General features: G+C 37.2%; 4 protein-coding genes across 4 annotated transcripts; 1 reads left to right on the top strand and 3 right to left on the bottom strand.

Annotated features, from left to right (window-relative positions):
• The first annotated feature begins 32,596 nt into the window (after positions 1–32,596).
• LOC142165356 (uncharacterized) lies at positions 32,597–33,503 on the top strand. The gene is made up of 2 exons (XM_075223928.1): positions 32,597–32,936; positions 32,998–33,503. The coding sequence occupies exons 1-2, from the start codon at positions 32,597–32,599 to the stop codon at positions 33,501–33,503; spliced, it is 846 nt and encodes a 281-aa protein (XP_075080029.1).
• Positions 33,504–35,429: 1,926 nt separating this feature from the next.
• On the bottom strand, positions 35,430–36,833 carry LOC107779331 (exopolygalacturonase-like). Its single transcript, XM_016599736.2, has 2 exons — positions 36,050–36,833; positions 35,430–35,785 (listed from the first exon to the last, which is right to left on the bottom strand). Exons 1-2 carry the CDS (start codon positions 36,443–36,445, stop codon positions 35,552–35,554), a joined length of 630 nt encoding a protein of 209 aa, XP_016455222.1. The 5' UTR covers positions 36,446–36,833; the 3' UTR covers positions 35,430–35,551.
• A 473-nt stretch (positions 36,834–37,306) lies between these two features.
• Positions 37,307–38,251, bottom strand: LOC142165355 (exopolygalacturonase-like). The gene is made up of 3 exons (XM_075223927.1): positions 38,105–38,251; positions 37,526–37,834; positions 37,307–37,330 (listed from the first exon to the last, which is right to left on the bottom strand). The coding sequence occupies exons 1-3, from the start codon at positions 38,249–38,251 to the stop codon at positions 37,307–37,309; spliced, it is 480 nt and encodes a 159-aa protein (XP_075080028.1).
• Positions 38,252–47,297: 9,046 nt separating this feature from the next.
• Positions 47,298–47,984, bottom strand: LOC107779330 (uncharacterized). The gene is made up of 2 exons (XM_075223926.1): positions 47,722–47,984; positions 47,298–47,622 (listed from the first exon to the last, which is right to left on the bottom strand). The coding sequence occupies exons 1-2, from the start codon at positions 47,982–47,984 to the stop codon at positions 47,298–47,300; spliced, it is 588 nt and encodes a 195-aa protein (XP_075080027.1).
• Positions 47,985–72,089: the final 24,105 nt, after the last annotated feature.

Here is a 72,089-nt window from a genome sequence, read left to right as displayed (position 1 = left end):
CCTACGGCGGCGGCAACACCCCAAATTGACACCAAATAATTTCCAACACCCCCTAATCACCATCCTACCACCAATTTCCCCAAAATCCCCACCCAATTTCTCCAATTTCGGATCTAAGAAAGTCAAAAAAAACTAAATTGGGTTTTCATGGAAATTTCAAGAACGTTTAGGCTCAAACTTACATGAGTTGATTACTTTTGACACGAGCAATCAGTTCATGTTAGTTTGGTTCATTTTGAAGCTCATCGGATTCCGGCCAATTCACCACTGACCGGTCAAGTTTCATCGCCATCGTTCGTTGATTCGCCTCAATCATCGACTCATCTTCTGGCCCAAAATTAGTATACCCCTCCTCTCTTGTTCCTTTGCTTCTTTTTCTAATTATCAGTTAGGTTTAATTTTTGATTGTTTTTGTTTGATTGATAGGATTATCTAGTTAATTATATGCTAATTAGTTTTAATTGCATAAGTTGTTAGTTTAATCAATTTTAAGTTAATTAGGTAATAAAACAAGTTAGTAACTAATTGGTTTGGTTTTGCATTATTGATTTTGTTTTAGCAATGGGTTGTTTATCATTATCCAGAAGTTTAAAAAGGACGTTTGGGATTGGAAATAGATAGTTAAGCCTATTTGTTTGAACTCGTTTTCTCTTCTGGAGTAGTTGTTTACAATTAACAAAAGCTAAAAGGGTCAAAGGGATTTGGAAAATTAGGGAATCTGAGTTGTTTGCTTGGGGAAGCTTCTAGATGGGACTAAAGTTCATTAAAGACCAGAAATCAGATCAGATTTTGGGATTAAAAGGGTTAAAATCAGAAGTAAAAATGCTGAAAAATGTGAGCAAATATCTGAATGGACAGCTATCCAACAACTGTCCCAATTCAGTTTCAAAGGATGCCCTTTCTCCTTATTTTTAGGGACTACATTTCCAAGAATTATTCCCTTACCCTTTGCCTATATAAGAGGCCTCACATTCTCTTTCACATTCGGATACACAGACTTTACACACGAAACACACTCTGAAAATTCACACTCTTTTTCTTTATTTTGGAGACTGTTTTACACAAAAATTGACTACATTTCATCTATAAGTAAAAAAACTTTCTGGGGTTCTTGAAGTTGGGTTTTCTTTAGCTTCATCTACTGTTGTTCTTTATTCTTGTTGGTTTTCTGTTGCTGCTTTGTTTCTTGCTGTTAGTTCAGAGACTTATTCTATGTTCCTTTGCTTCTTGCTGTTACTGAGGTATTACCCTTGATCAAATAATGTAAACTTCAGTTTTTGCTTGAATGATGAAAGTGTTTTGTTTACTTTGTCAAGTTTCAGTTTGTGACTATTGTTTGGTGTTTGTTAAACTATGTGTTGTTTAATTACTGTTGGAATATGCCTATAAGCTATGAGCTACATTATTGCATTTTAATGTATATAACCTGACTTCAAGCCATGTAATTGATGATGGGATTGTGTTCCTGTTATAAAATTTTCTTGGTTTATTGGTTGATGTATATGCTGGGATGTTCCTTCATGTTGATTGTAAATGTGAGTTTAGGTCGAAATAGCTAGTGTGATGATGTGACGACCCAGCTAGTCGTGTCATGAGTTACCGCTCCATTTCCCCCATTTTTTATTCTTATTGCTTTGCTTATCGGTTTTATATGTTATCGGGTTAATTGGCTCAGGTTCGGAAAGGATTTGGTAAGGTTTGGGACACTTAGTCTCTTTTGAGGAAGATTAAGTTGAAAAGGTCAACCATATGTTGACTTATGTGTTAGAGGGCTCAGATGCGAGTTCCGATGGTTTAGATAGATTCGGGAGGTGATTTGGGACTTAGGAGCGTGATCATAATGTGTTTTGGAGGTCCGAAGTAGATTTAGGCTTGAATTGGCGAAATTGGTATTTTGGCATTTTTCGGTGGATAAGTGAGACTTTGATATATGGGTCGGAATGGAATTTCGGGAGTTGTAGAAGGACTGTTGTGTCATTTGGGATGTGTGGGCAAAATTTTAGGTCATTCGGACGTGGTTTGTTATACCTTTTGATCAAAAGCGTAATTCGGAAGATTTTGGAAACTTAGGCTTGAATCCGATGTGTTTTGGTTAATTCGATGTTGTTTGAGATATTTTGTATATTGGTATAAGTTTGAATGGTGGTATATGATGTGTTTGTGCTTTTGGTTGAGGTCCAGGGCCTCGGGGTGATTTTGGATGGTTGGCGAAAATAATGGAAGTTTAAAATTGCAACTTAAGTTGGAGTTTGCTGTCATAACCGCATCTGCGATTGGGAGGCCGCAGGTGCGACCCCCGTAGATGCGGAAAGGAGTCGTAGAAGCGAAAAGGGGCTAGGAAGGATGGGGCCGCAAAAGCGGCTGATGAGCCGCACCTGCGATGGCGCAGGTGCGGGCAGGGCATCGCAGATGCGGCGTCTGGGGCTTAAGTAAAAACCGTAGAAGCGGTACTGCAGGAGCGGGGAATTAGCCGCAGGTGCGGAATCCCTGGTCCAAAATGTATAAAAGAAATCCTTCACGATTTTTGAGTTGTTCTTCACCATTTCAAGTAGGTTTGGAGCTTTTGGGGAGATTTTGAAGAAAGAATCAAGGGATATCATCTGGAGGTAAGATTTTCGAGTCTAATAATCGAACCTATGATATTATTTCACAAATTAGAGCTGTAATTAATGGAATTTAAAGGTTAAAATTGGGGAAACTAGGGCTTGGTATTGGAGACCTAGACTTGAGGATTTGAGCGGCCATTTGTGGTCGGATTTTGGGATTTTTTGATATGTATGAACTCGTGGGGAGATAAGGAATCTATTGATGTAAATTTTATCGAATTCCAAGATATGGGCCTGGGGGTCGTGTTTTGGTTAATTTCGGGATTTATGCTATAAATTGATTATTTTCGCTTGGGCTTCGTTCCCTTAGCATATTTTGACGTTGTGATTCTGATTTTGGATAGATTCGACGCGAGTGAAGGCCGATTTAAGGGGCAAAGGCGTCGCGGGCTAGAGTCTAGACCGGATTGAGATGAGTAATGATTTTAAATGTTGTCCTAAGGGTATGAAACCCCGGATTTGCACATTGTCGTTCTATATTGAGGTGACGCACATGCTAGATGACGGGCGTGGGGTCGTGCACTATTGGCTATTGTGACTTAGTCCATCCGAGATGATTGTTTTACCGCGTATTTGACTGAAAACTATTTGCTATCATCATGTTTTGGGCTGAATGCCATACTTGGGCCTCGTGCCAACTATTTGAACCCTTAGGGGATTTTTAGTGATATTTCCTCACTATTTTGACTTTATACTTGAACTCAGTCATGCTATATTCTACTGAGCCACAGACCGTCCTCAGCCATAGAGATTCGCAGTTTTCTTGATTTGGAAGGCTATTATCGCCGGTTTGTTTAGGAATTTTCATCCATCGCATCACCCTTGACCAAGTTAACTCAGAAGGGTACTTCATTTGTATGGTCGGATGACTATGAGGAGAGCTTTTAAAAGCTCAAGACAGCCTTGACCACAGCTCCAGTGTTAGTTTTGCCATCAACTTCAGGTTCATATACCGTGTATCGTGATTCTTCAAGAGTTAGTGTTGGGTGTGTATTGATGCAGGAGGGTAGAGTTATTACTTATGCTTCTCGTCAGTTAAAGCCCCATGTGAAGAACTACGTCGTTCATGATTTGGAGTTGGCTACCATAGTTCACGCGTTGAAGATTTGGAGGCATTATTTGTATGGTATGTCTTGTGAGGTGTTTACTGATCATCGTAGCCTCCATCACTTGTTCAAGTAGAAAGATCTCAATTTGAGGCAGTTGAGATGGTTGGAGTTGCTAAAGGATTGTGATATCACTATATTGTACCATCCAGGGAAGGCCAATGTGGTGGACGATGCTTTGAGCCGAAAGGCGGTGAGAATTGGGAGTTTGGCATATATTCCAGTTGGGGAGAGACCTCTTGCAGTTGATGTTCAGGCCTTGGCCAATCAATTCATGAGGTTAGATATGTCAAAGCCCAGTCGGGTATTGGCTTGTGTGGTTTCTCGGTCTTCCTTATATGATCGCATCAGAGAGCGCCAGTATGATGATCCATATTTGCTTGTCCTTAAGGATAGAGTCCAGCACGATGATGTCAGAGATGTGACTATTGGTGATAATGGGGTATTGAGGATGCATGGCCGGATTTGTGTGCCCAATGTGGATGGGCTTTGGGAGTTGATTCTAGAGGATACTCATAGCTCGTGGTATTCCATTCATCCAGGTGCCGCGAAGATGTATCAGGATCTGAGGTAGCATTATTGGTGGAGGAGAATGAAGAAAGACATTGTGGGATTTGTAGCTCAGTGTCTCAATTGTCAGCATGTGAAATATGAGAATTAGAGACCGGGTGGTTTGCTTCAGCAGATGGATATTCCAGAATGGAAGTGGGAGCGGATCACTATGGACTTTGTAGTTAGACTCCCATGGACTTTGAAGAAGTTCGATGCTATTTGGGCGATTGTGGATCGGCTGACTAAGTTCGCGCACTTCATTCCTGTGTGTACTACCTATTCTTCAGAGCGGTTGGCAGGGATCTATATCCGGGAGATTGTTTGTTTGCATGGTGTCCCGGTTTCTATCATTTCAGATAGGGGCACTCAATTTGCTTCGTAATTTTGGAGGTCTGTGCAGTGAGAGTTGGGTACCAATGTTGAGTTGAGCACAGCTTTTCACCCTCAAATGGATGGGCAGTTCGAGCGCACTATTCAGATATTGGAGGACATGTTGTGTGCTTGTGTCATTGATTTTGGAGGGCCATGGGATCAGTTTCTACCACTCACAGAGTTTGCTTATAACAACAACTATCAATCGAGTATTTAGATGGCTCCATATGAGGCTTTGTATGGGAGGCGGTGTAGATCTCCAATTGGTTGATTTGAGCCAGGTGAGGCTAGGCTATTGGGGACAGACTTGGTGCAGGATGCTTTAGAAAAGGTGAAGGTAATTCAGGAGAGGCTTCGTACAGCGCAGTTGAGACAAAAGAGTTATGCTAACAGGAAGGTTCGAGATGTGTCCTACATGGTTGGTGAAAAGGTTCTGTTGAAGGCTTCGCCCATGAAGGGTGTTATGAGATTTGGGAAGAAGGGTAAATTGAGTCCTCGGTTTATTGGGCCTTTTGAGGTGCTTCAAAGGATTGGGGAGGTGGCATATGAGCTTGCTTTGCCACCCAACTTGTCGAGTGTGCATCCGATATTTTATGTTTCTATGCTTCGGAAGTATATTGGGGATCCGTCTCATGTTCTGGATTTCAGCACAGTTCAGTTGGATGGTGATTTGACTTATGATGTGGAGCCAGCAGCTATTTTGAAGCGTCAAGTTCTAAAGTTAAGGTCAAAAGATATAGCTTCGGTGAAAGTGCAGTGGAGAGGTCAGCCCATGGAGGAGGCTACATGGGAGACCGAGCAGGAGATGCAGAGCAAATATCCTCACTTGTTTGAGACTTCAGGTATGTTTCTTGACTCGTTCGAGGACGAACGTTTGTTCAAGAGGGGGAGGATGTGACGACCCGGCCAGTCGTCTCATGAGTTACCGCTCCATTTCCCTCATTTCTTCTTCTTATTGCTTTGTTTATCGGTTATATATATGATTAGGTTGGTTGGCTTGGGTTCGGAAATGATTTGGTAAGGTTTAAGACACTTAGTCTTTTTTGAGGAAGCTTAAGTTGGAAAAGCCAACTGGATGTTGACTTATGTGTTAGAGGGCTCGGATGCGAGTTCCGATGGTTCAGCTAGCTTTGGGAGATGATTTGGGACTTAGAAGCATGATTGGAATGTGTTTTGGAGGTCCGAAGTAGATTTAGGCTTGAATTGGTGAAATTGGTATTTTGGTGTTTTTCGGTGGATAGGTGAGATTTTGATATAGGGTTTGGAATGGAATTCCGAGAGTTGCAGTATGACTGTTGTGTCATTTGGGATGTGTGTGCAAAATTTCAGGTCATTCGGACGTGGTTTGGTATACTTTTTGATCAAAAGCGTAATTCGGAAAATTTTGGAAACTTAGGCTTGAATCCGATGTGTTTTGGTTGATTCGATGTTGTTTGAGGTGTTTTGAAGATTGGTATAAGTTTGAATGGTGGTATATGACGTGTTTGTGCTTTTGGTTGAGGTCCCGGGGGCCTCGGGGTGATTTCGGATGGTTGACGGAAAGAATGGAAGTTTGAAATGGCAGCTGAAGTTAGAGCCTGCTGTCATAACCGCATCTGCGGTTGGGAGGCCGCAGGTGTGACCCCCACAAATGCGGAAAGGAGTCGTAGAAGTGGAAAGGGGCTAGGAAGGCTGAGGCCGCAGTAGTGGCTGAGGAGTCGCACCTGCGATGGCGCAGGTGCGGGAAGGGCATCGCAGATGCGGCGTCTAGGGCTTAAGTGAAAACCACAGAAGCGGTTCAAGGACCGCAAAAGTGGTACCACATAAGCGGGGAATTGGCCGCAGGTGCGGAATCCCTGGGCCAGAAGGTATAAAAGAAAGCCTTCAGGATTTTGAGTTGTTCTTCACCATTTCAAGTCAGTTTTGGAGCTTTTGGGAGATTTTGAAGAGGGAATCAAGGGATATCGTCTGGAGGTAAGATTTTAGAGTCTAATAATCGATCCTATGGTATTATTTCACGGATTATAGCTGTAATTAATGGAATGTAAGGGTTAAAATTGGGAAAACTAGGGCTTGGTATTGAAGATCTAGACTTGAGGATTTGAGGGGTCATTTGTGGTCGGATTTTGGGACTTTTGATATGTATGAACTCGTGGGGAGATAAGGAATCTATTGATGTAAATTTTATCGAATTCCGAAATATGGGCCCGGGGGTCGGGTTTTGGTTAATTTTGGGATTTATGCTATAAATTGATTATTTTCGCTTGGGCTTCGTTCCCTTAGCATATTTTTACGTCATGATTCTGATTTTGGATAGATTCGACGCGAGTGGAGGCCGATTCGAGGGGCAAAGGCATCGCGGGCTAGAGTCTGGACCGGATTGAGGTGAGTAATGATTTTAAATATTGTCCTAAGGGTATGAAACCCCGTATTTGTACATCGTCGTGCTATATTGAGGTGACGCACATGCTAGATAATGGGCGTGGGGTCGTGCACTGTTTGGGATTATGACTTAGTCCATCCCGGATGATTGTTTTACCGCGTATTTGACTGAGAACTGTTTGCTATCATCATGTTTTGGGTTGAATGTCATACTTGGGCCTCGTGCCAACTATATAAACCCTTTGGGGATTTTTAGTGTTTCCTCACTGTTTTGAATTTATACTTGAACTCAGTCATGCTATATTCTACTGTTTTCATAACTCAACCATATTTACTCTGATTTAACACTTAAAATGATATTTTAAATGATATTTTGGGCTAAGCATCATGTCTTACTATTGCTCGAGTGGCTTGTGAGATTCTGACTGAGCAAGGCCGAGGGCCTATGTTGTGAGGAAACACTGATTATGATTATAAGGTCGAGGGCGTAAGATTTGTACGCCACGAGATGGCTTGTTGATATGAGGTCGAGAGCCTATGTGATTATGCCATGAGATGGCTTGATATTGCGCTTGGGCCGTAAGTGGCCCCTCCAGGAGTTTGCACACCCCCAGTGAACGCGGGTACCCATTGTGATGTGAGACATAGCCCGAGGTGCTGGTGTTGTTCTATGATATTGCCCAAGGGGCGGATTTTGTTGACATTGTGCCAGAGGGGTGGTTCTTTATGTGTTTATCTTTCCTAGTTGCCTGTCATTTACTTAGTTAACTGTTAAAAAGGCATTTCTAAAGAAGCTTAAAGTGAACTAAAGTGACTTTATATATTTTCACTGTTTCATTATTTTTACTAGCTTTTACTGCCTCTTTATATCCTGTTGATGTGCCTTTACGTAATTTTTTATTCCTCAGTCTGCATTTATTATTATTACTCACTGAGTTGGAGTACTCACTTTACTCCCTGCATCCCGTGTGCAGATTCAGACGCTTCAGGTTCTGCTTGAGAGGGTTGAGAGCTTCTAGCAAACTTCGGAGATTCACTAGGTAGCTTCCCGGCGTTCGCAGCCCAGTTCTTCTCCCTCCATCTTATTTTCTCCTGTTTTAGTTATGTAATAGTTGTGTAGACTCTTTTAGACTTGCAGTTTTTATGATAGATGCTCATGACTGGTGACACCCCGATGTCGGGCTATGTCTATTCTGCAAACTGTATTATTTACCTTATTTTAGGATTTTTAATACTATGTTAAAGACTTAGCTTTATTACTTAATCACTTAAAAATAAATTAGAAATGTGTCGGCTGGCCTTGTCTTCACAAGAGGAGCAATCACGACCGGGTCCGGATTTAGGGTCGTGACAGATGAATTCATATACATGTTTTTATATTAAGTAGTAAAAATAGTTATGGCAAATCAACTTTGTTTTCTTGTTAATCTACTATTTGGTTCGATCACTACTTAAGCATGCTTAAATAAGTTGCATTGAAATAGAATTTAGATTGGTTTGTCCAGTTCATCAGCCATGTTTAAAGAAGTATTTGTTGAGTTAAAGTTTATCAGGCTTCAAATTTGATCACCAGTTGGTCAAGTTTGATGATTGATTGGGTCCAGGCATTGTTGGAGTGCATCAGTTGATAATCTTTGTCAAAGGAAGAATCTGGAAATCATAATAGGGGTGTCCTTTTATTTTTCTTTAGTTGTTAAGATTGTATTTGATAGGAATAGTCACAGTGATGCACTAATTTTTCTTTTCATTTTCTTGTCTTATATAACTCCCACAGATTTGAAGCTTGGTCTTTCGTTATATGTCTTTTGTTTTAAGCAACAATACTCTAAGATTGATTGATTTCTAAGGTATATGAAATTGGACTTTTGAAGTATAATGTTGCTATTATTCGATTGCTCCCTTACTGTCCTTGGATTTGCAAAAGTCATGAATGATTGCGTTTCAAGGGTCTTTTATCCCAGAATTCCAGGCCCCCATAACGAGCTAGCTGAAGTTGTGTATAGTAGAAGAGTCAATGTGGACTCAAGCATGAGTTGTGGGCTGGCCCAAAACGTTATGGCCCACCTCAAGAGCTTTAGAAACCCAAAGGTTCTTGAAAGCAAACATTGTTAGTTGGAATAAAACAATTCCCTGTGAGCATAAGTTCGTTCCTTAGGAATAAAATTAGACTCTCATATTTAATCACTACTTTGGAATTAGCTAAATGTTGAACAATTTGTGAATATACGTTAGAATGCTTCAGACGTGTTTCAATTTATTATCGTGATTATGTACACGTTCATGTGACACAATTATGATTTTAAAAATGAACATTCGTAGAAATGCTTTAGACGCGCATTTAATCTATTATCATGATTATGTATACGTTCGCATAACATAATTACGATTCCTAAAATAAATCAAAGTACGCGTTCGCGCGACTTTGGCCAAAATAATTTTCATAATTAATAGAGCATGATTAATTATGTACAAGTACGCGTGACTTAATTTAAGCGCCCCAAATAAAAAGAATTTACACTCATGTAATCCATTTCAAAGATTAAATCCATAACGCCATAATTAAAATGTAATGACCCGACCGATCGTTTTGAGCTCTAACACGTCGTTCGGCAGCTTGATACTATGAGCGGCTTCACATCAGATATTATGACTTGTACGCATGGTCAGAATTGAATTTCGAGAAGTTTAGAGTTGATTTGGAAAGAAAATTATCATTTCAGAAGCTTTAAGTTGAAAGACTTGAGTAATGGTTGAATTTTGAGTAAACGGCCTCGAAATCGGGATTTGAAGGTTCCAACAGGTTCGTATGATGATTTTGGACTAGGACGTATGCCCAAATTGGATTTTGGATGACCCGGGAGCGTTCCGGCACCTATTGTGGAAGTTAGCATTTTGGAAGAATTTCATAAATTTGGGTTGAAGTGCATTTTAATGTTATCGATATCCGTTTAGGATTCTGAGTCTGGAAATAGCTTCATATGGTGATTCTAGTATGAGGAGAACGATGGGAAGTGGATTGTGAGATCCATAGGTCATTTTGGAGTCATTTGGCGAAAGTTAGAAATTTGAAGGTTTTGAGAAGCTTAAACGGAAGTGGACTTTTTGATATCGGGGTCGGATTTTGATTCTAGAAGTTGGAGTAGGTCTGTAATGTCGAATATGACTTGTACGCAAATTTTGAGGTCAATCGGACGTGATTTGATAAGTTTCGGCCTCGAATGTAGAAGTTGGAAATTTTACAGTTCATTAAGCTTGAATTGGAGTGTGATTCATGGTTTCTGCATTGTTTGATGTGATTTGAGGCCTCGAGCAGGTCCATGTGATGTTATTGGACTGGATTGTATGATTGGACGGGGTCCCAGGGGACTCGGGTGTGTTTCGAGGTGGTTTCGGATCGAATTTGGATGAAAAGCTATTGTTGGTTTGTTGTAACTGGTTTCCTTCTTCGCGAACGCAAAGGGAGTTCTGCGTTCGCGAAGAGGAAGGTTGGAGGCTTCTGTATTTGGCCTTTGCGAACGCGAAGTGGAGGTTACAAATGCGAAGGGGTTGGTTGAGTTGACTACGGGAACGCGAATGGTCAATCGTGAACGCGTAAAGGAAGGAGGGAAGTTGGGCCTGAGGTCGTTGGCCTACGCGAGGCCTAGAACGCGAACGCGAAGGGTGTGGTAGCTAGCCTTTGCAAACGTGATCATCGGGCCGCGAATGCAAAGAAGGAATTTGGGGCTGAAATAGGTTGTGCTTCGCGAACGCGAGGGTATTGCCGCATTCGCAAAGAAGGGCAGTGTTGGGCATTGAGTTGTTTTAAAGACGGGATTTGGCCATTTTCTTTCTCTTGGCTTGGGCGATTCTTGGAGGGTTTCAAGTGGGGGTTTTCATCATCAATGGCAAAGTAAGCTATCTCCACCTATTATGAGTTAAATACATTGATTATGTATAGATTTCAACATGGAAATTAATGGAAATTTGGGGTTTGAAGAAAAACCTAGAAATTTGGTATTCTTGAATTTTGACAACGATTTTGGGCATGAAATTGAGAGCAAATTATACATTTGAGTTCCTGAGGTTGTGGGTAAACTTTAAACTTCGAAAAATTTCATCCAGGCACGTGGGCCCGAGGGCAATTTTGTCAACTTTTCGGCCGGGGTTAGAAATTGTTATAAATTGGATTATTATGAGTAATCGAGCATATATTAATGGGTTTGCATAATTATTGGCTAGTTTTGGAGCGTTGTGCATCGATTTGGGTCTTCAGAAGGGCTTGGAAGCTAATTATGGAATTTCGGAGCGAGGTGAGTCTCCTTTCTAACCTTGTAAAAGGAAATTATCCCCATGTGTGAATTAATTGGATATGTGGTCCTATTTGTGGGGGCTACGTACGCACGAGGTGACAAGAGTCCTTGTGTAGCTACTATTATGCTTAAGTTCGGGTAGTCTAGGACCCAAAAACATGTTTTACTTGTAATATTTGAAATCTTGTTATCAGTTTAAAATGCATAAAACATATCGAACTTCGTAAATAAATTTTTAAGAGGCTAGTACATCGTTTTGTTGACTTCTAAAAGAGAAATTGCTTTTTCTTGGATAATTTCTCCTTGATGAATTCTTGAGTGATTGTTTGAATGTGTTTATCTATTGAGGAATGGGTCGAACGCCTCGGTAGATTAAATAGATGCATCTATGGGTCGTGTCATTCGACCCTTTGGCAGTGCACAGTTTAAATATTATTGGATCGGGTCGTACGACCTCGACATGATTTGCGCATGCTTGTATTTGTTTGACTTGCAAGTTGTAAATGATGATATTGCCTCCCTGGCTTGAAATAAATGTTTAAATGATGAAAACGAATTGAAAAAAATGAATTGGGAAATTCCCTATTAATGAAAGAACTGTTTACTTGCTTCATGCGATTGAGTTACAACCATTTTTTTTTTATAAAATCCTCGATTTATTATATTATTGGTATATCATTATTGGACCACTATCAAGTGTCGAAGTCGACCTCTCGTCTATACTTCTTCGAGATTAGACGGGATACTTACTGGGTACACGTTGTTTTCGTAATCATGCTACACTTGTTGTGCATTTTTGTTGCACAGGCACATGCATATCTAGTGGCCTAGTTTGACGCAACAGCATGGTTGATATGGAGACTAAGGTGAGATGCACCTCTCGAGATGACCCGCGGCTAGCAGAGTCTCATTCAGAGTATAGTAGTTCTTTTCTGTCCAATTATATTCCGGACAGTTATCGAGTTATACTTTATTTCCTAGAAATTGCACATGCAATATTAAGTTTGTTAAAGACATCATTATTATTTCAGTGAATTTTATTATTTATTGTTTAATGTATAAAACAAATGATTTCAGTAAATACTAAAATGGAAATTAGTTAACTTCTTGGTGTTGGCTTGCCTGATAGTGGTGTTCGGTGCCATCACGCCCCTTAGTGGATTTTGGGTCATGACATAAAAGCGGTAAAAAGATAAAATGTACATAGGTTCTAAAGTTGAGTAATTAAACAGTTTAACTAAGCCAGGTATGATTAAGAGCGACCGTGCTAAAATCACAGAACCCGGGAATGCCTAACACCTTCTCCCGGGTTAACAGAATTCCTTACCCGGTCTTCTGTGTTCGCGGACTGTAAAACATAGTCAAATTTCCTTGATTTGGGATTTAAAATAAATCGGTGACTTGGAACACCATAAATTATTCCAAGTGGCAACTCTAAAATTAAATAAATAATCCAATTTCGATTAATGTCACTTTAAATTAGAAAAACTCCATATCTCTCTCGGGGAAAAAGAGGTGTGACAGAAATAGAAGACTAGTTCTACCTAATAACCTACTCTTCAGAGTAGTATTATTTGCCCACACAAATAATTTTGTCCAAGACTATACTAGGATCATAGCAGAAGACGGCAATCTTGGATTCTTGCCTGGTGAATAATTTGTGCAATAATTTCGAGAGGTTAGTACTTCTAATCTCTGCAATTAAATCATTGTCTAGTTTACATATTTATGATACATGTGTCTATGCTTGCTTTCGCTGCGCATGTTCTAACAGCTCCATTCTACATGAAATTATAATTTAGTCTTGCTGAGTACTGAATATTTATGTAATTGTTCGTGTTGCTATTAAACATCAGAAAGTATAGGCTAAATACCAGTTTATCATAACTAACTGAACATAGTTAAACTAAAGATTGAATTCTCTCCCTTCTATCTAACTTCTCTCTCTAACCAACGATGTTATCAAAAAATTTGGTAGGACAACACCCCAATGACCCACCTCCCATGCCCCCACCAGCTCCCCCTAACCCATTTTCCTCAACCAATGAGAATCCAACAACAAACCTACTAAAACTAGTCCACTTAAAGTCACCAACTCAATGGCTACTATACAGAACACCTCCCACACTAAACCTCCCCATTCCACCGGAATCCCAAATAACAGCTCCATAATTCCCACCTCTACAGATCCAAAATCTACAACCACAGGATCCAAACCAGATAATATAGAGCCCAAGACAAGTTCTGTATCATCTCAACCCAAAATTTCCTCAAATTTTGATAAGTCGCCCCGCACAAATGAGCTTGCAGCAGATGAAAATGTTAATCAATCACAAAGTCTTCTCCAAAAAATACAATTACACCAAATACCTAACCCACAATCCCAAAACACAACTATAACCAACATGCATTTATTGAGATCACCGGTGGTAGGAAACATAACAAGTGCATATGGGGTAACAAAGGGAGTGATGCAATAGTATCAAAACCATCCTTTGCAGCTGCGGTGCAATCCCAATTGACCTCTCTAAACAATGATGCACCACTGATCGAAATCCAACATGGTACACACCTAGGTAATCCAGATGTCTTCTTCTCGACTAAGGATTTTTTTGTGAATCTGGATCAAGAATGTGGATTGACTCTAATAGGAAAGTTTTATAGAGGCAAGCCTACTATGGAGGATATAAGGAGAGTTTTTATCAGAAAGTTTCAATTAAAAGGATCACTGAAAATTACCTATTTTGATTGTAGGCATGTCTACCTAGATTTCACTTCTGAGGTTGATTATACTCATATTTTATTCAAAGAATAAGTGGATATTGGTGAAGCCCCTATGAAGATATTGAAATGGACTGATGACTATAAACCAGGGGAGGAGACTTCTATTGTTCCTGTCTAGATTTTAATCCACCAACTACCATGGCACTTATTCAAGTGGCCTCTTATCTCAAGAATGGTCAAATCTGTTAGAATTTCTGTGGCTCCAAATCAGGCAACATACTCCAAATCTAGGGAAAATATTGTGAAGGTTAAAGTGGAGATAGATTTGTTAAAACCAAAGCTAGACCAAATATGGTGTCACGACCCGGATTTCCCTTCCTCGGGAGTCGTGATGGTGCCTACTAGTGAAAGCTAGGCAAGCCGACCTTTTGAATTATTTACCTTTTTCTCATTTTTAAACCTTTAACAATTTGGATCCAACATTATATAAACAGCGAAAATTTAAAAGAAGTTTAGGAGTCAATACCAATCCATACATAAACTACCCAAGACTGGTGTCACAATTTCACAAACTGTCTATGAGTACTACAAATAAAGGTCCGAAAGAATTATTACAACACTGTTTCTGAAATAAATGAAAGAAACTGAATAAAAGGATAGAAGGAGACGCCAAGGCCTGTGGAAGCCGGCAGGACTACCTCAGATCTCCGGATGACTGAAGGCAGCAACCCCAAAGCTAAGGTCCAAAAGCTGTTGCACCGGTATCTGCACACAGTGCAGAGTGTAGTATCAACACAACCAACCACATGTGCTGGTAAGTGCCTAGCCTAACCTCGGCGAAGTAGTGATGAGGCTACGACCAGACTACCAAATAACCATGTGTAGTTAAATTATATACAGCGGAAAATAAAAGCAGGAATGTACAGTTAAGAATGGGAGGGGGAAACATCAAATGATAACAGAAGGACAGCATGTAAATATAAGGAACACCATAACTCAATTATCAACAAGAATCAGAAATCAAACAAGTGCACGGCATCACCCTTCGTGCTTTTACTCTTGTCCTCACCATAAGAATCAATATAATCTGCACGGCATCACCCTTCGTGCTTTTACTCTCATCCTCACCATAAAGATCAATATAATCGGCACAGAATTGTACATCGTGTGGCACGGCATCACCCTTCGTGCTTTTACACTCTTCCTCACAAAATCATGCATGGCATCACCCTTCGTGCTTTAGCACTCTCTCACCAAAACAATGCACGGCATCACCTTTCGTGCTTTAACACTCTTCCTCACCCAAATAACAATCACAAGCAATAATGGTAAGAAAATAAATAAAATCACGGCAAGGGAACAATAGTACAATAATCAAATCCCGGCAAGGGAACAATATCAAAAGCATCAACATCCCGACAAAGGAGACAATATATAAATCCTCTTCTCTTTTTCACATGTACTTCACAACTCACTTCACAACTTGAGCCAATGCTCTATAAGGTTCAATTGTCAATTATACTTCCATAATTCATTTTACAACTTGAGCCAACGCTCTTCAATATTCAAATACCAATATTACTTCCCCAAGCTTTGCTCAACAATAGAAATCATCACATAAAGCATGAACAATACAAGCAGAGTCACATTAATCATAATATAAGAATCAGGGGCATGCTTGACACCATGCCTATACGTCGTACTCAACAAATAACACATAGCAAATAAGACACAACTCCTAATCCCTCAAGCTAAGGTTAGACCAAACACTTACCTCAATGCCACGAACACAATTCAAGTCTCAACTATCGCTTTACCTCTTGATTCCACCACCAATTCGCTTGTATCTAGACACAAGTTACTTAATTATATCAATAAATGCTAAAGGAATCAATTCTAATGCATGAAAATAAGTTTTTCAATGTTTTCCCCAAAAAGTCAAAAATCGATCCCGGGCCCACGTGGTCAAAACCCGAGGTTTGAACCAAAACCCGATTACCCATTCCCCCATGAACCCAAATATATAATTTGTTTTGAAATTGGACCTCAAATTGAGCTTCAAATCCCCAAAATTTGATAAACCTAGGTTCTACCTAAAACACCCAATTTCCCCCATAAAAACCCTTGATTTTGAGTTGAAATCATGTGAAAAGATGTTAAAGGTTGAAGAAATCGAGTTAGAAATGACTTACAATCGATTTGGAGAAGAACTTTTCTTTGGAAAATTGCCCAAGAGAGTTTATGTTTTGAAAGGGTTTGAATAATGAAAGATTTTCGGCTAAGTCATGAATTTGCAGGTCGCAGATGTTGCAATTGCATTGCGAACCCTTTAGAACCTGCTAATCTCGCATTTGCAATCACTGTTCGCAATTATGAACTCGCATTTACGATGGGAGAGTCACATTTGCGACAATAGGGATTTTGGGCCTCTTCGCATTTGTGAAGAAATAATCGCATTTGTGATCAGGCCTGCCCAGGCCTTCTCTCACATTTGCGATTGTTTATTCGCATTTCGGATCTCGCATTTGTGAGCCAGGCTTCGCAGACTAGCAATTCCTAAGTGCAAATTTCACTCTGTGGCCTATCCGAAACTCACCCGAGCCCTCGGGGCTCCAAACCAAACATGCACACTAACCTAAAATATCATACGGACTTGCTCGTGCAATCAAATCACCAAAATAATATCAACAACTATGAATTTAGCATCAAAATCAAGGAAAATCTCAAGAACTTTCAAAGTTTCAAATTTTACAACTAAAGTTCCAAATTACGTCATATGACCTACGTTTCTTACCAAATTTTACAGGCTTGACTTAAATCATATATAAGACCTGTACCGGACTTCGGAACCAAAATACGGGCCAAATACCATCAAATTCCAATCACATTTCATTTCCAAAAACTTATATATATTCCAGAAACTTTTCTTTAAAATTCATTTCTCGGGCTTGGGATCTCGGAATTCGATTCCGGGCATAAGCCAAAGTCCCATATTTCCCTACGGACCCTTTGGGACCGTCAAATCAAGGGTTCGGGTCCGTTTACCCAAAATATTGACCGAAGTCAACTTAAATTCATTTTGAAGGCAAAATTTATCATTTTTCACAGATTTTCACATAATGGCTTTCCGGATACGCACCTGAACTATGCACGCAAATCGAGGTGAGACAAAAAGAGGTTTTTAAGACATCGGAATACAGAATTTATTTCTAAAACAAATGATGACCTTTTGGGTTATCATATTCTCCACCTATAAAACAACTGTTCGTCCTCGAAAGGACATAAGAAGGAAGTACATGAGTCGGAGAAAAGATGGGGATAACAGCTCCGCATATCGGACTCGGACTCCCAGGTCGATGCCTCAATAGGCTGACCTCTCCACTGAACACGAACAGAAGAAAAACTCTTCGATCTCAACTGACGAACCTACCGGTCTAGAATAGCTACCGGTTCCCCTTCATAGGACAAGTCCTTGTCCAACTGGACAGTGCTGAAATCTATCACATGGGATGGATCGTCGTGATACTTCTGAAGCATGGACACATGAAACACTGGATGCACAGCTGATAAACTCAGCAGCAACGCAAGTCTATAAGCCACCTCTCCCACTCGATCAAGAATCTCAAACAGGCCAATGAACCTAGGGCTAAGCTTGCCCCTCTTCCAAAATCTCATCATGCCCTTCATAGGCGACACCCTAAGCAACACCTGCTCGCCGACCATGAATGCCAATTCACGAACCTTACGGTCGGCACAACTCTTTTTCCTGGGCTAAGCTGTATGAAGCCTATCCTGAATGATACTGACCTTGTTCAAGGCATCCTGTATTAGATCCGTACCCAAAAGCCGAGCCTCTCCCAACTCATACCATCCGACCGGCGACCGACACCGCCTATCATATAAAGCCTCATAAGGAGCCATCTGGATGCTCGACTGGTAGCTGTTATTGTAGGCAAACTCTACTAAAGGTAAAAATTGATCCCATGAGCCTCCAAAGTTAATGACACAAGCTAGTAGCATATCCTCCAAAATCTGAATAGTTCGCTCGGACTGCGCGTCCGTTTGAGGATGAAATGTTGTGCTCACCTCAACCCGTGTGCCCAACTCCCGCTGAACTGCTCTCCAGAAATGCGAGGTAAACTGTGTACCTCGGTCCGAAATGATAGACACGGGCACACCATAAAGACGAACAATCTCCCGGATATAGATCTTAGCTAACCTCTCGGAAGAATAAGAGATTTCCACAGGAATGAAATGTGCTGACTTGGTCAGCCTATCAACAATAACCCACACTACATCGAACTTCCTCTGAGTCTGTGGGAGTCCAACAACGAAGTCTATAGTGATACGCTCTCACTTCCACTCAGGAATCTCAATCTTCTAGAACAAACCACCAGGTCTTTGATGCTCGTACTTAACCTACTGACAATTCAAACACCGAGCCACATATGCAACAATATCCTTCTTAATTCTCCTCCACCAATAATGCTGCCGCAAATCCTGATACATCTTAGCGGCGCCCGGATGAATAGAGTACTGGGAACTATGGGCCTCCTCTAAAATCAACTCTCAAAGCCCATCCACATTAGGCACACAAACTCTACCCTGCAGCCTCAAAACTCCATCATCTCTCAATGTAACGTGCTTGGCACCACCGTGCTGCACCGTGTCCCTAAGGACATACAAATAAGGGTCATCATACTACCGATCTCGGATACGCTTCAATAAGGAAGAACGAGCTATTGTGCAAGCTAACACACGGCTGGGCTCAGAAACATCCAACCTCACAAACTAATTGGCCAAGCTTGAACATCTAAAGCAAGCGGTCTCTCACCGACCGGGATATACGCAAGACTTGTCATACTGGCTGACTTTCTACTCAAAGCATCGGCCACCACATTGGCCTTTCCTAGATGGTATAAGATGGTGATATCATAGTCCTTTAATATCTACAACCACCTTCTCTACCTCAAATTTAGCTCCTTCTGCTTGAACAAGTATTGCAAACTCTTGTGATCCGTGAACACTTCACATGACACGCCATATAAATAATGCCTCCAAATCTTCAATGCGTGAACAATGACTGCTAACTCCAAATCATAGACTAGATAGTTCTTATCATGAATCTTCAACTGCCGCGAAGCATAGGCAATGGCCTTGCCATTCTGCATCAACACCGCACCAAGTCCAATACGAGATGCATCACAATAAGTTGTATATGGCCCTAAATCTGTGGGAAAAACCAACACTGGCGTCGTAGTCAAAGCTATCTTGAGCTTCTGAAAGCTCGCCTCACACTCGTCCGACCACCTGAACTGGGCACCCTTCTGGGTTAACCTAGTCATCGGCGCTGCAATAGATGAAAACCCCTCCACAAAAGAAACTCCGGATCTCTGTAGCTGATGCTAGTCTAGGCTAGTTCTTGATTGCCTCGATCTTCTTCGGATCTACCTGAATACCCTCTGCTGATACAACATGACCCAAGAATGCAACTGAACTGAACTAGAACTCACAATTCGAAAACTTAGCATACAACTGACTATCTCTCAAAGTCTGAAGAACCACTCTTAGATGTTGCTCATGCTCTTCTCGGCTGCAGAAATAGATCAAAATATCATCAATGAAGACTATTACGAACAAAATCAAGTAATGCCTGAACACTCGATTCATCAAATCCATAAAAGCTGCTAGGGCATTTGTCAACCCAAATGACATCACCAAGAACTCATAATACTCGTACCGAGTATAGAAAGCTGTCCTAGGGACATCGGATGCCCTAATCCTTAACTGATGGTAGCCAGATCTCAAGTCAATCTTCAAAAATACCTTGGCACCCTGAAGCTGATCAAACAAATTATCAATCCTTGGCAATGGATACTTATTCTTGATTGTAACCTTGTTCAACTGCTGGTAATCTATACACATCCTCATAGATCCGTCCTTCTTCTTAACAACAGCACCAGCGCACCCCAAGGCGAGACACTAGGTCTAATGAAGCCTTTTTCAAGCAAGTCTTGCAACTACTCCTTCAACTCTTTCAACTCAGGCAGGGCCATCCGATACGACGGGATAGAAATGGGCTGGGTGCCCGGAGCCAAATCAACACAAAAGTTGATATCCCTGTCGGGTAGCATACTCGGCAGGTCTGAAGGAAATACCTCAGGAAACTCACGAACAACAGACACAGAATCAATAGAAGGAACCTCGGTACTAGAATCATGAACATATGCCAAATAAGCCAAACATCACTTCTCGACCATACGTCGAGCCTTCATATATGAGATAACACTACGGGTAGAATGACCAGGAGTCCCTCTCCACTCTAAACGAGGTAAACCCGGCAAGGCTAAGGTCACAGTCTTGGCATGACAGTCCAAGATAGCGTGATAAGGTGCTAACCAGTCCATCCCCAATATGACATCAAAATTAACTATGTCCAAAAGTAACAAATCTACACGAGTCTCAAGACCCCAATCATAACTACACATGAACGATGGACACGATCTACCATAATGAAATCACCCACCGGTGTAGACATATATACAGGAGCACTCAAAGAATCACTAGGCATGACCAGATACGGTGCAAAATAAGATGACACATAGGAGTACGTAGATCCTGCATCAAATAGAACTGAAGTATCTCTACTACAAACTAGAACAATACCTGTGATAACTGCATCGGAAGCCTCAGCCTCAGGCCTGGATAGAAGAGCATAACATCAAGGCTGGGCCCCACTACTCTGAACTACATCTCTGGGACGGCCTGTTGTTGGCTGGACTCCACATCTAGTGGCCTGACCTCCACCTCTAATACCTCTACCTCCACCTCTAGCACCTCTACCTCCGCCTCTAGCTGGCTGAGCGAGCTGTGGAACACTCAGTGCCTGAACCAAGGCACGGGAACCCTAATGCTGAGAGTTGCTGATGCTCGAGGGCAAAATCTAGAAATGTGTCCCATATCTCCACAAGTATAACAAGCCCTCGGCTGCTGAGACTGCTGACCCTGACGACCTGAATGACCACCCCAAAAACTCTGGAGCAGCGATGCACTGATAGGAGGTGGTGGTGCACTATAGGACTGCTTATCAGAATACTACATATGAGAACCACGATCACCTGAAGCACTGTGAGAAACCTGAAGTGCCGACTGAAAAGGCCTAGGAGGATGGCCTCTACCATACGAATCCCTGCCTCCAGACGAGGCGCCACTGAATCTGCCTGAATGATGAGGCCTCTTGTCAGACCCCTGACCACCTCCCTACGATAGAACCATCTCAACTCTCCTGGCCACATTGGCCACCTCCTGAAAAGAAATCTCACTCCTTGTCTCCTTAGCCATCTGAAGTCGAATAGGCTGAATCAGTCCCTCAATGAACCTCCTCACTCTCTCTCACTCTCAGTGGGAAGTATAAGTACAGCATAACGAGCCAAATTAATAAACCTGGTCTCGTACTAAGTAACAGTCATAGAACCTTGCTGGAGATACTCAAACTACCTCAGATAGATCTCTCTCTAAGTAATAGGAAGAAACTTTTCCAAAAACAACTAAGAAAATTGATCCCAAGTCAAAGTTGGTGACCCAACTGGTCTGGCCAAACAATAATCCCTCCACCAAGTCTTGGCGGATCCAGACAAGCGAAAAGTAGCAAAGTTGACCACATTGGTCTCCACTATCCCCATGTTCCTGAGAACTTCATGATAGTTATATAAATAATCCTAGGGATCCTCAGAAGATGCATCGCTGAAAGTCATAGTGAAGAGCTTGGTAAACCTGTCCAATCTCCAGAAGGCATCGACAGACATAGCTACTCCCTCACCGGACTGAGCTACCACACCCAGCTGAACTGCTCCAACTGACTGAGTTGCTGGAGTCTGAAACTGGGGAGCCATCTGCTCCGGAGTGCGAGTAGCAGGAGTCTGGGCTCCTCCTCCAGCCTGAGAGACGACTAGTGTTGCCGGAAGCAAGCTTGCCCTGGTGACACTCTCCATAAGGCCCACTAGATATACCAGAGTATCCTAGAGTACTAGGGTAGCAATAAACCCCTCTGTGACCTGAGTTGGGCCCACCAAAATTGCTTGGGCCGGAACCTCATCATCAAACTCAACCTGAGGCTCCGCCGCTGGTGCTGTTGCTCTAGGCTGAGCTCTGCCCCTGCCTTGGCCTCTAGCAAGGCCTCGGCCTCGCCCTCTGCCCATCGTGGGAGCTGCTGCTGGGGGCTTAGGCTGTTGATCAGTGGATAAGGAAGCTCGTGTTCCCGCCATCTGCGAAAGAATAGAGTAGAAATTCAATTAGCATTGAGAAACCAAACCGCACGACAAGAAAGAATAGATGTGAAGTTTTTCCTAACTCCGTAGCCTCTGGGGGATAAATACAGACGTCTCCGTACCAATCCCTCAGACTCTACTAAGCTTGTCCATGAATTGTGAAACCTAAGTAACCTAGAGCTCTGATACCAGCTTGTCACGACCCGGATTTCCCACCCTCGGGAGTCGTGATGGCGCCTACTAGTGAAAGCTAAGCAAGCTGACCTTTTGAATTATTTACCTTTTTCCCATTTTTAAACCTTTAACAATTTGGAGCCAACATTATATAAACAACGGAAATTTAAAAGAGGAAGACTGAAACGTAATATATTAATAAAGGTGCCAATACCAATCCATACATAAACTATCCAAGACTGGTGTTACAATTTCACAGACTATCTAGGAGTACTACAAATAAAGGTCCGAAAGAATTATTACAACATTGTCTTTGAAATATATGAAAGAAACAGAATAAAAGGATAGAAGTGTCGCGCCCCCTTTTTCTCGCGAAATCGGGTTTATGACATTTGGGAGGACAATATGTTCCCTTTCGGGAATTGGGTTTGAATTGAAGAGTCGCCACCTAATGCTTTAAGTGCATTAGGACACTAAGAAAGGTTTGATTTGAACAACCAGAGATTGGGTAAGAGCTTGAAATTATCCCAAAGGAAAGGTATTAGGCACCCCTCAAGATCCACTAATGTGGTTCCCGGCCAAACCATTGTTGTGACTTTAGGTACAAATAACACGCAAACAAATAAGAACTTCAAACAAGAAGGGATTTTCATGTAATGGTTACAAAATAGGTGAAGTTAAAAGAACTAAAAGAAAAGCTAATTTTTTTTAAGAAAATAGTTTGAAATTAAACAACGAAACAAATAAATAAAGGAAAAGGGGTCCTAGGTTTGTAAATAATATGGATCACCCCACACAACATCCGATAATCACTCCTCAATAAGGGGCTACACGAGATGTTATTACGTGGTCATCATATCCATATCTACCCTTTACCACCCCGTTGAGGTATTAAAGCGTGGAATGGTCTCATTTACTTATTGTGTGCTATTACCCGCCCCAGGCCTATCAGTCCCGGAGGCATTTAGGACTACTAATCCTAAAGGGGAGGGATATTGGGCTTACTTGTGGTTTCAAAAGGTAAAAATACTAAGGCGACAAATAAAACATATATGGCAAGTATGGGGAAGCATATAAACAAATGAAAAGGGCTCAAACAGACCTCCTTTAAGCAGAGAAAAAACAAGTAGTTAGCATGACTTACACATACTGTTTAGGGTTTGATTAAACTTAAAGGATCGAGGCAGACTGATTTATTACATAGTTCAGATAAGAAGCCCGAATCAGGTCTGCCTGCTAGTTGTATTATATAAAATCTGATTCAGTTTATAAACTTTCACCCTATGGCTTGCCTAAGTGTTAGACGAAGACCCTATGGGCACGATATCTACTGATTCTAGAAATAATGAAGTAAACATGAATACATACTGATTTAAGAAAAATCGTCTATTATTAAAGAAAGGTGAGTTTTAGCAAAAGAGTGTGTGTCATTGTTACTGGTTTTAGACTTATAAGCGAGTGAAGCGGTTCAGATTCGATTAAAGCTCCTATAGGCATGTTTTCTATGTGTTGTCGATTTTGGACACTTTTATAAACATAGTAAAAAATGCAGAAATCCTATAGGCATGGCATCTAGATGCTAAATTTCGTTTAAAGCCTATGAACATGATATCTAATTGCGGTTGACTATTTAAGACCTATAAACATGTTTGCCTAATGAGGAATGCATATGCAAGATTCAGAAAGAACCTATAGGCAGGATATCTATATGATATGCAGAAATTAGGATATCTATATGATATGCAGAAATTCAGAAATAACCTATAGACATGGTATCTATATGGGAATGCAAGATTCCTATAGACATGGTGTTTATATGAGAATGCAGGAATTCATAAACTCCTATAGGCAGGTTATCTACCCCTTTTTGCATACATAGTTACCCCTCTTTTTTCACTAGCGATCCCCGAGAGTTCTATTACAAAGTTATTACAGCCCAGAAAGAGTAAAGTAAAGAAAAAATACAATCAGAAAAAGTACAACCAAGGAGAGCCTGATTCAGACTTCCTATCTGAAGTATGAAGTAAACCAACTCCAAGAGATCTTATTTCAAAGCCTTTCTCCCATTTGGATGTGTTAGAGTTCCCTAAGAGCCTCATATGGACTCTGGGCAGTGCTCACACCCAAATGCATTATAGATAAAGACATAGTGCAGTGTGGAAGGGTCAGCCCTTAAGTGTCCAAGTTCAGAGGAAACTCAAGGTCCCAAGGCAAGGCTCACAAGAGGGGGGCAAAACTTAGAGACTAAGAGAGGGTGCAAGTGCAGAATTCTGAAAAGGCGAAAGGGGAAGGGAAACTGTTTACATTAATACACATAGGGGTATAGGTAATGGGGAGGTGGTAAGGAGGCAAGGACAGGCTAGTGGGCATACCCAGCAATGGGAAATGCTGGCACACTCATAAGCCTGTTAGAACACATTGTTTAGAGGTTAGGATCCTCTAAGGGATTAAGTTCAATCCATAGACAATAACTTGCATATTGCCATGTTTTAAACTATAACTCAAAGCACATAAAGGGAAATAGGGAGCGATGATTCATAGCAGAAACAGGCAGTAGGACATAAGCATACTAATTTAAATGTTGAACTCTACAGAAAGCAGTAAAGTAGACATGGATACAAAGACTGTAAATAAACACATTGTTGTGGTACTAAAAGCTTAAATCAGGACATACCAGTTTCAAAGGAAACAAACAAAGAAAAGTAGTAGGTCTTGTAAACAGGCCACAATGCAGACAAGAAGAGAAAGTTATTGTGAGAGAGTATGAGTTCAGAAGGATTTTGATGTCCGCTTTGTGAAAAAGGGTCGTGCCTTTTATAGTGTGAAAATCATGGAGAAATAAGGTAAGAAAATAGTCAAGGAACTGATTGTCAATCAATTACACAAGACTTCCCTTAATTAAGGGATTCAGATTCAAACAATTTAAGGAAAGAAAAAATGAATAAGCACTTTGTGCACAACATGCAATGAAGGGTAAATACATAAAGGTTATTTAAGGACAGAATTTTTGAAATACACGGTTGCACAAACAAGGCAAGAAAATCAATTAACAACCAGTAAATCAAAGGTCAGGGATCTGGTATGAATGAACCGAGTCAAAAAGATGGGAAAGGTTTTTTTAACTTAAGGGAAATTAGCAAACAATGGAAAGGGGATCAATACCTATTTAGAAGGAATTTGAATCAATCACGAGTTGAAAGCCTTTTTAGAGGAAGATTCATCACGTATAAAGAGCACACAAACACGTTGAGTTGAAAGAAAATGTTGTGTCATTGCAAAAATCAATAGAAAAATCCAGTGAAGAAAGAATTTTAGAAGAGTTTAGCCAAATGTCAGAATCATATGCAAACACGGATGTCCAAGCTCGGTACAGAGACTCGAAGTTGGTCTGAAAGAGTTAGGGGTTCTAAAATAAAAAACCTAGTTCAATTAAATCACATAATCAAACTTGGCAGAACCCCCGAATTCTAGGGTTTCCACCTTGAATCAAGTACAGAGATGAGAAGGCAAGTAATCGAAATAGGCTCAGAGGTTTCAGTTCTATGAAACCTCCTGCATGTTTCTTTCAGCAGCAGAAACTCATGAGAAAACAATGATAGCAAGTAACACGAAGAACATAGTAGCAGAATTCAAAAAAATAGAGTAGAAGAAGCTAATACGAAACATAATAGAGAAGACTGATAAGAACAGTAGAAGAAGCATTCTAAGAAATTCTAGAAGAAACTTTAAACAGAGCTCAGTAAAAGGAACTTAATAAGGAAACTTAAGAACTTAATAAGAAAATATAGTAGGAGAAACATATCAAAACACAGTAAAGAAAGCATACAGTATAAAAGCAGACGAGAACATAGTATAGGAAAATACAGCAGAAAAAGCACGTAAGAACATGGTAGAAGAAAATACAAGAACCCAGTAGAAGCAAATACACATAAAAGGAAAAAGAAAGTTAGAAAACACTTAAATATTTCCAGAAAACCCTAGATCGAAAAAGAAAGATTTTGAAAGTAGTTTTTTGAAAGAAAGGCCAGGAAAACATTTAAGACCTTAAGGAAAGCATGGATCTGGAACAGATCTAAGGGAATCGGTAAAACCTCGAAGGGTTAGGATTTCAGAAGAACCCTAGAAATGAGAAAGTCTTTGAAAAGTCATCGATCTGAGTCGGAGAGGTCAGGATCAGGCTCAAACAACCATGTTACGCCGGAGCAAAGCCGAAGATGACCGTGGAACCTCGAATCGACAGAGGTCTGGGTACAAACCTTCAAGGTGAGGCCTTGAATCTTCAGAGATCAGGTGTGTAAGAGCAACAGGAGGCAGGTATAAGACTCCCATAGCCCTGGAAGCCATGGATTCTGGTGGCTTTCAGGGTGGAAGCGGTAAGAGGCGGCTAGGGTTATGAGAAGACTCGAGAGAGTTTGAGAGAGTTGAGGGTTTCAGAGGTGACGGGTAGGTGAAAATGACTTAGGGTTAGTGGGGTTGGTGAATCAAAAAAGGAAAGGAGAGAATGTGGTCGTTGATCATTTTGATCAACGGCCTGGATTAAACGGGGAGCAGGGCGGGTTAGATTTAATTGGGTCAGGGGCGGGTAATTTTAGGAATTGGGTTGGGGTTCAATTGGGTTTATTTGGGGTAGAATTTAGGCTAAAATTGAAATAAGTAGGGCTAGTATTTAAATAGCCACTTTTCCTTTATTTATTTTATAAAAAATAGTAAAATAATTTCTGGAAACAAATTAAAGGTACTAAATTAATTAATCATATATAAATATTAAACTAAAAATACTGGAATCAATTTTATAATTATAAACGTAATTAAATCTTAAAATAGGCTAATATTGCAATTATACGCTATTTGGCATTAAAAATACTAAATAAATTTGTAAAAATGTGCAAAAATCATACTAGCTATATTTTAGTATAAATATGAGATTCTAATAAATGAATTACAAAAATAATAATTTTGGGATAATTATTGGGTTTTTCTTGATAAAATAGGGCAGTAAATTGATTTAAAAATCTTTTTACAAAATGGTATACTTATATATGCATATATACTTATACATGCTATTTGAAAGGCATTTTGCATATAAAAAATACAAGAAAATTGGGTATTAACAAGAAGGAGACGCCAAGGCCTGCGGACGCCGGTAGGACTACCTCAGATCTCCAGATGGACTGAAGGCAGCAACCCTAAAGCTAAGGTCCAAAAGTTGCTGCACCGGGATCTGCACACAGTGCAGAGTATAGTGTCAGCACAACCGAGCTCATGTGCTAGTAAGTGCCTAGCCTAACCTCGGCGAAGTAGTGACGAGGCTAGGACCAGACTACCAAATAAACCTGTGCAGTTCAATCATATACAACGAAAAATAAAAGCAGGAATGTACAGTTAAGAATGGGAGGGGGAAACATCAAATGATAATAGAAGGACAACAGGTAAATATAAGGAACACCATAACTTAATTATCAACAAGAATCAGAAATCAAACAAGTGCATGGCATCATCCTTCGTGCTTTTATTCTCGTCCTCACCATAAGAATCAATATAATATACACGGCATCACCCTTCGTGCTTTTACACTCTTCCTCACAAAATCATACACGGCATCACCCTTCGTGCTTTAGCACTCTCTCACCAAAATAATGCACGGTATCACCCTTCGTGCTTTAACACTCTTCCCCACCCAAACAATAATCACAGGCAATAATGGCAAGGAAATAAATAAAATCACAATAAAATCCCGGCAATGGAACAATAGTACAATAATCAAATCCCGGCAAGGGAACAATATCAAAAGCATCAACATCCTGGCAAGTGAGACAATATATAAATCCTCTTCTCTTTTTCACATGTACTTCACAACTCACTTCACAACTTGAGCCAATGCTCTATAAGGTTCAATTGCCAATTATACTTCCACTATTCATTTTACAACTTGAGCCAACGCTCTTCAATATTCAAATACCAATATTACTTTCCCAAGCTTTGCTCAATAATAGAAATCATCACATAAAGCATGAACAATTCAAACGGAGTCACATTAATCATAATATAAGACTCGCGGGCATGCTTGACACCGTGCCTATACGTCGTACTCAACAAATAACACATTGCAAATAGGACACAACTCCTAATCCCTCAAGCTAAGGTTAGACCAAACACTTACCTTGATGCCACGAACACAATTCAAGTCTCAACTATCGCTTTACCTCTTGATTCTACCACCAATTCGCTTGTATCTAGCCACAAGTTACTTAATTATATCAATAAATGATAAACGAATCAATTCTAATGCATGAAAATAAGTTTTTCAATGTTTTCCCCAAAAAAGTCAAAAATTGATCCCGAGCCCACGTGGTCAAAACCCGAGGTTCGAACCAAAACTCGATTACCCATTCCCCAATGAACCCAAATATATAATTTGTTTTAAAATCGGACCTCAAATCGAGGTCCAAATACCCCAAATTTGATAAACCTAGTTTCTACCTAAAACACCCAATTTCCCCCATGAAAACCCTTGATTTTGAGTTGAAATCATGTGAAAAGATGTTAAAGATTGAAGAAATTGAGTTAGAAATGACTTACAATAGATTTGGTGAAGAACTTTTCTTTAGAAAATCGCCCAAGAAAGTTTATGTTTTGAAAGGGTTTGAAAAATGAAAGATTTCCGGCTAAGTCATGAATTTGCAGGTCGCAAATGTCGCAATTGCGACCAGAGTTCGCAATGGCGAACCCTTCAGAACCTGCTAATCTCGCATTTGCGATCACTGTTCGCAATTGCAAACTCGCACTTGCGATGGGAGAGCCGCATTTGCGACAATGGGGATTTTTGGGCCTCTTCGCATTTGCGAAGAAATAATCGCATTTGCGATCAGACCTGCCAAGGCCTTCTCTCGCATTTGCGATCTTGAATTTGCAAGCCTGCAGACCTGCAACATACCAGCAATTCTTAAGTGCAAATTTCACTCCGTGGCTATCCGAAACTCACCCGAGCCCTCGGGGCTCCAAACCAAACATGCACACTAAACTAAAATATCATACGTACTTGCTCGTGCAATCAAATCACCAAAATAATATCAACAACTATGAATTTAGCATCAAAATCAAGGAAAATTTCAAGAACTTTCAAAGTTTCAAATTTTACAACTAAAGTTCTGAATCACGTCATATGACCTCCGTTTCTTACCAAATTTTACAGGCCCAACGTAAATCACATATAAGACTTATACCGGGCTCCGAAACTAAAATACTGGCCCGATACCATCAAATTCCAAACACATTTCACTTCCAAAAACTTATATATATTCCAGAAAATACTTTTCTTTAAAAATTCATTTCTCTGGCTTGGGACCTCGGAATTCGATTCTGGGCATACACCTAAGTCCCATATTTTCCTACGGACCCTTCGAGACCGTCAAGTTACGGGTCCGGATTCGTTTACCCAAAATGTTGACTGAAGTCAACTTAAATTTATTTTAAAGATAAAATTTATCATTTTTCATAGGTTTTCGCATAATGGCTTTTCGAATACGCGCCCGAACTGGGCACGCAAAATTGAGGTGGAACAAAAAGAGGTTTTTAAGGCTTCGGAATACAGAATTTATTTCTAAAATAAGTGATGACCTTTTGGGTCATCATATTTGGCTTGATTTTAATAAACTTGATGGTGAGGAATATGGCAGATCGCTCGATATCGAATATGAAAAGGTATCAATTTATTGCTTATAATGTAAACTACAAGGTCATATGGAAACTCAGTGTAGAAATAAGGCAAGAGCCGAGAGAATCAAAGCCCAAAAGGAGAAAATCACTAGTAAAGAAAAGGAAACAAAAAAATGAGGAGGATTTTCAAACAGTGAGCAGTAAAAGGGGGGGAAGACAGAAGAGGTGCAAAAAACCACAAGCAACACATTGAACTTGCACAGAATAATACACAACAAATTGACCAAATCAATCAAAATCCAAAAGGAAACACTGGCATTACTATTAGGGACCTTTAGAAGTTAACAAAACAACCGTTGGAGGAGGTACCAGGAAATGGAAAAGGTCATGCTTGCGATGAGATCATTCATAAAGATACGAAAAAGGTCACTCAAAATATCAGATGGAAAATGGGAACTGCAGCAGGGTTAACTTGGAGCCAAAACCAGATTCTTTCAATAAAAGGAAGAAGAGAAATAGGAGGAATAAACAAAATATTATGGTCGAGGAGGAGAATATAGACAAACAAGCAAATTTGGTGAATCGTCATATAGCACCAAAGCAAATTGAAAAGGAAACAAAAAATTCCAAAATAGTTGATATAGTGAATGAGCAAACGCAAGAACATACACAGGAAGAGATTGCACCCTCATCTATTCCAGAAGATGATGGTGACCTATTAAATACACAAGTTCAGATTAATGAAGCAGTGTATGAAATTGTCTTAGGAGACGCTGACAGCAACTATCTTAAGCTAATTTGTGGAACTGATCTTGAGACCAAGAGTAAGAAAGTTGATGATGATCTTACGATTCGGGAACACCCCAACTCCTCTAAAATGGGGTATCACAACTCAGGGGATATGGATTATGTAGATGATGAAAGCTCAGAAACAAGTGAGGAATATGCTAGTGTGGACAGTGAGAAAGACAACAATGATGAACATGCAGATAAATTGGTGGAGGCAGTTACCTCCCATTCAATGGTTGAAGTTAATGTAACAACAGATTATGGAGAGGTGGCTAATATTGGGCACCTACCAAATAGAGGAAGAGGAAGGGGCAACAAGAGATGTGGTAGAACTTCATCAAGAGGCAGAGGGATTAAAGGGGGTAAGCAAAACAACCAAAGGCTTGGAAGGGTCTCATAGGGTCACATCTTATCTAATTAAGTTATTATTTTTAAGTTCCTCTATTGGAATATCAGAAGAATTAAATCCAATGGTGCTCTTGAAAGACTTAAGCAATTGATTACTTTAGAAAAACTGTCATTTATTACCTTGAGTGAACATTTCTATGAAGCTAATAAATTGGACAAATTCAAAAGAATTCTTAGTTTTAAAAATACCTTTGCCAACTGTAATAGCCAAATTTGGATTTTTTGGGAAGATAATTTTGATTGTACAATTGTCGAAGAGGATGAATAATGGGCTACTGGCAAGATCAAAGTTAATGGGTTATCTCTACTCTGGACCTCTGTATATGCAAAGTGTGATGATCACTAAGAGAGGATTTATGGGAGAGTCTTAGAACTTTAAGTGATTCATACAACCTTCCATGGTTAGTAATAGGAGACTTTAATTGCATAATTGATCCAGTAAAAAAGAAAGGAGGATCTCCACATGGAATGTCCAAAAGTTTGTCGTTCATTCAGTGTATCATGGATTGTGAGATTTTGGATGCTTTCCTTGGTGCATTGGTTGGTGTCCAAACAAAAGAGTTTGGCAGCGATTAGATAGAATATTGATAAATCATGATTGGTTGAACCTATTTGATTCCACTCAGGTTTCTCACTTGATCAGAACAGGATCTGACCACTTCCCTCTACTAATCACTATGAAATCTAAGATGAGAGACTCTATAAAATATTTTAGCTTCATGGATTTCTTGACTGAAGAAATTGACTTTATGTCAGTAGTGGAGCAAGCATGGAACGTGGATGTGCAAGGATCGTCATTCTGGAAGTTTCATCTAAAACTCAAAAATACATGCAGGAAGTTATCAGAGTGGTCAAGGAATTATGTTGGGAACATATTTAACTCTAAAAAGGAGGTAGAAGAGAAAGTTGGAGATCTGGAATAAAAGTCTATCAATGATAATTCTGATATTAATAGAGTTGCCCTTAACCAAGTAAATGTTGAACTAATCAGAGTTATTAAGAACCTCTTTACCAAAATATTTACTCATACTTGTCTGATCATGATTCCCAAGGTGATATGCCCACAACAATTCACTGAGTTGAGACCTATCAGTCTCAGTAATTTCTCTTGCAAGATAATCTCAAAGATTATGAACCAAAGAGTGGGACCTTTGATACAGAAATTGGTATCTCCATGTCAGACGGAATTTACTAAAGGGAGGGCAATCACATAAAATATTTTGCCAACTTAGGAGATGGTTCATAATATTAATCAAGCCCCACAGACTGGTAATGTAGTCATGAAACTAGACATGGCCAAGGCTTATAACATAGCGAATTGGGAGTGCATATGCCAGATTATGAGACAAATGGGCATCTATGGGATCTGGATTGACAGAGTTTGGAGGTTGATCAATAATGTATGGTACTCGATCAACCTTAATGGAACTAGACATGGGTTCTTTAAATCTTCCAGAGGGATCAAACAAGGGCATTCAATATCCCCTTCCTTGTTTGTGATTGGAGCTGAGCTACTACCTAGATTGATAAACATGCTCCCAGAGAGTGGTTTTATTTCATACTCAGCAGAGAAGAATGGCTCATTTATCACTCATTTGTGTTATGCAGATGATACTATTCTATTTTTATCAGGTGATTTAATTTCTCTCAGCTTGATGATTGACATACTAAGAGCATATGAATGTATATCTAGTCAGAAAGTCAATAAAAAAATATGGATTCTATGTCTCCCCACAGCTTGATGAAGATAATGTCAATGAAGTCAAGAATATTACTGGTGTTCCACGTTGTCAATTCCCCGTGCAATATTTAGGTTATCCTATTTACTTGGGAAGGAATAAAATTGTCCACTTCAACAACATGGTGGCAAAAGTCTCTAGAAGATTACAAGGTTGGCAAGGGAAACTTCTTTCCTTTGGAGGTAAAGCCGTTCTATTAAAATATGTTCTTCAATCTCTCCCACTCCATCTTCTATATGTCTTGTATCCTCCCAAAATGGTCTTATACCAGATTGAGAGGATAATCTCTAAATTATTTTGGGGGAAGATTGAAGATAGAAACAAAGTGCACTGGATTAATGGGCACATTTATGCTATCCCACCATTGAAGGAGGAGCTAGTTTTAGGTCTCTACATGACACTTTTAGAGCCTTCTCAGCTAAAGTTTGGTGAAATTTTAGAACCAAAAAGGGATTGCTAAAGAATTTTTTAGAGGCAAAGTACTGCAAAAGAAAACATCCAATAGCTAGAAAGTAGTCATATGATCAATCTCACACCTGGAAAAGGCTCATGGATATAAAGGAAGATGCTGAAAAATTCATTTTATGAAAGATAGGCAAAGAAAATGTGTTGTTTTGGTGGGATAATTGGCCTGGCAGAGGTGCTCTGGCTAAGCTCAGGCAACTACCTAATGCATCTAGACATACTAAGGTCCTGAACTTCATTAAAGAGGGAAGATGAAATGTGACCAAGCTTAAGGAAGTCCTCTCCGATAGTTTCATTAGCAATATTTTGGAGATTGAGATTTATGGGGGTAGCGAAGATTTGCCAGTTTGGTCAGTTGATTCAAGCAGAGTCTTTACCTGTAAATCGGCATGGGAAAATATGAGAAAACAAAGGTCAAGATCTTTTACTACATCTATGATGTGGCACAAGAGAATTCCTTTTAAAATCTTATTTTTTATGTTGAGGATGATTCGGTCCAGAATTCCTATTGATGAAATAATTCAAAAATTTGGTAGAATGGTTCCATCCATGTGCTCCTATTGTACTAATCACAATGAGAGGACTATCACTCATCTCTTTTGCAAAAGCCAGATTGCTACACAAATTTGGCTATTCTTTGGTAGATATTGTGGTATCACCTTGAAAATGGAAAATATCAGACAGATTTTATGTGTTGGTGGCTAGCAAAAATAAAGAATAAAATCCACGTTGCTTTGTTACAATGCCTACCATTAGTTATCTGTTATGAGATTTGGAAGAGTAAGTGTGCTTCCAAATTTGAAAATATTCACATGTCCGAAAGGTTTATAATTCAGCAAGTGTCTAAATATATGACTTTCTTTTTAAATATTCAATTCCCCAAAGTTACTCTTCCTCATCCTTGGCACGCTTTATGCATAGCAGTGGAGATGACTAGACAGATCATTACCAGCCAATTGGTAAGGTGGTATAAACCTGATGATGGATGGGCAAAATTAAACACGGATGGTTGCAGTAAAGGGAATCCAGGAAATTCCGGCGGAGGGGGAATACTAAGAAACAGTCAAGGTGCTTGCATTACCGCATTTGTTGATTATTATGGAACTTGTAGTAACAATATGGTTGAGGCCAAAGCTATGCTTCAGGGTATAAAAATGTGCATTACTAGTCGATACTCCAATGTAATAGGTGAAGCTGATTCCCAATTGATAGTAGACATGATTAACAACAAAATAAAGGTTCCTTGGCACATCCAACATATCATAGATCATATTGTTCTTCTCTCAAGTACTGGTAATTTTTGTTTTGTCCATACATTCAGAGAGGGTAATATGGATGCCGATCAATTAGCAAACATGGTTGAAAAAGGGAGAAATCGAGTTATTATGTGAAGGCAATTATGAAATTGGATAAGCAGAGCATTCCAAACTTCAGATTCAGACCAAGGAAGAACTGTTTTGTAATTAATGATGCTAACCTTAGATAGTGATGTTGTTTGTATAGTTTTTACAACTATGCTCATACCAACTTTTTGTGAAGCTCGATGTACAAATATTGTAAAGTATATAACCACCAAAGCTAGGCAGTATTTTATTGATCAGATGTACACAACAATGAGTACTATAATTCTCCATCATATTTTGGAGGCTATAGTTTATGTCCTCCTCCGTGTACTTATCCTTTTTGATTATCTAAAGGTTATAATATAACCTAAACCCCACCATCATGGTGGACTTTTGTGAAAAAAAAAAAGGGGGGGGGAATCAATTAAATCGTCCTCCTAATTTTGAAGGAAAGACCAATCCCATATGTGGAAACTTGCACGATTAGCATCCAATTACGAAAACAAGAGTTATCTTTTGAGAAAGCAGATTTCTGCTTCTCTCTGAACTTTCAAATGGAACATCCTGAAATGCATTGATTTCATCCTAAATAACAAGTTTATACATCCTGAGATATTAGCCTAGTAACACCAACGGAACTACATTAGAACAAATTGAGGAATTGCCACAAGATTAAGGAAATCAAAAATAATCAATTTGATCATAAACAACTAGGAGGAGATTGTTTCCCATATGAAGCACCAATCACATTTAAACACGAAGACGTGGCTGGTCCTCCTCGTCCGTGGTATGCCAAGTTGATATTGTTAAGCTGCACATTCTTACAGGGCACCAATTTACTACATTTTAAAGTGACTGCAACCTTTGAACTTGATGTTCCCCATATGTTACTGAATGTCACATTGCTTATTTGTACTTTAGAATTGTCCTGTCCCTACACAACATTAACAAAGATACTTCAATAATTCAATTCACTATGTAAAAAAGAAGTGTTAACAAATTGTAGAAATGACATTAGGTAGTCATTCTAGAAGATTGTTATTTAGAAATTAGTCAGTGTGTCCTGAATTTTAGTTTTTCAGTTTAATTTTTTAGTATACAAAGTGTTGAAGTTAAGATTTTTAGTTTAAACTTTAAGGACAAAATAAGTAATGGCTAATCCCTAAATAGCAGTCATAAAAATGTGCTCATCACGTACCAGATTGCTGCAAGAAGGATATGGGCAGTATTGTTGATCAATGAGGACTGGATTATTGACATTTTGCACGTAAATGTCACCAAAAAATATATCAGAAGCCTCACTTGACAAAGACGGTGCCCAAGTTTTGATCCTTGCCCCATTTTGAGTATCAATAAATGTGCAATTTCTCACATTTATGCCTGTAACAAATTCTCCAGGTGATTTTCCTAGACTACCAATGCTAATTCCATGACCAGGTCCACAAGTAACTTCGGAAATGTCGATGTTTCGGCTGCCTGTAACCATGGAAATGCAGTCGTCCCCGGTTTGAATAACAGTTCTTGAAATTCTAATGTTCGTTGAAGCTCCGATGTGAATGCCGTCGGTGTTGGGGCTGTCCCCAGGAGCTGTCATTCGTACGAAACTGATGTTTATGTTGTTGCACGCAAAGAGGTTTATGTGGGAGTTCTTGCTGTTGATTGATCTCAAATGATGGATTCTTGAATTCGTCACGAAATCTAATCTCAAAGTCTAATTAAAAAGAAACACGAAACATCAAAATAAAAATGGTAAATTTACTAAAAACTAGAAGTATTTGTTGTTGAATAGTTATTTCGAAGAGGTATTACAACAATACATATTCACATAATGACGTTTGGGGAGGATAATTCTTGGATTTGGAAGAGGTGTTATTATTTCTATTTTTTAAACTTTTCTTTACGGGTGGGTTTGGTCATCGAATAGTGCAGGGGTGATTGACCCTTTTGTGGGAATAGAGTTATATGACAAAGTGAAGAAAATCTCTCGTAACCACCGAAGTCAACTCTAGTCCCTATTTTGGAAAAAGGTAGTCTTGGTCAATAAAATGTTCCTCTGATATGGTAAGTCCATATATACCCTGTGAAAATTCTAGTACTAGTAATTTACTACCTTACCTAAACACTTTCGAATTAAGAAACATAATCATGTAATAATATGTTAATTTTACCACCTTACCTAAAAAAACTCTTTCGTAATAAGAAACATAATCAAGTTGTAGTGGGATTATGTAGAATCTCAATTGCAAGATCTTAGTCCTAAGTCCTAACAAAGTAAACTAAATTTAAGGAGAAAAAAGTATGCGAATTAATGACTTCACACTACACAAGTATTACTAAATACCATTTGATATATGAGTAGACACAATTCAGGGAACTAAAAGATTTACTTAATATACTCTCAATTCCTTCCAAAACATGAAATGTGAAGACTGAAAACTCTATATTATAATAATTTTCACTCAAAAACAACATCCCCACTCTTTGAAAAATGCAAAGAAAAAAGAATCTTTATTGTAAAATGATCGTCCACAAGTGTTTTCCATGTGAACTTTAAGCACTTAACCATAGTTAATTATATGCATTTTCAACTGATTATATCACTTAACAGTAATAATTTAATATGATTTGGTGTAAACATTAAGTGCAAATAAACATTTTACCGTGGAAAACTTACCACAGGAAGAGGCATGCAATGGGGGTTCTTGGAACAATCGTTATATGGCCAAGCAGAAGCACCTTGACCATCCAAATAGCCACCACCTTTAACAACTAGCCCATTTATGTAACGAAAACCAATCCAAGTATTTGTGTTGAACAATGATGGACTTGTGGGAGCTTTGAGAACCCCCTTTATTACAAATCTCATTAAACTCCTACATGGACCCTCAAATGAAACTGATCTCAACATGTAGGTTCCATATGGAATTAAAACCATACTCCTTCCTCTCCATTGACAAGCATCTTCCCATGCCTTTAAAAATGCCTGAAAAACACAAAACAAATTAAAAAAATTAAGAGGTGGATCTGTGTTTAACTGAATCGGTCGCTTTTAATTGAACTACGTATACATCTGCAAGAAAAAAATTATAAATACTTATATACACACTCATTCTGCCACTAACTTAAGATTTTGAATTCGTCTCTTTGTAATGTACATCATTTGGTGCATTATCATATAGTCACATTATTTTCATTTTGCAATCGATACAAACAAGAGAGTAGGGCCTAATTAATGTCTTTTTCCAATACAAACCTGGCTATTATCTCTCTTCTCATCAGCAACTGCACCATAATCCAAAACATTGAAGAACTTAAGTGGTGAATTATAATATTGGGAATTAGCTATGCTCAAAAATACAAACAAGCACACACTAAAACTTGCAGAAGCCAATGAAACCATTTTTTTCCCTTTCAACTGCACTGCTCTCTCATGAGATTAACAATTATATAAAAGACATAGGCTTTTAATGTTTGATGTGTAAATGATACAAATAAGGTACCTTTTTGGCTAAATTTAATTTCTTTCCTCTCTCTTGGATTATTTTCCAATTTTGGATTTATATGAATGATCTCATTTTGACTTTTTCTTGATTACTTACCTAACATATGTATTTTACCAAGTTAGCCAAGAAATCCAATGACAATATTTTTAAATACATTAATGCCTTTGGTTTAGGGGAACTATATATCCTATTAAGTAAAATTATCATAATGCTATTAGTACGGACGTCGGTAGCATTTAAGCCAAGGACTTGTTTCTTTAATTTGTCACCAGTATTGATAAAGCTCGTAAGAATTTGCTATTGGAGCCAAGGATTCCATTTATGGTGGAAAAGATTTATTTCTGATTTTATCTTAATTAATTAATAATAAAGTTTTTTCTTTTCCTTATTTTGGTAAACAATTCATTTAGTTTCCGTAACGAGTCCTTTGCATTTACACAGAAGAGAATTTGCTCTATATTGCTCTTTGGTTTTTTTTTTTTAGAAAACTCTGTTTTAATTTGTTTATTTTCAGTAGAAACGGTATAGCTTATACGTTCAAATTCTAATTATACAATTACAGTTTTGAATGGCTTCCCAAGAATTATAACTAGATTGATTATTGATCATATTTTCACACTAATTCAAGTCATTGTTGCTATTCCCTAAACATTGATATCATAGCTCGTAAACTGTAATCATACATGCTTTGAGCTCCTATTTATGCGACATTATTACAAACATTTTTCTGTTACAGTAATCAAAACATTACTTATTTTATTTTAACATGATGCACCACATAAAGTTTAGAAAAATAACACAATTTTTTTTTTTACGAAACCAAATTTTTTTACCCAAATTTTATATATGTTTTATAATAAACCAAGTATGGACATTGTTACTGCCTTAGTCATAAGTCTAATTATCATGCCTCACTTGTGGATTTTTACCCCGAAAAAAAAAATTAAGCAAGACGAAATATTACAACAAAAATGAGAATTTTTACATAAGTAGCCAGAGGAATTCATTATTTATTTTGCTTAGCCGATACACATCGTTATATACTAATTAATTCTTCAAAAGCTATTTTTAGTTTAACTGATTTAGTTAGCGGCTATTTAGGTTAACTCTTCTAAGAATATGCAAGTGCACAGATAACCATTCTCAAGGATGCTATTTAGAGAGGCAAAATAGCCTCCGAGCCATTTAAACTTGCACCGGTTTGTCATTCCGGTAATAAACTTACACTTTTCTCATTTGAACACTTCTAACTCATATATTTGTAAGTTAATAAACCCCTTTGACCACTGATCATGCACATGTGGTGATCACAGTGCTGATGTGGCTAAAATGCGTGTCTATCACGGACATAAAGAGCATGCATCATATATATATATATATATATATATATATATATATATATATATATATATTAAAGGAATAAAGTTTGCTAGCTATTAAGAAGCCACTTGGCAAACTTAGAACAAAAGAAATGATTAATTAATGAAAGCAAAATGGAAATAAATTAATTCAAATTTTGATTTACATTCTCACACATACTTTCTTCCCTTTAATGATTAATGGAATTAAAATTGTTTCCATTTTAGTTCCACCTCGCGGCTCTGTTTTGATTTCTTTAGTCTTTTCTGCCTCCAAAATCTTTCTTAGCAGACACAGCTCTTTTATGTAGTAGGCACAGTCTATCTATGACCAAAGCAAGAAACAGTGAAAACCTTGCATTTGTAAACCAGAACAAAGAAAGACATTATTTGGGAGTTTCTATTATAGTTGAACACAAAGAAAAATTTATATTTTTTACAGGAAAAAAAAAAATTGTTTTATGAGGTAATGAATGTGTTATGTAAAAGTATTCCGTTGGTTATGTATTATGTATCAGAACTTTATTCAACTAATTTATATAGTCTAAATTTATCTTTTTCTGCCAAATATCATATGAAAAAAGTTATAAAATAAAATATGTAAAGGTTGTAAGACAAAGATTTACCCAATAGCTATTAAATTGAACGATAAGAAAGCTTGAATTAAAATTAAATAATTCGAATTTGGATTAAAAACAATTAAAGATAAAAATATATCACTTTTAAATTTTGCGTCTAAATTCTCGGATATAATAAATGTAGTTATAAAATCTATATATCTTCTCTCTATTTATTTTGTTAGACCAAATAAACTCAAATCTTATATATCCAAGCTTTTGAATTAAAAAACAAAACAAATCAATTCTTATCCAAGCTTTTGAAATGGGAAAAAAAAACTTTAAGGATGAAAAAAAAAACCTTGAGATTTTGGTGAATAATTAAGTACGAGCATATGCACTTTTTTGTCTATTATTAAACAATAGAAAAATAATTATATAAAATTTCATAGTAAAATAATGTAATAAAATATATGAAATTGAAATATAAGAAAATCTGAATTAGAATTAAACAATTTGAAATTGGATAAAAAAAAAATTGACTTTTGGCTAACGCAAGTAATCTTTAATCAAAATCCACATCTTTTCTGAAGTAGTTCAAATCAAGTTTTACATTGTAAAATAAATGTAATAAATATATTAAATTAAAAGATAAGAAAATTTGAATTAAAATTAAATAATTTAAATTTGGATAAAAAAATTAATTCCAATTAATAAAATATAGAAAATAGAACTAATATAGAAACTAATGAATTTTAAATGAAAGATAAAAAAAATTGAATTGAAAAACCTTTTTTCCTTTGAAAGTAAAAGTATATCACGTTTAAATTTTGCCTCGAATTCAGGGATCTAATAAAGAAAGTTATCGAATAATTACACACATAAAAATAGATAAAGAGAATTTAAAAATAAATTTACAACTCAATATTCTATATTAAAAAATAAAGGAGAAGCTTGAAATAACTACATATTGCTATTATAATAGTAATTGTAATAATAATAATCTTAATTTATTCTCTCTATTTATTTTGTTAGACCAAATAAACTCAAATCTTATCTAAACTTTTGAATTGAAAAACTAAACAAATCAAAATTCAAGCTTTTGAATTGGAAAATAAACTTCAAGGATGGGAAAAAAAAACTTAAGAATTTGGCGAATTATAAAATATGAGCATATGCATTTTTTTTCCTATTATTAGATTAAATACTAGACAAAATAGTTATGTCAAATTTCATAGTAAAATGAATGTAATAAATATATTAAAGTGAAATACAAGAAAATCTGAATTAAAATTAAATAATTTGAATTTGGATACAAAAATTCTAATAGTAAAAGATAAAAAAAAATAGAATCAATATAGAAAATTACGAATTTGAAATCAAATATAAAAATATTTTAATTGAGAAAAAAATTGAAGATAAAAGTATATCACTTTTAAAATTTTCCTCTAGATTTCTATATCTATATATTATTAAAAAGAGAGGAAAAAGCTTCCACATTAAGCCAAGTGGCAACCTCACAACAGGCCACTTGGCAATTTAGCACAAAGTTAGTTAGGCTAGATAATAATTAGTTTTTTGAATTTTAATTTTATGCATAATGTGTTGTTAATAATTAATTGCTCTCTTTGAGTTAACAAATTTGTAGTTCTAAAATTATTCTAAAATAAAAAATGAAAATAAATTAGAAGAAAAAAACTGTGAATTTAAATTGAGGAGTAATTTCTTCCTAATATGGTAGTCTATATCTATAAAATACTACAAATATATTTTTTATATAGAAAATAATTTGCTACAGATATATTTTTTGATATACGAAATAATTTGATTTTGAATTTAAAGATAAAAATATTATTTCAAATTTATAGATAGAAATATTTGAGTTGAGATAAAATAAAAGTTCATTTGCTTATGGCAAATAATGAAAAATAACAATTATTAAAAATATCAGTAAATTTATGACAAAATAGTAAAATCTATATATTAAAATGAGAGGAAAAAGGCTCCACATTAAACCAAGTGGTCACCTCATAATAGGTCACTTGGCAATTTAGGACAAAGTTACTTAGGCTAGATAATAATTAGTTTTTTGAACTTTAATTTTAATTTTAAATAATTTAAATTATACATTATGTGTTGTTAATCTATATCTATATATTATTGAAAGGAGAGAAAAAAACTACATATTGCTATTATAATAGTAATTGTAATAATAATAATCTTAATTTATTCTCTCTATTTATTTTGTTAGACCAAATAAACTCAAATCTTATCTAAACTTTTGAATTGAAAAACTAAACAAATCAAAATTCAAGCTTTTGAATTGGAAAATAAACTTCAAGGATGGAAAAAAAAACTTAAGAATTTGGCGAATTATAAAATATGAGCATATGCATTTTTTTTCCTATTATTAGATTAAATACTAGACAAAATAGTTATGTCAAATTTCATAGTAAAATGAATGTAATAAATATATTAAAGTGAAATACAAGAAAATCTGAATTAAAATTAAATAATTTGAATTTGGATACAAAAATTCTAATAGTAAAAGATAAAAAAAAATAGAATCAATATAGAAAATTACGAATTTGAAATCAAATATAAAAATATTTTAATTGAGAAAAAAATTGAAGATAAAAGTATATCACTTTTAAAATTTTCCTCTAGATTTCTATATCTATATATTATTAAAAAGAGAGGAAAAAGCTTCCACATTAAGCCAAGTGGCAACCTCACAACAGGCCACTTGGCAATTTAGCACAAAGTTAGTTAGGTTAGATAATAATTAGTTTTTTGAATTTTAATTTTATGCATAATGTGTTGTTAATAATTAATTGCTCTCTTTGAGTTAACAAATTTGTAGTTCTAAAATTATTCTAAAATAAAAAATGAAAATAAATTAGAAGAAAAAACCTGTGAATTTAAATTGAGGAGTAATTTCTTCCTAATATGGTAGTCTATATCTATAAAATACTACAAATATATTTTTTATATAGAAAATAATTTGCTACAGATATATTTTTTGATATACGAAATAATTTGATTTTGAATTTAAAGATAAAAATATTATTTCAAATTTATAGATAGAAATATTTGAGTTGAGATAAAATAAAAGTTCATTTGCTTATGGCAAATAATGAAAAATAACAATTATTAAACATATCAGTAAATTTATGACAAAATAGTAAAATCTATATATTAAAATGAGAGGAAAAAGGCTCCACATTAAACCAAGTGGTCACCTCATAATAGGTCACTTGGCAATTTAGGACAAAGTTACTTAGGCTAGATAATAATTAGTTTTTTGAACTTTAATTTTAATTTTAAATAATTTAAATTATGCATTATGTGTTGTTAATCTATATCTATATATTATTGAAAGGAGAGAAAAAAAAGCCTCCATATTAAGCTAAGTGGCAACCTCACAATAAGACATATGGCAATTTGGGACAAAGTTAGTTAAGTTAGGTAATAATTAATTTTTTAAATTTTAATTTTAGTTTTAAAAAATTTAAATAATATATTATGTGTAGTTAATAATTAGTTACTCTCCTTGAGTTAATAAATTTGTAGTTTTAAAATTATTCTAAAATAAAAAAGAAAATAATAAGAAGAAGAAAACTGCGAATTCAAATTGGGAAGTAATTTCTTCCTAATATGATATTCTACATTTATAAAATACTACAGATATATTTTTTGATATAGAAAATAATTTGATTCCTCAAATTTATAGATATAAATATTTGAGTTAAGATAAATAAAAGTTCATTTGCTTATGAAAAATAATAAAGAATAAATAAAGAACAAATAATTTATTTAATTACTATATAATGTGTATACGTTAATTTTGTAATATTTCAGTACACTATATTAAATAATAAAATAATATTATATATTAAATTATAATTTTATAAGATCAATATTCTATCAAATTATCCACGGATTCTAATACTAGTTTGATGATTATAACAAAAAATACTAAAATAAGTAAAAATAAATTAAAAAAAAGGACCAAATTATTAATAAGAAAAAAGAAAGCTCCTTAGTTTTTCCCGTCCTTTTCCTACCAACCCACCCCCTCCCTCTTATCAGCATCTTCTTCTTTTAATTTCTTCTCTTTCTCGTTCAAAGCTTTCCTGGTCATCATCATCACCATTTATTTTTTCGTTTTTCTACAAATCTTATGAGGATTATGTATCAAACCATAAATTATGAAGGGGTATTGATGAAGTTGTCTTGGGTTGTAATTGCTAGGGTTGTTTGCAACCTATTCACGTGGTGATAGCAACAATTAGTGGAATTGAGGTTGATTCATTGTTAGCAGTGATGGCTCTGATGATTTTCGATTTGATAAATTTTTGTCTACTGATTTGAGTTATTTTAGAGAGAATTTTGGAAAAAAATATGGGAGGGATTAATGTCTATTGGGGTTGATTTTTGGAGTAAAAGAGAAAATTCTGAGGTTACAACATGTTTTTAACTAAAATCACTAAGTCAAAGTATGAAAATTGGAGGAATTTTCCAATTTTGCTGGCGCCGTTGAAAATGAGTTTGACATTGGAATTTTATTAGTTGGAGTCTGTAAAGTTTGTTGCGTTTGATTTTTGATTTTTTTTTCTTTTCTGGTGATAGGTCTAATTAATATTTATAGCTGGAGCTTGTGGTGGTGGTAGGCGAAGCTGGTGGTTAAGGACCTTTTGGTGGTGCTTTGGTTCACCATGGAATAGTTTTGACAGAGGTGGAGAAGAAGAGAAAGATACAATAACAACAACAACCCAGTGTAATCTCACTAGTGAGGTCTGGGGAGGGTAGTGTGTACGCAGACCTTACCCCTACCCCGAAGGAATAGAGAGACTGTTTCCGAAAGACCCTCGACTCAATAAGACAAAAGGACAAAAGAAAATAATATTAGTAACACCACAGAAACAATATGAAAGAAATACATTATATATATATATATATATATATATATATATATATATATATATATATATATATATATATATATATATATATGAAAAATAAGAACAACATGAAATCAAGAGGAATGATACCAAGCAAAATCAAAATAGTATCCTTACCAAACTAGTCCCCCAAAGTTATGACATAAGACAATACTCAGCTACCTCCTAGCCTACAACCTTAATACTCGACCTCCACATATTCCTATCAAGTGCCATGTCCTCGGAAATCTGAAGCATCGCCATATCCTGCCTAATCACCTCCCCCCAATACTTCTTAGGCCGCCCTCTACCTCTTCTCGAGCCCTCCACAACCAGCCGTTCACACCTCCTTACCGGAGCATCTGAGCTTCTCCTCTGAACGTGCCCGAACCACCTGAGCCTTGCTTCCCGCATCTTGTCATCAATGGGAGTCACGCACACCTTCTCTCGAATATCACCATTCCTAATCTTATCCATTCTACTATGCCCGCACATCCACCTTAACATCCTCATTTCTGCTACCTTCATCTTCTGGATATGTGATTTCTTAACCGGCCAACACTCAGCCCCATACATCATGACCGGCCTAACCATCGCTTTATAGAACTTACCTTTGAGTGTCAGTGGCACTCTTTTGTCACACAATACTCCAGATGCTAACCTCCACTTCATCCATCCTACCCCGATACGGTGTGTAACATCCTCGTCGATCTCCCCTCCCCCCTGGATAACGGACCCAAGGTACTTGAAGCTGTCTCTACTTTGGATGACCTGTGATTCAAGCCTCACATCCACGCTCACTTCCCTCTGCTCAGCGCTGAACTTACACTCCAGGTATTCCGTCTTTGTCCTGCTAAGCTTGAAACCCTTAGATTCAAGAGCTTGTCTCCAAACCTCCAGCTTCCCGTTAACACCGGTTCCCGTCTCATCAATTAGAACTATGTCGTCAGCAAATAGCATGCACCATGGCACATCCCCTTGAATGTGATGTGTTAACACATCCATCACCAGGGCGAATAGGAACGGACTGAGCGCAGAACCTTGGTGTAACCCCATAACAACCGGAAAATCTTTAGAGTCGCCTCCCACTGTCCTAACCCGAGTCCTTGCCCCATCATACATGTCCTTAATCGCCATAATGTAGGGAACCGACACGCCTTTTGCCTTCAAGCTTCTCCAGAGAACTTCTCTAGGAGCTTTGTCATACGCTTTTTCTAGGTTAATAAACACCATGTGCACGTCTTTCTTCTTATCTCTGTACTGTTCAACCAACCTCCTAACAAGGTGTATAGCTTCTGTAGTAGAACGACCCAGCATGAAACCAAATTGGTTGTCGGAGACGGATACCGTCATCCTCAACCTTGCTTCAACTACCCTCTCTCATACTTTCATAGTATGACTTAGTAATTTGATACCCCTATAATTGTTACAGCTCTGGATATCACCTTTGTTCTTATACAGTGGGACCACCGTACTCCACCTCCACTCATCTGGCATCCTCTTCGCCTTAAAAATAACATTCAACAACCTAGTCAACCACTCCAAACCTATTTTCCCCACACACTTCCAAAATTCTACCGGAATCTCGTCAGGCCCGGTCGCTTTGCCCCTACTCATCATACTCATAGCTCCCACGACCTCCTCAACCTTGATGCGCCTGTAGTACCCAGAGTCAGCGTGACTCTTGGAATGCTCCAATTCACCGATCACAATATCCCGATCCCCTACTTCATTAAGAAGTTTCTGAAAGTAAGTCTTCCATCTCCTCTTAATCTGGGAATCTTCCATCAATACTCTCCCATCGTCGTCCTTGATGCATCTCACTCGGTCTAAATCTCGAGTTTTCCTCTCTCTCAGCTTGGCCAGCCTAAATAACTTATTCTCCCCTCTTTTTTCCCCTAGTTCCTCGTACATACGACTATAAGCCGCAGTCTTAGCCTCCGTGACCGCCATCTTCGCTTCCTTCCTAGCTACCTTATACCTCTCCATGCACGCTCGCCTCTCCCCATCGCCTATGCTCCCCCCTAACGCCCGGTACACCTCCTTTTTGGCTTCCACTTTACCTTGTACAACTTCATTCCACCACTATTCTCCTTTGTGCCTGCCGGAGACACCTGTTGAGACCCCTAACACCTCTCTCGCAGCCTCTCTTATACAGTTTGCTGTCGTTGACCACATAGAGTTCGCGTCACCACTGCTCCTCCAAGCTCCCATAACCGACAGCCGCCCTTCCAACTCTTGAGCTTTGTCCTTAGTTAAGGCTCTCCACCTGATTCTCGGTCTTCCTCGACCCGACATTTTCCTCCTCTTCACCATAATACCAACGTCCATCACCAAGAGCCTATGTCGCGTCACAAGTATCTCACCTGGAATCACCTTGCAGTCCTTGCACAAGCCTCTGTCACGCCTCCTGAGTAGGAGATAGTCAATTTGAGTCTTCGCCACCGCATTTTGAAAAGTAACCAAATGCCCCTCCCTCTTCGAAAAGCAAGAGTTAGCAACCACCAACCCAAAAGACTTAGCGAAGTCCAGTAACGAGGTTCCTCCTTCGTTCCTCTCCCCAAAACCGAAGCCTCCATGCACTTCGTCATACACACCTGCATTCGACCCAATATGACCATTGAAATCCCCTCCTATGAATAACTTCTCATTAGGTGGTACCTGATGTATAATCTCATCCAACCCCTCCCAAAAGCATCGTTTAACCTCCTCATCGAGGCCCATATGAGGCTCATAGGCACTAACGACGTTTATGGTGCACTGACCAACCATTAATTAAAATTAATTTTGATTACACATGTCATTAATTAACATGTCAGACAATAAAAGGCTTAACATATGATATGTAATCCTTGTCAGTGCAGTTGAGGATCATGCTCCGGGGGAGGTGCTTAAAATATGTTTTTTGATCAAGTGGAGTTGTTCCAATGGGAAAAGTGTAAGTTTATTTACTGCCATTTAGAGATTAGCTAACACTTATTTTTGTCCTGAATTTTAAACTAAAAATCTTAACTTAAAGACAATTCAAGATATTTTTGTCCTGAAAAATTGAATTGAAAAACTGAAATTCATGACATAATGACTAATTCCTAAATAGCAGCCTTTTAGAGTGGCTGACATGATGTCATTTGTACGATATATTCTTAAGGAAAGTTTTCGTTCCTATACCATATAAGAAACTATATTACCAAATATGTTCATAGTTTGCATATTACCCTTCTTGCTAATAGTATTTCTACAAAATATAGACAATTCATTAAATAAGGAATCATTGTAGCTGTAGGCTTCCTTATTTAGGCGCGCTAAAATTGGGGGATTAAATATTCTTCCAGATCTCCCACAACGCAAATCACACTCATTAATCTTCTTCGTCAGTTTCGTTTCAAATTTAGCGTCTCTGTTTTTCGATACACTGTGTTTCAAACATTTTTCTGATTTCACAAATCAAAAACGACTAAATCTTCTACAATTCTTCTACATCAAACGCAATTGTGTCCAAATTTCAGTAATACAAAGCAAAGGAAAAGAGAACAGCAATTCCACCATTGACAGCCATTAAAAAGCTTTGAAACTTTGAATTCAAATTTGGGTTTTCAAAAATCATTATATGTTTGGATTGGGTGTTGTTGCAAATAATTAGGAATATGGTTTGAAGTTTATATCTCAATTTTGAGCAGTTTTGGAGAAGATTAGACTTGGTTTTGACTGAATTTCGGATTGAAACTCGAAGAAGAAGAAGGAGAAGACATGACATACATTATATTGCAGAAATTGTAGAAAAATTGTAGATAAATAGTAGACAAATAGTAGACAAATTGTAGAAAAATTATATTCTGTTGTTTATTTATTTTTCTTTTATTGATTTAACTATTGTATGAAAATTGAACAATATTGTATAAAAATTATATTTAAGTGGTATTATATTGTAGTTGTATATAACTTAGTAGAAATAATGTAAACTTTGTAGATAAGTTGTATAATATATAATTAGTTGTATGAAAATTATTTTTACTATGTATAAATCGGATACAAAATATACAAAAGACATATTTTATAAATTTTGTATAAAATTTGTATGTAAGTTTTATGTTATCGTAATTGTATTTCACTGGGTGGAAATAATGTGTGAAAGTTATAGAAAATTGTAGATAACTTGTATTCCTCTATAACGGGAGATATTGGCATATCAAGTAACTTTAGTGTTCCAGACGAACATGCATGAAAATAAAGATAAATTCTGTTATGAACAGTTTGTAGAAAATTTGTAGAAACGTTGAAATCTGTATTTTCATATTAATTTTCAAATGATATGCAGTTTTATTGTAGAATAAATGTAGAAAACAAGCCATTGTGAGTCTTATTTGACTCATTCCTCACATTCAACCTATTCTACAAATTCACGCCTCTTTAAATACAATACAACCATACTTTCTTGAATTTAAAGGTATAGCAATACATATAACTTAAAAAACATCTTCTCATCTGCACAAGTTAGCTCCAAAACAGACGAAGTGGAATAACAAGCTCCCATCAAAACTTTTAACACAAAAACACAAAGCTCAAATTTTATGTTATTGTAGTTATATTTAACTAGGTGGAAATAATGTGTGAAAATTGTAGAAAATTGTAGATAAGTTGTATTCCTCTATAACGGGAGATGTTGGCATATCAAGTAACTTTAGTGTTCCAGACGAACATGCATGAAAATAAAGATAAATTCTATTATGAACAGTTTGTAGAATTTTTTTTAGATAATTTGTAGAAACATTGAAATTCTGTATTTTCATATTAATTTTTCAAATGATATGTAGTTTTGTTGTAGATTAAATGTAGAAAACAAACCATTGTGAGTCTTATTTGATTCATTTCTCACATTCAACCTATTATACAAATTCACGCCTCTTCTTCAATTGCTGATGAGTTGCTGCAATATAATGTATGTCATGTCTTCTTCTTCTTCTTCTTCTTCTTCTTCTTCTTCTTCTTCTTCTTCTTCTTCTTCTTCGAGTTTCAATCTGAAATTCAGCCAAAACCAAGTATAATCTTCAACAAAACCCCTCAAAATTGAGATATAAACTCCAAACCATATTCCTAATTATTTACAACAACCCCCAATCCAAACAAATAATGATTTTTGAAAACCCAAATTTGAATTCAAAGCTTTTTAATGGCTGTCAATGGTGGAATTGCTGCTCTCTTTTCCTTTCCTCTTATATTACTGAAGGAACCCAAAATCATAACCATCAAATCGACCAGGCTTGTGCTCATCTTCCCCGGGCACAAAAACATTGGGACAAGATTGCAGAGGTGCCGACAATGCCTTGGCTATAGAAGAAATAATGGGATTTGATACATAAATCATGTGTGGGGGAGGGAAACGTGGGTGAAGGTGTGGAATTGGAAAGAGAAACATGGAGGGAGTGGTATTAGAAGGAATATACGGTACCATTAAATTAGGAGTGTAATTAATACCCTTAAAAATCACTGATAGTATATAATTGGTAATTAGATATACTAAATATAATTATATCAAACCTTAATCATTCAGGGTAATATAATTTCCTATATGGCATAGGAATGTAAAAATTCCTATTCTTAAAAGATGGATCGGTGAAATGGGCTTAAGCCTTATTGCATATTGGGCTCAAATACAAGTTTGAAAGTTGGGTCGTTTTACCTTGGGCCTTGGAGTCAACTTCCGAAAAGAGCTGATGAGTTGGCTTCGGATTCTTACTTTACCATAAAATTGCAGGACAATATGTCAGCCTACGGGGCGGAATGTCCCTGGTTTTTACTTCTTAGCAAAATGTTCCCGTTTTTTTTACTTGAGCACCATAGTTTTTCAATATTAAAACCAGAAATTTTTGTTTGTTGGTGAAAAATATAAGGCTAACGATCAATTATTGTTAAAATCGTTTAAATATTGATAATTTATGCTTAATTTTTTTAATTCAAACATTGATTTGTAATTTACGTTAAAAGCTAAAAAAAAAAAATTATTGTTGGACCTTAGAAAGTGATGAAAAAGACAATGTGAGTCTTTTTAATTCAATATTATTTGACTAAATTAGTAACTTGGGATTATTTGTGCTGCTATATTTAAAAACTTTGTTTCAAATTAAGATCATTTGGAGCAGATTTGGGATGGTCTGATTGCAATTGAAATTGTAAATTCGAAGAACACTTTATTAAAAAGATACAAAAAAATCATGTCAATCGGGGGTAGACTTTGATGAATACTTAACATATAGGCAGTTAATATTGAATAAACTCTTCCAATTCGGTAACAAAATGCCCGAAGAGCAAAGTCATACCAATATGGTAGACTTTGATGAATAATTTAACAGATAGTTAGAGTAAATATAGTGTAAACTCTACCAACCTGTTACTAAAGAGCAATAACTGTGTGCGAGTTGGGGGCTATTTTCTAAATACTGCCGATTTGGTGGACATTCGGCTAAGATCAGCCCATTACGAGGCTATTCCTACCAATCACCCTATATTTACACAAATATATGTCACCCCTATATTCTTTTTTTCTTTTAGACTCTTGTTTTAAAAGGGAGCAAAACGATATAGGGGTGGCATATATTTGTAAACTTAAAAATCAAATACAATTTATGCTCGATATTCCTAATAGTTAAAATACCTGGTTTACTAAAGGTAAAGGCTGTCAAATCATTTTGTTCGTTTCTCTTATGAAATTTAAAAAAAAAAAAACATTGGCATTGATATAGTCTATTTATTATGCTACATTTTGAAAAGAAATATGGAAGCGATTCACAAATGTTAAGTCCAGTCAAATTCCAATTTTGTAGTGGATAAGTTCATTTGATTTTTGTCCCAAGAGGTACAGCAAACGCTACTGACCTACTGTATCAGCAACAGAATTTTTGCAAAATGGAGGATTTCTATTATAAAATTAGAAGATAACTGCTCAGTTAGGTTTTCTTTATTACATCCTAATTAATTGAAAGGAAAACTAAATGATATTTTTCATGCAACTGTCAGTCGAAAAAAAGTATCAAATGTCGTCACTCCCAATATAATCAAATACTTGCAGGTAACATAAGAGTGTCTGTTGAAAAATAAAGCAAACAAAGTAAAATATATATTTTGCACCATCTTATAAATCTGCACTATGCAATAACTTATCACAATTAGATCTGATAATAATTCAAGAAAAGGTTGAAGGCATTACATAAATAATAATTAAAAAAGGGTGTCGATAAGAGAATAAGAAGGCTGAAGGACATCTGTTTTTGGCCTAAAAATGGTACTCCAAAATTCTCTAGTTTGTCTGTTTACATAGAATAGAGGTGACAATTGACAACTAATAAAATGACAGATTCATTGAATATAATCGATAGAGGACGATTCTTTTTGGCCTTCCTTAGTCTCATCAATCAGTTAAGGTCGTCATTCCCTCTGTTTCTATGGGTCTCCTTCCTATCCCAATTTTTTTCAATCTTTGGTTTTCCTACATACAATGAGACCATGAGGGTAAAATATTGAGTATTTATATTAAACTACTAAATACAAGATAAATGTTATTTTTATATACTTATTTATTACTTAATCATGCTTAGATAATACTTTACTTTAAAATTACAATTGTTTGATTTGTTAATAAGTCGAGCGGGACAAATATTTACGTAAAATTAGACTCAAAATTTCGAGACCACATGACATGACGTCCAAGAAGACCTCCTTCCATGATGTGAAATTCATCTTATCAATTTTCAATCCATTTAAATATCCCTTCTTTCTTTCAAAACTTTCAAACCCTAAAAAAAAAAGGGTGTGGGGTGTGTGGCGGGGTGGGGAGAACATATAGATAACTGTCACTCTCCCACCAAAATTGTTCCTTGCTCTGGCACTATAACTAATCCTACTGATGAAAAAAGGTCTTCCTATAAATTATATGCATCATTCAAGTTTGACTAGGTTGCGTCACTATATACAATTTAATAAAAGTTTAGCTGAGCCGACGATAAAAACTTCCTTTATACTAGAATATAACAAGTCACACGTCCAAAAAGTAGCAATATAAGACTAGCTTTTCTCTGAATCCATGTCTATGGAATGGCTAAATGCAATCTGTTAATTTTAACTCAAACTTTGATCATCTCGTTATTTGCTTATAAACAGTCCATAGAGTCTTTTGATCTACCAGAAACCGTCACATTTACATGATTGGCATCCTAGTATGTAGCCATTTATATGATATGTTTCATATTACTTCAAGGTAGTTTCTTTACACAATATCAGAAATGTTATATTTATGCTTGAGTTAAGTTCAAAGTTTATTTTTCTTTACATAAAGCTTTAGTTGAACGTATAGGTTGTAGCCTCTTTATATAATTTTGGATAATCATCTTATAATATAAACTATAAATCTTTTATATATCTATATTTTGAAAGTACAAAAATGGTTGAATTGTAGCTGATTTATAAAACTTAGTTGACTATGAGAGAAATTAGTCGATTAGACTTCACACAGGAATTAATCGCAGCAGAAATAAATTGAGCAAACATAAAAGTAAAGGAGGCACAACCGTTTTTATACTAGTTCAGTACCGGTGTGGTACCTACATCCAGTTCACCGGTACTGAACTAGTTCCCTTGGGTGATAAGAGTTTTCTTAAATCTTTAGTAAGTTTTACAACAGTGATGGTTTTAGTACGTTCACCACCAACAGTATACAACAACAAAGTTTCTTTCAAGTGTTGACACAACTCTAGTTTTATTTTTCTAACTCTTCCTATTTTTTGCGATACTTGTAGACTCACGAATACAGTGTTTGTACTAAGAACTAGAAATGTGTAGAAACAGATGTGAAGTTGCGTAATCTTCTTTGCCCTTCTACTTCTTCTTTTATATGCTTGATGAGTCTTCTGGTTCCTTATTTTCTGGGATCACATAACAACAATGATTGGAGGTATTTCCTTGTAGGCGTAGGTATTTAAGAGTGACACCAAGGGTAGCCTCATCAATCTAGCTTGAGAAGTGTGGCTAGATTCATTCTTAACTTGAAGAATTGGTTCCTCCAATTATCCTTGATTAGAGCTTCCGCAGATTGTCCTTGATTTGCTCTCCAGCTTTGATTAGTTCTCTTTCCTTTCTTGCGCGCTTGAGAATCTTTAGCAAGTCTAATTAATTGACTTTCCTTCCTTATTCTTTGATTGATTGATTCTCTTTTCATTTGATGCACAGTTCTAAATACATAGCCGCTGGGTTCCTTTGATTTTCTCATAGGATTTTCTTTCCATTCATTAATGCGGTTGCGAATCTACACAGAATGAGATGTCATTAGTCAAGGATCTTTTGATTATTGATCATTATTAAAATTTTAAAACTTAACAATCTCCCCCTTTTTAATGATGACAATAATCCAAAAAGAATTTGACTAATTTAGGGGATACTTCCTTTTACAAGTGTACTTCTGCTCCCCCTGGCTTTGAGCTCTGTTGGTCCTTGTTTATTGCTCCCCCTGTCTTTATACTCCTTTTCTTCTTCCTCTTTGACATCAATCAAAAAGAGAAAAAAGAGAACAATAGCTAATAATAGTACTAGTTAAGTAGGCAAAAAATATATATATACAACTAGCAGTTATGCCGGGCATAATCAATTTATATGTCCATCCAGACACAACGAAAAGAAAAAGTTTTAACATCCAATCACAAAACAAAATAAAAAGATTGTCTAAACAGCCAGACACTTAATTTCTTCCAAAGAAATATTTCAAGATGTTGATCACTTTGGTGCATAAACTATCATAAGAAGCATCAATCTCCTTGGCGACTTTAGTCAGCTTCTCAATTACATCCTGCATAGCCTCGATTCCTTGCCTCTTTGTGGCTTGGAGAGTGATCCTTAGCCTAGCCATATTTTTTCTAGTTTCCTTGGTTACTTCCCTGATCTTGTCCACATGTTCCTGCATAGAGGTTAGCAATTCCTTAATACCTATAATATTTTGCTGCATTAGTAGTAACTGATCTAAGGAAGAGGATTTGCTGGCTTCAGATTTAATCCCTCCAGTATCCTGTTGAGGAGTGGATTCTGGTGCTTTGTCTTTCTTGAAACAGGTTCTCTCAACTAAGATATATCCCATCATGGCAAAGACAATCTTGTCATATGTGTTAGAGATGGTTTTAGGGGCATAGAGAGACAGATCCACTTTCATAACTTGCAAGATGTGAGAGATAAATAAACCATAAGGCAAACTGTTAGTAGAAGACGAAACACCCCTGATGCTTTCAAGCATGTACTGACGCACCCAAGAAAACCAATTAATAGCCTTCCCGTTCACCAGACAGTATAGGACAAACACATCTCGAAGAGACATGGTTCTAAGTGAACCAGTACAGGATAGCAAAGTGGTAGCAATAATGTGGGCTAGTACACGATGTTCAAATTTCAAATTTTTTGGACCAATGTGGGTTTTCAGACAACACACTTTTTGCTTCCTCAAACAACACTTCAAAATTAGCAGGCTAAGAATGTTGCACAAATAAACTATACCCAACAAACTTTGTTGCAAAGATTTTCTCAAACTGGTAAGCATGAAGAATAATACGAGTTCCCCAAACCATAAATTCTAAATTATCTTTATCATTCACAAACAGATTTACATAAAATATATGCACGAACTCTTCATAATTAGTGTCACCAACAGTAGCAAATAGAGAGAGAAGTTTTTGAGTTTCAAACACAGAGATAACATTACAGTGCAACCATAAGCAACCAACTTCCCTTTGAAAGCGACAAACCTCACCTTCTCTTCAGGGCCAAACTTTATGGTTTCTGTTTTCCCTCTATTTTGAGATGATTATTTGGGGATGGACTCTATTGGGCATTTTCCAACCCTTTTTTGGGCGATGAGAATATCTTCTTAAGAATCAGTGGACTCATCATCGAACAATGGATGATCTGTTCTTTTTGAGGACTCTACTGTTAAGTTAAATTCCAAAGTTTCAATGATGACAATGTTCAATTATCTTGTTTTGCAGGAATCATCAAAAGGAAATAAAACAAATGAGATATGTGATTATTGAATTAATGGACGAGAAGAAGGAATAAAAAATTAGCGCATTCATTCAGCCTCGATCAAAGGAAATCATATTTCAAATCAAGGAGCTATTGTAAGCAAATATTCAGATTCTTAATTAAGCTCAATCAAAGGCTTGATTATCTCATAAATGGAAGCTAGTTACAAGGAAAGTCACGATCGAATTCGGCCCTTCCCAAGAGCAGGATTCGAAGAGGCACCCCTTGGGTCAAATCTTTTTAAAGATCTCGTGCCTCTATTTTCTATCAAGGCTCAACGGCTCTTTTCTCTCCTATAAGAAGACTACTAAGATCAAATGGAAGACTTGCTCAACTACATACATTATTTCTAAGTCTCTCTACTTCTTAGCCTAAACATTGTAATCCTTTGTTTACCAGTGTCTCAAGAGATAGGAAGAATTAGAACACAAAAGAGAGTTGTGTCATTATTCAAGATTGATTACTGTAATACTTCGTTAGTGGTGAACAAGTCAAAACCATCTGTATTGTAATTCTTTAAAGATCTAAAAGGAATCTTTGTGACCCAAGGGAAACTGGATGTAAGTACCACACCGGTACCGAACCAGTATAAAATCGATGTGTGTCATTCTCTTTCCATTTACTGTTATCTTACATCCTACTCTTAATCTAGTCAACTAATCATAGCTAGTTGACTATTTTTTAGTAAACCACAATCCCCCCCGTACTTTCATCTACATCCATAGGATCTTCAGTTTGATAGTTTTTCTTGAAGCGATGGCTTCTTCTGGGCATGGAGGAGGAGTGAGAGGGTTTGGTTTTGGCTATGAGTAAGAGAAAGTAGAGAGATAGAATGTCTTTCTTTGAGAGAGTAGGAGATATGATCGAGAGAGAAGAGAGTAAAAAAGGGTTGAATGGACGGCACGATTCTTAGAGAGACGCGTGAAATGCAACTAAAAAATTGCCTTCTGCAAGCCCACTGTCAGTTCGGTCATAAATGTATGTACATGGTAATCAAGTACTTAGAGATTTTTAGGACATAAATTACGACGAACAATTTGGAATTTTTTTTAAATTAGACAAATTTAGAGCAGATAGACGAGAATCACAAAAATACCAATTTTGTCACGAAGGAAACAGAATCATTCTTCAAGCAATGGTTTTGTAAAAATATCTACTAACTGATTTTTAGTATTGACAAATTCTAACACAATATCACTTTTAGCAACATGATCACGAATAAAATGATGCTTAATATCAATATGCCTAGACCTAGAATGATGCACAAAATTTTTTGAAAGGTAAATAGCACTAATGTTATCACACATAATAGGAACACAGTTAAGACGTAAATCATAGTCTAACAGTTGAGGCATAATTCATAGAACCTGTATGCAGCAGTTGCCTACAACCAAATATTACGCTTAAGTAGTAGATAGGGCAACATAGCTTGGTTTTTTGTTGTGCCAGGATATAAGAGATTTTTCAAGTAATTGGCACATTCCACTTGTGCTTTTCCTGTCAATTTTATCTCCTACAAAGTTTGCATCTAAAAAACCTTTGAGATCAAAGACCTTTAAGCCATTCGTACCATAATCCATAGTCGACTGTCCCTATCATATATTTGATAATACGTTTAACATTAGTCAAGTGAGATTCTTTGGGAGCTGACTGATATCTTGCATATTTGTAAGCACTAAACATAATATCAGGTCGACTAGCCGTAAGATAGAGTAGAGAATAAATCATACCTTGATATATTATTTCATCAATACTTTTACCATCTTTATCTTCATCCAAGGTGGTTGACGGACTCATAGGACTCCCTATGGATTTAGCATTAGACATGCCAAACTTTTTGATGAGCTCTTTTTATTTTGTATTTTGTTTGACTAATGAAAATCCATTTCTGTACTTGCTTGATTTGAAGCCCAAGGAAGAATATTAATTCTCCTATCATACTCTGTTAGTTTGTATGGGTCCACCAAATAATAGAGTACCTGGTCATCTACAAGATTCTGCTGAGAGTACTTAATAAAGTAGTAAGTAAATGAGGCAGAGGATTTTTTTACGTGGAAAAATCCTACACAATGGGATAAAAAAACCACGACCTACACCTGTAGGCTTTTAACTTCACTAACTTGTAATCTTACCTATTACAAGCCATTTTACAATAATTCCTATTGCAAAGGATTTACTCAACTAACTAATGATACCTTTACCACAAGCCACTTTGTGACTATCCTAGTTAAAAAGATTTTTTCTAACTTGTGATGCAATCACCGCAAGCCACTTTATAATTTTACGATTACAAAGACGTTTCCTTATGACTAAATCTAGTCACAACATAAACTCAACGAGTTTACGGATTTACAAGAGGATTCCTAATCAGAATGCGTCTAGGTAAGCGATTTAGGAGATACAGTAAGTACAATAACAAAGTTACAACTCAACTAGGACAGTGACAATCTATCTTTTAGGAATTGGTCTGTAGTGGCGTTCAACCTTGTTCTTCAAGCTTGTGAGGATGATTTCTCTATTTTTTGCAAGAGGCTTGAATGAGAACAGAACACTTCCAGTGATGTCTTTTGAATAAAGCTCATTGGATACATCTTGATCACATCACTTGAAATGATGTGAGTACTTTGTTTGGTTAGAGAATGAGTGAGCTGATAGTGTAATACAGTGCGGCAGAAATAGTGCCATCAGTCACTTCACTTCCAGCTGTGTCCAAATGACTTTGTACTGCTATGAGGAAACCACAAGAGCATCAAGTCCTTGTTTTGGTTCCTAGCTCCTGAAGCTGTAGCAGTTCACCTTTAGCTGGAATCCACTTAAAGTGATGCAACAATCCAAGTAGATCAGGTTCCCTATCTGGTTCTTAATAGTAAGTTTGTTAGATCATCAAAACATAAGGCAAGAGTATTTAAGATCTATCAATTTCCCCCTTTTTGATGATGAAAAGCTTAAACAATCATGAGTAGGAATTGGGGCAGTAAAACTAGTTTCAAAGAGTTCCTCCTGAGACTATGCCTTATATTATTTTCTTTTCAAAGAGTGATAGAGCATAAGAACCAGTTCTTCAATGTGTTTCCCCCTTAGTCCTATATTATTTTCCCCCCTTTTGGCATCATAAAAAGAACAACAACACAAAGAAGTCCAGCGAAGCTAACTCATGCCACATATGTGCACACAATCATGAGAAAGAATAGAACACATAGAGAAGGTACTAGACATAATAAAAGAGGATTCATATTAATAAAGATTTAATATGCCTCTGCCTTTTGGAAAAGAAAGAGGCAACATTGGATTTGTTCACAGGAGCAGTAGTAGTACATCCCGACTATAAAAAACACAAAAAAACATCCACCAGCCATCAACAAAGAAACAAAAAAGAGCATATCCAAAAAACTAGTCACTGAAGGGGTTGTTAGGGGGCACTAGGAGAAAAAGGCTTGGAAGCTGCAGCAAGTGTCTGGAGAACAAGGTCTATTCGGGCGTTTCCCGACTTTTGCTCGTTGAGTAGTTTAGCCTTCAGGTTCTCAACTTGTGCCCTAAGATCAGCATTTTCTTGGGTTAAACAAACTACCTCATCATTCTACATGGGAATCGCTCGGGCTTGCTGACCTTCCAGGATAGCATTCCTGGCCTTCAACCGACGAATTTCCTCAGCTGCACTGTTCTGGGTATTGATGAGCTGAGACACAGTTGATGTACTTCCTACCCCCATACTTCTCAATACACTCACACTCTTCCAAGGTTGTCTGTGAGAATGTCTACTTTCGGGTCCCCACTTTACCTATTCCTAATGGAACCTTAAAGAACTGGAACACTGGAGTAAGCAAGAATCCATAGGGAAGCCCATGATTACCGTCCTTGAAATTGGAAACCTTCTACATGTGTTCAATCATTATGGCAGGCAGAATCACAGGGTTAAAACCGTCCAGTTGCTCCATTAGGAATAGGTCAAATTTTGAAGTCACGGACCTCCTTTCTGCTCGAGGCAACATTACTTTGTTAACCAACTCAAACAGCAGCTGGTAGACAGGAAGTAGTGCTTTCTTATGGATCTGGTCCCCTTTTTGATTAGCATTGTCTTTCACCACTGTATTTCGGAAGTTATATTGACAAATATCTCAGACACTCAACACCCCAATTGTAGGAACTTTCAAGATCTCTCCAAGAAATTTCACATCAAAGACGATATTTACCCCATTGACCAAAGCATAGACATGGTCAGTATCAACTAGAAAGAGACTGGCGAAGAAACTCTGTACCTCCTCCTCATACACTTTAGGTGCATCAATGTAAAATAAATGCACCCATTGTTGAAACTCCACCATTTTCAGAATTTGGCGCATTCCAGCCATCTCACAGATTGTTGGGTCAAACGTACGACCCAACAAAACTTTTTTGATGCCTCAGGCGCTCAGAGCCAAGGCGGACTTCACTTTTCATCTTCTTCCCAGAACTAGGTTCTTCAGCAGTTTCAGACTTCGTTTCTTAAGCTTTTCTTCACTGACTTTGCCTTTTCCCTTGGACTTGACTAGTACATCCTTATCACTCACTACCTCCTTCATCTTGGACTTAGATGTTGACCTTTTCTCCATTAAAATAGGCTAAGCCTTTTTCGAGGACCGCCTAACAAGGGAACCAGGTTCCTCATGGGTTCCTTCTTCCACCTCGACTACAGGGATAACCTCATCACTTACAGGTACACCATCCTTCACCAACTTTCTTCTTTTCTTCTTACTACTTTTCTTGCTCTTTTGTAGTGCATAGTCATAGGTCACTTTGACTTGAAGCCTGGTAGTAGGTCGATTGATTTCAGACTCAGGGGCGGAGACAACCCTTCGCTTACTTATGAATGCATCAAGGGCCAGTTATCCAAGTCTTCTTCATCACTAGATCACATTTCAGGTGCTTAAATTTCCAGGGGCACAACATCGAATGCAAGAACATCACTATCCTAGGGATGAGAGTCCTGACCTGGGTCCTCTAGAGAGGGATCAGGTTCCTCATATGATGCCCCAGTAGTGTATGCTACTGCATCCCCTTCAACAGCCATAATGGCCCCTTCTTCCCCCACACTTTGAAACTCATTTTTCTGGGAGGTGATTTCATATAATATCCCATCAGAGGATACTACAAACACAGTTACGAGATCCTTATCTTCTTCAACCAGTGCTTCCACAACCATGGAATCAGCGGCAACGATGGCAGAACCTTCTGTGAACTCAGTACTTTGACCTTGTTCTCCACTTAGGGATTGACTGGTGGGAACAACAGATGACGGGGAGAACGGAACATCAGTTTCAAGGGTTTCTGAGTTGGGTAGAGATTTGGAGACTGGAAAAGGTGTGACTATAGCAGTATGAGTAATAGAGGGTGGTGAAGGCTCAGTGAAAATGAGAGGTTCTATAGATGGGTCAGAGGTAGTTACAGCTGAGGCAGAGAGATCGGAAGTTTTCTCAGCCATTAGAAGAAGAAGTGTGATGATCCTTCCCTTTTGGGTGAGTCTAGAGCAGGGCTTATGGTTAGGAAGAGAAGAAGAAAGTTTTTTTTAAATGAGAGGATAATTATGGAGGGAGAGGAATAGGCACCGGTTTTGAAACGGAAATTGGGCATAGAGAATTGCGATGTTTCAGAGGGAGATGTAATGACTTGAATTGAAGGGATGTGACAGCAGGATCTGAAAAGTTGATGATATGGCAGTTGTATTTTGTACCTTTTTTTAAGATGTGTATTAAAAAGGATGCACAGAACTACTAACCTTTAGTACAAGAACCTGGTTCTTAATTTTTTTTAAAAGAAGCAATCCTCTTTTATCAGTCATGCACTGCATCTATTGCTTCTATGCTCATCATGCGTGTTTACCTGCAACGGTATTGAAGTGAGTTAGATAGGGCCAGAAAACACTTTGAGCTAGTTATTTCTTAAGGATACGAGCCGACCAAAGAGGAATCAGGTTCTTAATTTGGCCTCAACAGTCCTAACTTTACTCTATTTCTTTCAAACTGTTCCCTACTTAGTACTTGGTGAAAATGTCTGCAATTTGATCTTCTGTAATGTAGAACTTCATACATATTAACCCTTTCTCCACATTATCTCTCAGAAAATGATGCCTCACATCAATATGTTTTGTCCTTTTATGTTGAACTGGATTCTTGGCCATATTGAGTGCACTAGTGTTGTCACATAGAAGGGGAACACTCTCAGTGGGTACCCCAAAATCCTCCTGTTGCTGCTTGATCCACAGAAGCTGAGCACAACAGGATGCTGCAGCTTCATATTCAGCTTCAGTTGTTGAAAGAACCACTGAATTTTGCTTCCTTGTACCCCAAGAGATAAGACATGATCCTAAGAAGTGAGCCATTTCAGAAGTGCTTTTTCTGTCCATAAGATAACCTGCAGAGTCTGCATCAACATACCCAATCAGATTAAAACTGTCACCTGATGGATAATATAGCACCAGGTCCTGCGTTCCTTTGAGATATCTCAGTATTCTTTTGGTAGTCTTCAAGTGAGATTCCTTTGGATTTAATTGAAACCTCGCACACAGCCTCACGCTGAAAACAATATCAGGTCGACTGGAAGTGAGATAGAGGAGAGACCTAATGATGCCTCTATACATTGTTTGATTCATATGAGATCCAGATTCATCAATGTCCAGTCGAGTGGCAGTCGCAATGGGAGGGTCTATCACCTTTGATACTTCCATGTCAAACCACTTCAAGAGTTCCCTGATATATTTTTGCTGACAAATGGAAGTACCCTTTGGGGACTGTTTTACTTGAAGACCTAGGAAGAAGTTTAATTCCCCCATCATGCTCATTTCAAATTCGCTTCCCATAGGTTTTGCAAATTCTTCACACAGAGAGTCAGCCGTTGCTCCAAAAATGATATCATCAACATAAACCTAAACAATGAGCAGGTTCCTTCCTCGTTTCTTTAAGAAAAGAGTGTTGTCAATTTTCCCTCTCTTAAAACCATTTTCTAAGAGGAATTTTGACAATCTTTCAAGCTCGAGGAGCCTGCTTTAGACCGTACAGAGCTTTGTCCAATTTGAACACATATTCAGGGTGCTCATGGCATTCAAACCCTGGGGGTTGCTTCACATAGACTTCTTCCTTAAGGAGTCCATTCAAAAATGCACTTTTAACATCCATTTGGAACAAGGTGAATTCCATATGAGAAGCAAAGGCAATTAGAATTTTGATAGCTACCATGTGAGCCACTGGAGAAAATGTTTCATCATAGTCAATCCCTTCCTCCTGATTGTAGCCTTGGACCACTAGCCTGGCCTTGTTCCTTATGGTAATTCCATGTTCATCGAGCTTGTTTTTGAATACCCATCTGGTTCCTATAATGGTTCTATCTGGGGGTCTGGTTACTAGGTGCCACACACTATTTCTCTCAAACTAATGCAACTCCTCTTGCATGGCTGTAATCCAATCTGCATCTTTCAAGGCTTCCTTGATGTTTTTGGGTTCTATCTAGGAGAGAAAGGCTGAGAAGGCAAGTGAATTTCTGGCTCTTGACCTGGTTTGAACTCCGGAATCTAGAGGAGTGATTATGTTGTCTATAGGGTGAGAGCTTTGATGTCTCCAGTTAGATGTCTGAGGTTCATTCTGAGAGGAGGAAAGTATGCTTGGCTGATTTTCCTCTGTCCTTCTCTCAGGTGCCAGTGGAGTTCCATGAACTGCATCAACCACTCTTTCTTCAGCTTCAGTGGTTGTAATTGAAGTGCTTGGTTCTATTGATGATGAGGCAGCATTGTTTTCATTTGGATCCTTCACTTGACTCATCATATCTGCTTTTCTGTTTGTCATGTTAATGACTTCACCGGAACAAGTAAGGGTTCTCCATCTTGATCTTTCTCAGCACTCTTCTCAAATGATGGATGAGATTCATCAAAAATAATATGGACACTTTTCTCAACACATTGAGTCCGCTTGTTATATATCTTGTAGGCCTTGCTTTGAGAGGAGTAACCAAGAAATATTCCTTCGTCACTTTTGGCATCGAACTTACAAGCTGATCCTTTCCATTGTTGAGAACATAACATTTACATCCAAATGTTCTTAGATGAGTCATCTTGGGTTTTCTTCCATTCAACAATTCATACGGGGTCTTGTTCAGAAGTGATCTGGTCATGCACCTGTTCACTAAGTAGCAGGCAGTGTTGACAGCTTCAACCCAGAAGTTCTTTGCAAGTCCACTGTCAATCAGTATTGTTCTTGCCATTTCTTCCAGAGTTCTGAACTTCCTTTCTACTAATCCGTTTTGCTGGGGAGTTCTGGGAGCTGAGAAGTTGTGAGTGATGCCATTTTCATTGCAGAATTCATCAAATTTGACATTGTCAAATTCTGTCCCATGATCTGATCTAATGCATAAAACTCTAGACTCCATCTTCACCTGGATTTTCTTCACAAAGGCCACAAATACTTCAACAATTTCAGCTTTTGTTCTGAGAAATAGAGTCCATGTGAATCTGGAGTAGTCATCCACGATTACGAAAATGTATCTCTTTCCTCCTCTGCTTTGCACCCTCATAGGTCCACACAGATCCATATGCAGGAGCTCAAGCAGTTTTGAGGCGCTCACATCTCTTTTTGACTTAAAGGAGGACTTTACATGTTTTCCTCTAGCACATGCATCACAGACTTTTTGAATCTTGAATTGTGACATAGGCATACCATGGACCAGGTCCTTCTGAATTAGTTTGTTCAGAAGGAAAAAGCTTGCATGGACTAGTCTTCTATGCCATAGTTTAGCATCATCGCCAACCGCCTTCAGACAACTCAGATCACCACTCTATAAAGATTCAAAATCAGCAACATAGATGTTCTTATATCTTTTGGCCACCAGAACTATTACACCGGTCACAAGGTTGGTGACTGTACATATTTTGGACAAGAATTCCACCTTGTTTCCTTTATCACAAATTTGAGAAAAACTCAGGAGACTATACTTAAGTCCATTGATATAGTACACATTTTCAATAGAATGAGTGAGTGACTTCTCAACTTTTCCAACTCCAAGAATGTACCCCTTTTTACCGTTGCCAAAGGATACACTCCCTCCTTGCAGGGCTTTTAGTGAAAGAAAGTCTGTGTTGTTACCAGTAATGTGTTTCGAACATCCATTATCCATGAACCATTGTTGTCTGTTTCCTTTCACTATCCCTTGCACAAGAGCTTAGGAGTTAGTTTTAGGAACACAAATAAGTTTGGGTCCCTTGTAGTAAGCAAGAGGATGAATAAGGGCTCTATTAGTCCATGTAGGTAATGTGCATTTTTTGTGAGTGGAACCTGGTCCCTCTTTTGTGGTCACGGTTTCAGCAGCCATTTTGTCTTTCTGAACTGATTGATTCTTGGCCTGGACACCTTCCTTGAAGCACCCAATGTTCCCACATTGGGTACAAGGCCAGTTATAGATACAGTGACGCTCTTACTGTGAGGGTTGTGAGGAGTTTTCTCCCTTTGGAACCCTGCTCCCTGCCCTTTTTCACTATCATTAGTGAGCAAGGCAGTGGTAGCTTCTGAGGACCAGGTCCACTTTGAGACCTTTCAAGATTATTCATTACTTTTTCTAGATTGGCTTAGAGGAGCTCGTTTTTCTCAATTTCAGCACACATCCTACATCTCAAAGATTTCACCTCATCTTTAAGCCTAAGGTATTCCTCACTAACTATCTCCTTTCCTCTTTCAGAGCTTTTAGGTTTTGACTTAGTCCATGGCTTTACTATTGTTTCCCTTTGGTCTACAATTTCTGCCAACAGATCACTCTTTTCTTTTCTAAGAATTTCAATGGTTTTCTTTTGATCGTAACTGCAGCCACTAAGTATTCTCTAGTATGTTTAGATTTTTCTAGTTCTAGGATCAAGGAATCCCTATCCTCTACAAGACTACAAAAGGCATTAATTAAAACATCAGCTAAACACATGAGTTTTTTTTTTGGAGAATAGGATTTCAAATTTCTCTGAACATCCCTAAAGTTTACCTCTTCGTTGCCATTGTCTTCATCATCATCTGGTTGAGCCATCAAAGCAAACGTTGAGTCATATCCAATCTCCTCGCCTTCAACTGCCATCATGGAACTATCGCCAGTATTAAGGTTATCTTGTTTTACTTGTGTAGTTCCCTCATGAGCTATTTGCAAAGCCTCCCATATTTCCTTTGTAGTGTCGCAGGTAGAGATTCTGTCATACTCTTTAGGTCTCAATCCATAAACTAGAATTTTCTTGGCACGAAAATTCTTTTCCATCGCTTTCTTGTTTGCTTCAGTGTATTCTTTGCTGGTTTTTTTCCATTGAAAATGGGAATTCATCTAGTACTTTGATTGGAACATAAGGACCATCGCAAATGGTATCTCATAGTTCGCAGTCCTCAGCCATGATGAAATCGTGCATTCTAGCTTTCCACCACCAATAACATTTTTCATCAAACTTGGGGGGTCGGTATATGGATTGACCTTCTTCAAAATTTAGTGGAGACGTCATGAGGATCCTTCCTAGGTATTAGCCTGATAGGAGGAACCCACTATGATACCAATTTTTAGTTTGTATGGGTCCACCAAATAGTAGAGTATCTGGTCCTCTACAAGATTTTGCTGAGAGTACTTAATAAAGCAGTAAGTAAATAAGGTAGAGGATTTTTTTACGTGGAAAAATCCCACACAAGGGGATAAAAAAACCACGATCTACACCTGTAGTTTTTTAACTTCACTAACTTGTAATCTTACCTATTACAAGCCACTTTATAATAAATCCTATTGCAAAGGATTTACTCAACTAACTTGCGGCACCTTTACCACAAGCCACTTTGTGACTATCCTAGTTACAAAGGCTTTTTCTAACTTGTGATGCTATCACCACAAGCCTCTTTGTAATTCTACGATTACAAAGACTTTTCCTTATAACTAAATCTAGTCACAACATAAACTCAACGAGTTTATGGATTTACAAGAGGATTCCTAATCAGAATGCTTCTAGGTAAGCGGTTTAGGAGATACAGTAAGTACAATAACAAGGTTACAACTCAACTAGGACAACAACAATCTATCTTTTAGGAACTGGTCCATAGAGGCATTCAACCTTGTTCTTCAAGCTTGTGAGGATGATTTCTCTGTTTTTTGCAAGAGGCTTGAATAAGAAACAGAACCCTTCCAGTGATGTCTTTTGTATAAAGCTCATTGGGTACATCTTGATCACATCACTTGAAATGATGTGAGTACTTTGTTTGGTTAGAGAATGAGTGGGCTGACAGTGTAATACAATGCGGCAGAAACAGTGCCATCAATCACTTTACTTCCAGCTGTGTCCAAATGACTTTGTACTGTTATGAGAAAACCACAAGAGCATCAGGTCCTTGTTTTGGTTCCTAGCTCCTGAAGCTGTAGTAGTTTACCTTTAGCTAGAAGCCATTTAAAGTGATGCATCAATCCAAGTAGATCAGGTTCCTTATCTGGTTCTTAACAATAAGTTTGTTAGATCATCAAAACATAAGACAAGAGTATTTAAGATCTATCATACTCATTTCAAATTCCCCTTTCATGATGTTTGAAAAGTCTTTGCATAAAACATGGTTAATACTACCAAAAATAATATCATCTACATAGATTTGTACTATTCAATTACCTTCAGTCGATTATTTCATAAAGAGAGCAGTGTCAATATTACCTATATCAAACACATGTTCGACTAGGAATGAGCTCAACCTTTCATACCAAGCTCTAGGAGCTTGCTTTAGACCGTATAGAGTTTTGGACAATTTGTAGACATGATTTAGAAAATATTCATTTAAAAATCCTAGAGGTTGCTTAAAAAACACTTCCTTAGAAATGAAACCATTTAAGAAAGCACTTTTCACATCTATGTTAAATAGTCTAAAATATTTGTGAGCAACATGGGCTAATAAGATGGGAATAGATTCTAACCTGGAAACAGGAGCAAAAGTCTCCTCGTAATCAATTCCTTCTTACTGTGAATAGCCTTAAGCAACTAGTCTGGCTTATTTCGTACTATTTGTCCAGACTCATTCAATTTATTTCTGTACACCCATTTTATTCCAATAATGGATGCATTTGGAGGCTTAAGAATGAGTTCTCATATTTTATTCTTCTCAAATTGATCAAGCTCTCCCTTCACTGCAGTTATCCAACTTTCATCCCCAAGGGTCTCATCCACCTTTTTTTGGTTCGAACTGAGATATAAGGGCAATATTCGATGTCTGCTTTAGCGATATTTTAGTTTTCATTCCTTCCTGAGGATTTCCTATTATGTACTTATGTGGATATCCAGGATCACTTTTGCATTCATTTGGAACGACTGATACTTGCTCCTATTCAATAGGACTCGATTGATCAACTGATTATCTACACGATTGTCAGTCGACTGATCCTGTTGGTCAGTCACCTTATCACGAGTGTTTCACCTGTAATTATAGACTTTGGAACTATGAAAATTTCCTCATATTCAAGAAGTTTTTCATTCCTTAAGCAAGGGTTAGTGTCTACAAAAACATATATAGATTTTTCAATAGAAAGGGTATGTTTATTAAAAACTTTATATGCTCTAGTAGAGGGTGAGTATCCGAGAAAAATACTTTTATTGCTTTTGTGATCAAACTTACCAAGATTGTCTTTTTTTATTGTTGTGAATAAAACATTTGCACCAAAAGGATGGAAATAACTTATGTTTGGTCTTTTACCTTTCCATAGTTCATATGGTATCTTTTTGAGAATAGGTCGAATTAAGCATCTGTTGATGATGTGACATGTTGTGCTTATATCTTCTACCCAGAAGTGATGTAGAAGGGAGTTTTCCAAAATCATAGTTCTTGCCATATCTTGCAAGGTTTTATTTTTTCGTTCTACCATTCCATTTTGTTGAGGTGATCTTGGAGATGAAAAATTATGGGAGATCCCTTAATCATTGCAGAAGTTTTCAAATGCTTTACTTTCAAATTCTCCTCCATGGCCACTTCTTATGGTAAATATGTAGTGACCTTTTTCCCGTTGTACCTTCTTGCAGAAGACTTCAAAATTCCTTATGCTTCATCTTTATGAATCGGGAAAATAACCCAGGTAAATCCAAAAAAATCATCTACTATAACAAACACATATTTTCTACCACCTATACTAGCAGTTCTAGTTGGAGCAAAAAGGTCAATACGCAAGAGTTGAAGAGGTTTAGTAGTAGAAACAATATTTTTACTTTAAAAGAAGACCTGGTTTGTTTTCTAGCTGTCATACATCATAGATTTGATCTTTTGAAAATCTAGTTTTGGAAGTTCAATGATAAGATTATGTTTGGAAATTTATAAATAGTATGCATGCTGGCATGACCAAGTTTTTTATGCCAAACCCAAGGATCATCAATTATAAAGGCTAGACAAATCTGATTTCCAAGATTGTCTATATTATTGAGGGCGTAGACATTTTTATCTCTATTTCGAAAAAGAATAACTTTACCTGATTCATCTTCAATAAACCAACCATGCTTTTTAAAACGAACCTCATAGTGATTGTCACATAGTTGACTGATAATGAGTAGGTTGTATCCAAGTTCATCTACGAAGTATACTTCGTCTACATCACATGATGAGCTGAGAAAGACTTTTCCAACTATAGTTAAATTTGCTTTTGATTTGTCTCCAAAGGTGACTGATCCACTATCTAGTTTGGTAACAGTTTTTAACAGTTGTTTGTCACCTATCATATGTCTGGAACACGCGCTATCAAGGTACCATTTTCCTTTTCGATTCTTCTTGCGGTGTTTCTACAAAAATAAATTACTTGTTTTTAGGTACCCAAGCATGCTTTGGTCCTGAATGGTTAGTGTTCTGAATATTAGCTTGACTAGATGACTTAGGTCACTAGATCCATCTACTGTTGTTCTTAAATTTGCAATGTTTAGATGTATGACCAGGTTTTCCATAGGGGGGAGGTATTGAAATTTTCAGAGACTTTTTTCTCTCTAATTCTAAGCCTGCAATGATTAGAGGTGTGACCATTTTTTCCATAATGAGTGCATGTAGAGCAATTTCTGGTTCTAGGTGAGAAATTATGAGGAGTAGACTGAGTTATGACTAGTGGATTTTCTCAATCCATTCAGTTGAAGTTGAAGTTCATTAACTTCATCTGAAAGCATATCTCTCTCAATTTCACAAACTTCTAATTTCAAAGCCTAGTCTTTCTTTTCTCTTTGGATTTTTGGAAGTTCATTCAGAACTTTCTCAATGTATGCAAGAGCAATATCAATAAATTTTTGAAGTTCATGACAGTTAGGACATGTAGGAAGATGTATCTCACTTGTTCCTTCGTCTTTCATGAGATCAAGCTCACCTGATTCTTCATCACCATCTTCTTTGATGTCATGAAACACATGTTGGTAATTTCCTCGTGATCAGATTCTTTTTCATTACTCTAAGCTCCAAAGAATTTCTTGTTTTGGAAATTTTTGCTTAGTTTCTTTTTCAATTCAGGGCATTCGGTTTGAATGTGTCCATGTTTTCCACACTCATAGCATCTTCCGTCATCTTTGTCATTCTCATCATGCATCTTCCTTTTTTTGAAATTTGATTTACCTCTTCTGCTATTTCTGTTTTTCCTCATCATGCTTGTTACAACTTTAGAGAGCATAACTATATACTCATCTTGTTCTCCTCTTTTTTTTTTTTTTTCTGATTCAGCTTCGGTTGCTTTGAACGCAACTGTCTTCTTTTTCTCTTGTTGGACTTGCCTGTCTAAATGTATTTTTTCAAACATAATTAGATCATATATGAGTTCATCATAGGACATTTTGTCAAGATCCTGATATTCCAAAGCAATAACTTTGGGTTGCTAAATTATGCGGAGGCTTCTCAGAATTTTTTAACTTATTCTCCACTTCTGATTGGTCTACCAAAGGATTTCAAGTCTCCAAGGATTTTGTTGAACCTAGAGAACATTTCCTCCACTGATTCTCCATCTTTCATTTGAAATAATTCATAATCTCGAACTAGTAGATTAATCTTTGTCTCTTTCACCTAGTTAGTTCCTTCATATGTGACTTCTAACTTATCCCACATTTCCTTTGTAATTTCACAGCTAGATATATTTTCATATTCTTCTCCGCTTATGGCATTGCACAACAGATATTTTACCTTGGCATTCACTCGGATAACAACTTCTTGTTCATTAGTGTAATTATCTGAATCAAGAGGATCAGATGATACTATGATTTCACCGTCTTTATCCTTCTTTGGCGGAATTGGAAGATTTTCCTTTTTGATCATATACCAAACCTTAATATCATATGACATAGTGTAGGTCTCCATACGCACTTTCCAATGTGAGAAATGCTGGCCATTGAAGTAAGGAGGTCGTACCTGAGAAGGTCCTTCTTGAAACAATGCTCCAACAACTGTGTTTGATGTCATGATCTTTTCCTCACTTGCTGTTAAGCAATATTCGTGAGTCCTCACTCTTATACAAGTTAAAAGTATAAGAGGGAGGGTGAATTACAGCCGATTTGTAAAACTTAGTTGACTATGAGAGAATTAGTCGACTAGACTTCACACGAGAATTAATCGCAACAGAAATAAATTGAACAAACATAAAAAGAAAGGAGGCACAACATTTTTTATATTGGTTCAATACTAGTGTGGGACCTACATTCAATTCCCTTGGGTTACAAAGGTTTTCTTAGATCTTTAGTAAGCTTTACAATAGTGTTGGTTTTAGTACGTTCACCACCAACAGTATACAACAACAAAGTTTCTTTTAAGTGTTGACACAACTCTTATTTTTTTTCTAACTCTTCCTATCTTTTGCAACACTTGTAGACTCAAGAATACAGTATTT

Source organism: Nicotiana tabacum, chromosome 10 (assembly GCF_000715075.1).
Source record: "Nicotiana tabacum cultivar K326 chromosome 10, ASM71507v2, whole genome shotgun sequence".
NCBI classification, from domain to species: Eukaryota; Viridiplantae; Streptophyta; class Magnoliopsida; order Solanales; family Solanaceae; genus Nicotiana; species Nicotiana tabacum.
The sequence above is the reverse complement of the archived record's forward strand: the minus strand, read 5'-3'. Positions and strand labels throughout refer to the sequence as shown.

Coding starts and splice junctions, on each gene's coding strand:
- LOC142165356 (XM_075223928.1), top strand. CDS start 32,597: ATGGCCAAGGCTTATAACATAGCGAATTGGGAGTGCATATGCCAGATT. Junction 32,937..32,997: donor TACTATTCTATTTTTATCAG/GTGATTTAATTT, acceptor ATGTATATCTAG/TCAGAAAGTCAATAAAAAAA.
- LOC107779331 (XM_016599736.2), bottom strand. CDS start 36,445: ATGACAGCTCCTGGGGACAGCCCCAACACCGACGGCATTCACATCGGA. Junction 35,786..36,049: donor ATCCTTCTTGCAGCAATCTG/GTACGTGATGAG, acceptor AATGTTGTGTAG/GGACAGGACAATTCTAAAGT.
- LOC142165355 (XM_075223927.1), bottom strand. CDS start 38,251: ATGGTTTCATTGGCTTCTGCAAGTTTTAGTGTGTGCTTGTTTGTATTT. Junction 37,835..38,104: donor AGAAGAGAGATAATAGCCAG/GTTTGTATTGGA, acceptor TGTGTTTTTCAG/GCATTTTTAAAGGCATGGGA. Junction 37,331..37,525: donor ATTGCATGCCTCTTCCTGTG/GTAAGTTTTCCA, acceptor CATTTTTCAAAG/AGTGGGGATGTTGTTTTTGA.
- LOC107779330 (XM_075223926.1), bottom strand. CDS start 47,984: ATGGTTGGTCAGTGCACCATAAACGTCGTTAGTGCCTATGAGCCTCAT. Junction 47,623..47,721: donor GACTTCGCTAAGTCTTTTGG/GTTGGTGGTTGC, acceptor TCTCCTACTCAG/GAGGCGTGACAGAGGCTTGT.